Below are 72,089 nucleotides of genomic sequence, written 5' to 3' on the forward strand. Positions count from 1 at the left end.
AAGAGTGTTTGCTCTCAGTAGCACGGTTCTTTTGTCTGCCACCTGACACATTTTTATTTTGTTTTCATCTTTTGTCTTTTTGCTTTTTTTTTTATCCTATGGTTTTTTCGATTCTTTAACTCTTAGATTAACATTAAAATTCTGCTTGACTCGTTGTTTTAGATGCTTGGCTATCCTAAACCCTAAACTCTAAACCCTAAACTTAAATTGACATGGCTTCTACCTGGTGAGGTTGAGCCTCGGAAATTAGTATATGAATTTTGTTTGGTTGGATTTTTTTTAGCTGAATCGGGGGTTTAAAAATTTCTTATGTATTTGGGTTCAGTTAGACGTTCAAAAACCTTTAAAGCGATGGAAAAAAATAATGACATCTCCAAAATTTATTTATGCAAGATTTGAATATGAAATATTAACTCATTTTACTTTTTGTGTGATTACTTAGGTCCAATTCGTCTGAATCACAACATGAAGGAGATGGAGTTAGGTTAGGACTTGTCCCTTCAGGCATAGACGAGGAGAGCCACCATTGTAAGTAGCATTTGGCTCCGAGAAAAAGGAGATGAGGATTTTTTGGGCATGGAGGGTAAAAGTTTGGCCAAAATTCAAGGGAGGGACAAAGGCAAGAATCTTGGCAGAATGTCAACCTTAAATTGGGTATTAATTTGGAAGGATTTCCTAATAAAAACGATTTCAAGGAAGCGGGCTCTTCTAGTGGGCTGGGTTGGACGTCTATGGAACATGATTTGGAAGATAACCCGATAGAGAATATGGAGGAGAAAAAAGAGACCTTATTTTAAAAAATTATATTCAAATGTTTTTTGTTTCCATGGATTCGTTGAAGACCACTAATTAGTGTGTTATTGCTCATCTTCAACAGATATCAATGGTTCCCAGTAGGCAAGCCAACCAAACACAATGAAGATTCTATGTTGGAATGTATGTGGTTTGTGGAATCCATGGGCTGTTCGAAAACTTCAACATTTGCTAAAAAGCTACTATCCCCAAATCGTAATCTTTTATAGAGACAAAACTTATTGTTGGGCGTATGGAGAAAGTTAGAAAAGGTGTGGATTTCAAAATAGTATTGAGGTTCTTGTAGATGGTACGCATGGGGGTTTGAGTCTTGGATGGAATGTAGTACAATTGGTACAACTTCGAAGTCTTCTTAAGAACCACATTAATGTTGAAATTCAAAGGAGAGGAGATTCCAAAATAGAGGCTAACGGGTTTTTATAAGGCCCCTGATGTTAGGGATAAAGCCAAAACTTGGAATTTAGTACAAACTTTGGGAAGAAGTCGAGATTTGCCTTGGATAGTTTGTGGAGACTTTAATGGAATCTTATATTCTTACGAGAAGAAGAGAGGTTTATCGATGGAGGAAAGGAGAATAAAGGAGTTTCAAAAGGTTTTGGAGGATTGTCAATTAGGAGGTATAGGATATCCGAATCTTGGCTCACGTGGGATAGGGGTAACATGGCGAAAAAAAAATTAGAAAACAAATTTACAAAAGAAGTTGCAACATTTGACTGGGTGAATCTTTTCCCAAATTTTTCGTTACATCACTTATCACACTCGTCCTCTGATCACTGCCTATTACTTATTCAAATAGATTTGGAAGATTATAGAAGGAAAAAGGGGCGGTTTCAATTTGAAGCATTGTAGGTTTTGGAAGATTCTTGTGAAAGGGAAATAAGACGTTTATGGGAAAAGAGTTCAGGAGGTTCTATGAAACGGCTTTCTGAGCATAGTTTTGGAATGCAAATTTGGGCTAAAAATATAAAAATACAAAGAGTTCAACAAGCGAAGCACTTAACTAGGAGACTTGAATACTTGGAAGACTAAGATAAGACTGATAAGACCCTTATTGAATTGATTAATGTCAAATTACACCTTAATATAGAGATTAAGAAGGAGGAGAGGTATTGGGAACAATGGGCAAGGGAAAATTAGCTAAAAATAGGTAACAAGAAAATGTCATTTTTCCACAATTATGCATCTCAAAGGCGTCGCACGAATCGCTTATAAGGGTTTCAAGAAGAAGATGGTGTTATGGTTTCCGATCACCACGAGATGGAATGTAACACCCCTAACCCATATCCGTCACCGAACTAGGGTTAAAGCCGTTACCGGACAAATCAGAATATTTTACGAACAATTCATATACATCATTATCAATCATAGTCAAACATTACCATAGAGTCCCTTATTTAAGTCTTCGAGATCTTAAGCATGTATTAGAAAGGGGTCGGGACTAAACCGAGCTAATACAACATTTTTCAAAAGTTAAACATTTTTCAAAGTTGTACAGGTCACACTCCCGTGTGAACAGGACGTGTGCCTCACACGGAATTAGACACGTCTGTGTGTCTAGGCCGTGGCAAAACAGAACATACATACAGACTTGTCCCATACGGCCACATGACACACCCGTGTGCCAGGTCGTGTGAAAATTAAGGAGGCTACTGACTTGGGTCATACGGCCGACCACATGCCCATGTGCCAGCCTGTGTGCCACACACGGCCAATAGACATGCCCGTATGTCTAGGCCGTGTCAAAACTATAGGTATACTGACTTTAAACCGTAGGGTACCTTAGCCTAGGGGACACACGGCCGTGTAACATAACCGTGTATCACACAGGATGAGATACACACCCGTCTCTCTGCTCGTGTGGACAAAAATAGGCTATTTGCAAAGCCAATTTGCCATATATTTTGGGTCATCCCTACAAACATAAAACCAAGCACATTTCATACCAATTTCTTGCCAATTCATACACCATTCATGCTATATCATAAACAACAAAATTCATGCTTATAACCATACCAAAATCATGCCAAATCATAATTCAAAGTCATACCAAAACTTAAGTTTCATAACCTCAATTTACTTCATTCAATCATGCCATAAACTTACCAATTTCCCAATTAAGCACATACGAAAACTTACCAAAATTGACCATTTCATTTGGTCATTCAAGAGTGCATCAAAACATACCATTTTTTAATACAAAGCATATACTAAAATTCATTCATAATCACATACATAACCAAGCCATATCATATTGCTAGATACACATTACAAAACATAGTCACACAATTCTAGCCTATACATGCCACACTTCAATATATACATTTTTAAAAGGTACCAAAATATAGTTCGATAGTGTGTTGATGATCCTCGATGGTCCCCGAGCTCCCAATAGCTTCGATATCTAAAAACAATTGAAAACACACACAATGTAATCTTTCAAAATCTTAGCAAGCCACATACAAATAAACTTATCACATAATATCAATCTAAATCAATTCATTTATAACTCAATGCAAAATACATTCACATAGCCATATATATCTTATAATTCATTTTATCATAATACACATATGTATATATCATATCTTAATCTCATAGAAATTCATACTTATCATATGTTCACAAAGGTACATGTACTTACCTTCCTTTTCAACTTGGTATACAATCCAAATGTACCTGAATCAGATACTCATTCACATAGTCATTCATTTTCTCAAAATGCCTGTTGAACCATTTGAAATCAACAAGGATACTCAGATAGCTCGGAAAGCTCGTACAATGCCAACATCCCATACGTGGACTTACATGTAATCAAATATCGATGCCACTGTCCCAGACAGGGTCTTACATGAAATGAAATATGATGCCAATGTCCCAGACATGGTCTTACACGTAAATCATAAGTCGATGCCAACATCCCAAACGTGGTCTTACACGAAAACACATATCGGATCCTATGTCATGACATATGTATCCTAACTATTCCTATGGTTCGTCCGGGGCTTTTCGGATGTCGGAGCTTTGTCGATACTTTCTCGGATGTCTCATATTTCTCAAGTCATATAATCATTTATCATTGTTCAAGAGCATATAAACATTAATAATTCAATTCAAAATACATTTATTTTTATATTGACTTACCTCGTACGAATTTGAACGAATGAAAATGATCAACTATTCAACGACTTTCGTTTTCCCCCGATCTAATTCCATTTTCTGTGGTTCTTGATATATATAAATTTAAATTTAACTTATTCAAACTCACATTCATTCAAATTAATCCAAAAACACGTATTTAGGGCATTTTACAAATTAGCCCTCACATTTTCACATTTTAACACTTTAGTCCTTATTTCACAAAATCACAAAATACACATAATTTCTTTGCACACATGCTTAGCCGAATATACATGGTGTTCATATAAGCCCCTACATTTTATTTATTTTACATTTTAGTCCCTCAATTTATAAGTTTCACAATTTAGCCCTAATTACTCAAATTCATCAAAAATTCAAAGACAAAATATACTAACCCAACACATATTTTTCATTTTCTATCAACTAACTTTACAAAACTCGTAATTTCATCAATGGATCAACTTAAAATCATCAATAAAATTAGAAATTAAGACATGGGTTTAATAGATTACTAAGCAACGATCACAAAAATATAGAAATTATAAAAAACCGAGCAAAATACATACTTTAATCCACAATCACAAGTGTCGAACCCTAGCTTAGACTTTTCTTTATTTTTCTGATGAATTCGGCTAGGCTAAGCATAAATGGCCTTATTTTCACACCTTTATTTCATTTAATTAACATTAATAATTATTTGCCATTATACCCTTACATTAAAACATTAATAAACCATTATATTAAGGTCATTAATGCCCACTCATATGTTCAATGGTCAAATAAAAACATAAGGACCTCTCAATTATAAAGATATAGCAAATAGGCACTTTAGCAAATAGAACACATCTTTTACATTTTCAGCGATTAGGTCTTTTTTCAAAATTAAAACACAAACGATTGAATTTTCATATGAAATTTTCACACATGTCAATTCACATATTATAAGCACGGAAAATAATATTAAAATATTTTTCTGACTTAGATTTGTATGCTCAAAACTACTATTCCGACTAGGGTCTAAACTAAGCTGTTATATGAAAAGTGTTGCTAAAGGCTATTTTATGGATCTTTCATGACAAGAGGCATTTGCAACCTTGATCATGTATTATCAAGAGTGGAAAGGTATATTTCAAATGCCATGGATAATGAGCTGACCATCAATTATAGGGAAGAGGAAACTTTCGAAGCTCTGAAGCGAATAGGTCAAACAAAGGCTTCGGGGGCAGATGGCTTACCATCTCTCTTTTTCCAAAAACTTTGGCATAGTGTTGGTAAGGAAGCCTGTTCATTCTTCCTTGATATTCTTAATAGAGGAAATTTATTAGAGGCTTTTAATATAACCAATATTGTGTTAATTCCAAAAGTTGCCCACTCTACTAATCTCATGAATTTCAGTCCTATAAGCTTTTACATGGTGATCTACAAAATAATTGCAAAAATCATTGCTAATCACCTTCAAAAGGTACTTAAATGTTGTCTTGATAAAGTGCAGAGTGCTTTCGTGCCGAGCAGGTTAATCACTGATAATGTTCTTTTAGCTTACGAGGTGCTACATGCTTACAAACAAAAAAGGAAAAGGAGAAAGCATTTTGTGCCTCTGAATTTGGATATGAGTAAGGCTTACGATCGTGTGGAATGGTCTTTCTTAAAAAGTATGATGTTGAAAATGGGGTTTGCAAGTTCTTGGGTTGATCTCATAATGCACTGTGTTAGTTCGATGTCATATTCTATTATTATTAATAGAGAAACAAGAATGAGTTTTAAACTAACTAGAGGACTACGACAAGGTAACCCATTGAGTCCATATTTGTTTTTGTTGTGTAGTGAAGGCCTTTCGGCTCTTATAATATTAACAAGGCAAGATGTATTACTCAAGGGTGCAAAAGTCTATTAGGAAGGACTCCAGATTTCACATTTGATGTTTGCAGACAATTTTATTCTTTTTGGAAAGGCTATTGAAATGGAGGCTACTATCCTTAAAAACATTCTTCATAAATATAAAGCTTGTTCAGGTTAAATGTTTTAATTTTGAAAAATCTATTGCCTTTTTTAGTTCTAATGTTACTGATCAGAATAAATTTCTTGTCTCCTAGATTCTTAGTGTTAGATGCTTAACAGATTTGAAAAAGTACTTGGGGTTACCGAATATGGTGGCCTGGAGTAAAAAAATTAACTTTTTAGGGATTAAAAGATAGTACGAAAAACAAAATTAGCAGTTGGAGCATCAAACATCTTTCACAATAGGGTAAAGAGGTATTTATCAAATTAGTCTTATAAGCAATTCCCACGTACTCAATGTTATGCTTTTTAATGCCAAACACTTTTTGTTTGGAGTTAGAAAACATTATTGGAATTTTTTGTGGCAAAAAAGTCAAGGAAATCGCAGGATGCACTAGTGCAAACAGCGTAATCTATATGTTCTTAAAGAAGATGGAGGTATGGGTTTTAAGAGTTTATCTAAATTCAATGTGACATTGTTGGCAAAGCTGAGATGGCGTTTGATTTATTACCCAAATTATTTACTCCCTCATACGTTAAAGGCCAAGTATTATAGGAAGATTGATTTCTTAAATTCAAGGTTAAGAAATCTACCTTCTTATACCTAAAAATGTTTGTGAGGTGCAAAGAGCCTTCTTAAGGCAGGGCTATGCTAGCGGATTGGTAATGGTACAAAAGACTCGATTTGGGATGACACTTGGGTGCCTAGAAATATGGATTTCAAAGTACAACATGTTGTCAACAAATAAGTATAAACACAATAATTGAGCTAATTGATCCCAATGCAAGAAGGTGGAAAGTAGAGCTAATAAAAGGTACCTTCAATGAGAAATATGCAGAGAGAATCATTTGTATTCCCCTCTCACTTACCCTACACATAGAATGGCGAGGGAAGGCTACGGGTGAGTATTCTATCCACAACGCTTACAAACTACTTTTACAAGGGCTATAAGAGTCTACGCCTACTAAGAATCAAACCAATTACACTTCTCTTTACAAAAAATTGCGATCACTAGACCTGCCCTCCAAAATTAAAATTACAAATTGGAGAGGTTCTCTCAATTTTCTACCTACTTTTAGTAATCTACTCTACTGAAAACTAACTGGTTCTGCAAACTGCCATAGATGTGTTAATGGAGCAAAATCTCTAGAGTATGTGTTTTGAGATTATCCTAACACAACAGAGATTTAGAAGCAATTAAATTTTACTTGGCCAATAACAGTATCAGATGCAAATTATAGAGACTGAATGGCTTTCATATTTGAAAGTAGTTCTATGTAACAGTGTAGAATATTTGCATGTGCTACATGAGCGATATAGACATTTAGAAACAGGGTTGTTCATGAGGAAGGGCAAAGGTTGTTAGGAAAAAAACTGGTTTGTAAATGGTTTTCTTACACAGTGGAAAATTAAAATTTTAAAAACTAACTCAATTTGTGAAATTTATAGCAATAAACCCTAATTGAATTCATACATGTGTTTTCGGCTTCACAGACGTTCGTTGTTCCCAGTTTTCAACCAAACGATCTTATCTGCTGTTATCGTACCACGAACTACTTCAAGTGTAAGCTCAAACCAATTGAACCGAAACATAGAACTAGAAAAAAAATTCCTTTTATTTGGGGTGAAAATGAAAATTCTCTCTTCTTTTATATCATGATAACCATTACATCTTCCATCATGAAACGTCAATTACTATCAAATAGTAATTAAGTCATTCATTACAAAGATGAAAGACACATGGTCATGTTTACCTTTCATCAGCCATGTAATGCCAATGAGAGGATATCATTTACCCATGTCTCGGGCTATGAATTCCATTGTTGTGAATGACGCTACATACTATAGAAGTCGTACACCTTATGCACCAGCTTTCTATTCCTTATCTATTCGAACTCAGGCTTTTACTTACATTAAAATGTATAAGTCATGCATACATAGTTCGTTATCCATTTAAGATTTAGGTATGATACACTATGAATGTCACAAGTGAATAAATCGATAAATGAATTTAGGATCTATTCTACTTAGGTCCAGTTCGATGTACTGTCAGTCCAGTCAGTCATATCTATGTCTCTATCTTCTGGAAGTCATCCTCTCTGATGCCCAAGATAAGGCATCTCCCTAATTGGACTTGATAGATGATATATTAGTCTTTCAATCAGTTTGCTCATTTTCGATTAGACTAAGGGCATGTTTAAGTTCATCTACTAATACAAGTTAGTTTTTTCCGACCACATAATACCACTTAGTATTAGTTAAACATTAGATAATCAATGAGCAACATTTGTTTCCATTTTGCTTTGCATGTAAAAACCATTTGAGGACAATATAAAAAGTATTAATTTAGTTTTTGAATAATTTCATTAACCAATCTATTTGAAAAAACTACAAGTGTACTTAGACGAAAATACTACACTTGGGGCACCAAATCCAACAAAGGTCACCTTCAGGTACAACGGAGTTTGTTAAAGACTATCCACGAGAGTTTGACGGTTTAAGCCAAAAGTTACCTATTCAATTGAGGGTGCCAGAAAGATAGAAAGAATTGGAGAGCTCGATCGTTAAAATTAGGGGTGTTCAATCGGTTAACCAACCCGAACTACCGTTAACTGAATTAACCGATCCTTTTAGATCTTTAACCGTTAACCGAACTAAATTTTTTTCAAAATAAATTAGCCTAACTGAATTAACCGAAATTTATATGTTTTTTGTTTTTTGATTAAAACAAGTATAAAACATAAAAAAAAATTAATAGAAGTAACCAACTTAACCGAAGTAATGAATTTAATATATGTAAAATTTATATAAAAATATATAAATATTTGGTTAATTAACCGATTTCAAACCGAATTAACCGTTAACCGAACTTCTAAAAAATTATTAATTGACCCCTGATCGAATTAATTCCGTTAATAAACCGATTAACCGAATTTAGTTGATTAACCGAATTAATTCGGTTTTACCCAAAATTTGCAAACCCCTAGTTAAAATAAACTTTGACACTATGTTTAAAAAACAGAGAAAAATCCAAAACAGAGAAAAAAACCATATTCTAGTATCGTGATTAGGGATTCAAGTGGAGCACTGTTGGGATCAAGTACAATTTTGTATGACAGGATACCAACAGCGTTTGCGGAAAAGGCAACGGTATGCTTTCAAACGATCCAAATAAGGCTGAACTTGAGGCTATGGTTGGTGAAGATTGGAGGAGATGCCCTTTTAGTGGTGAGAAAACTTTAAATAGATCAGAAATCGGTTCCTATATAATAGATTCCAAATATCTTTGTGTAAGTTAATTATCGTTAATTAAGATAATCAATTTAAGAGAATTATTTTCATTAGAAGTTTTAAAGTTGAATTATGTTTGCTTAATTAGGTAGTTTTTACTTAGATTTAAGTAGATCTTTGGCTTATAAATACTTGGCTTAGCCACTAACAAGTGTTGGTGCAATAGTAAGGCACATTTTAATTTTAAAGGGAGACGCGGGTTCAAACTTTGGAAACAACATTGTTGGGAGGGATAGTTGCAGTCACAAACTTTGAACATGTACCGTAAAATGGACACGATCTATACTAAAAAAAGAAAAAGCTTGGCTTAGCCAGCACCTGTAAAGCATAATTTTTTAAGTTTAACAAAATTTGACTAGGAGCTTTTTTTTAAAGGTGAGTGTTTGACCTTTTTTTTTTCTCCATTATCCAATATTCTAAGGAAAAAAAATTGATTAGAGGTGACGTAATTTTGTCAAATTATCATTGTTACTAGTCAGAAGTTTATTAGAGACGGCGTAAGATAAATCATCTTATAAAGTTGGAAGGTAGAAATTGATAAGAGGTGACGTAAGATAAATCATCTTCTTGTTTTACATCAAAAAAGTATTTTCTTACAAATTTAGTAAACTTTGATATTTGGGGTTTTTTCATATCCTAGGTTTCACATCTATAATTTTCTTTAATAATAGTTTTAAATTTTTTTCTTATGTTGAGATTATAAGCTCCTTTTTACTAATAAATTTTTTTCAAATATTTATGTTCAAAATATATACATTCAATGTATATTAAATATTGTTAAAGGCTTTTCTTTTTTTTTTTTGGTAAGGAAAGAAAGCATTACAAACAAGTGAAACAAAATACATTAAGAGATGATAGAGAAGAAGATTGGAGGAAACCATGAAGTATTGAGTGCAGTGATAGGTAATAGTTAAAGTGACGAAGCAAGGCTTAGTGAAGAAATATATTGAAAGGGTTCTAGAGAGTGATTGAGATAATAACATTTGCCAAAACCCTAGAAGTTCCCAAATGAGTTGAGAACTCTTACTTTTAAGTGTAGCGATCAAATTGCAAAATTAGGTTTTGAATAAAAATGATAAAAGAGATTTCAGTTACAAAGATATTGGGTGCAACATGTAATAGCTAAGCGGCGAAGCAAGGCTTAGTGAAGAAATAGATTAAAAGGGTTCTAGAGATTTTTCTGAACTGCAGCTATTTTGAATATAACTATTCAAATGACAATTTTTCTCAATCTAGTTATTTTTGGTAGAGCATTTTTATACCCCCTATCCAATACGAACACGTGGTATCACAAGAGGATTCCTAAGAGATATCCTCGAACAGCCCCCCGCCTCACATCATTTAGTTAGTTTCCCATCTAAAGACTGCCCAAATGGTCTCTCATCTTGTATCTCCCAACTAGTCACTATTGGGTGACCAATCATTTGAGCACCTCATCCTCTAAGCCACTTGCTTTTAGCGGGAACGCACTCACCTCCAAGAGGGGATGTAACGACCTAATTTTTTTTTATTTTTGTTCTTGTAAATTTTGACACAAATCTATATTTGCTTCAGTGGTTAAGTGTTCTAGGTGTGTGAGAGGTCTTAAGTTCAAGCCATGCCTTTGGAAAATTTTAAATTTTTTTCTAAGTTAAGCCTCACTCTTGTTCAGTAGGCTTTTATTTAATTGTTTGTAAAACCATATTAGAATGAGCCAGCTGGTCTAGTGGTTAAGTGGAGTGTTGGTGTGTTGGAGGTCTTGTGTTCGATTCTCTTCAATGGCAAGGAGTAGTATTTTTGCTTAAAGTTCAACCAGAGTTGTGCTGAGTTGGGATTCTGAGTGGTGGATGTGTAGTGGGAGTTGAGGAAGAAAATTAAAGGATTGAGATAGGTTAGGTAGTGGGATTTGAGTACAACAGTTTCCCTAGAATTCTCTCTACAAAAAAAAATTGATCATCTTCTCCTCCACTTCTTTTTTTTGTTTTTTTCTTTTTTTTCGTTCTCTTCTTCTCTATTCTCTACCGAATTTTTGGTTCTTTTCCTTCCCTCTCTATTCGATTTTTCCTTTAGTCTCCATTCTGATCAGTGATTGAAGGCACACGTTCTCTCTTCCACTCTTCATTTTGTCGTCGCCCCTTTCATTCTTTGCTACCGATTTCCCTGTTTGATTCCCTTTCTACTTCTAAATTTTCTGTGGCTCATTAATTCGGCTTTTGCACGATATCAGTAAGTTTCGGTTCTTGCTAGTCTTAACATTTCTGGTTACTTTCTAAGAGGGGTTCCTTTTTAGTGTTTAGGAGTTAATCAATGGACTAAAAATCATTCCCAATCGACAAGTTAAGTGCGTGGATTCCTCGTTTCGATCGCAGGTAAGGGTTTCAATAGTTATGGATGAACGTCTAGTTACAATACCATTTAAGTGTCGATTATGTTACTGAAATTGGGGTTTTGATTTGTCTATTTTAGGTACTGGAGTACTCGTAAGTGATTAGGCATCAAAAAAGATACAGGTGTGTGATCGATTGTGTAGAAAACAAGGTTTCGACAAAAGCTGAAAACCTCGCTGTCGACGCCATCTGAGCGTGTGGTTGCCCGTATGGTAGGCCATGTACCCTAACACGGTCATGTGATCGACGAGGCCAGGCCGTCACGGCCGAGGACAATTTAATCCGTATGGGCCACATGAGCGTGTGGGCCCACACGGGCAGGCTACATGGGTGTGTGATCCCATTTTTACTAAAATGACTGTTAAGGTTACACGGGTCGCCCAAGTCGACTGTAAACCTTCCGTAGGGTCTATAAGCACTACTTAGACCCTTAACTATGTGATATTGATAATGTGAATTATATACTGAGCATGTATACTAAACTGAATGTGTATCTGACAAACCTGTGATAGCATGACATTTCATTGTATGTTGCATTGCATTAGGTTGGGTTGATCTTATTTGGAGGAAGTGTATTGAAAGGCTTTTAAGCTTAATATGCTGGCAGCTCAACTGCAAATTACTGTTTTGTGCTGCATTCGGTACTATATGGAGTGTAAGGATGGGTGGGTTGATTTAATCCCCACATGGAGTGTAGGGTTGGTCAGAGATGGTGTGTAGAGGCTGGTTGGGTAGAACTTTGTTACTGAAAACTGCATGACTAATATTGATATTGAGATGGGCTAAGGCCCAAACCGTTATTGATATTGAAAGGGGCTTAGTCCTAAGACTGTTTGACTGTGCACTGTGATTACTGGTTGTTTTTTATTTTCTGCTGGATTACACACTGAGTTTACGAAAACTCACCCCTCTCTAATTAATGTGCAGAGGAAATTCCTAGACCTAGGTGGATCGGTGCGGCGGAGGACTCGATGATAACCACAGTTCTGGACTGTCAGGGTTTTAATTTATAATTATTGGTTTTATTTTTAGTCTATTTTTACTGGTTAAATTTTTGGGTTGTAATTGGACTTTTGGACTTTGGTTTGGTTTTGGGTTTTAATTATCATTACCTTATGGATTACAACTGCTAGTAGTAGGAAACCTCAGTTTTTAAAAGAAACAAATGATTTTCGAAAACGCCCGATTGTTTAAACTGTTTTAAAAGCTTCCGCAACGAATGACATTTTGAAACTATCGACTAAATGAGTAACACGATTTTAGAACTAATAAGATATTAAGATAAGTAATTCAATGGAAATGGTTTTATCGCGACGAAACGGTTTTCAAACACCCTATCATGTGACATCGCTAGATTCGGCCATAACGTCTAGGCCGAGTTTGGGGTGTTACAGGGGACCACCAAGGGACCATCAAGGCGTAATAACCTCATAATATTTCAATAAGAAGAATGCCGGAGCAGTACCACACTTGATGACAACCCACATAAAACGGTCTTGCCACCTGGCCGACCACATGATCACCATGTCCCAAATTTGTTGATGACATGGCATTACTGGGTATGAGACCTCCCTCCCTATAAATACACTGTAGAATGATGAAGGAGAGATCTTTTGGTCTTCTTTGCATCCTCAAGCTTTTACCTACACAAAATCTCCCTTGCTTCCTCATTCCTTCTTCACTTATCTTCTTTTTCTATTCTTCGCCTACTTAAATGAATCAGCCCTTCTAACATCACCATCTTTTACTCATTATCTCCTCCTTTGTTATTTGTTGTACACTTATATCGACAAGCATATTCTCAATAATAATTGTTCTTCCATAAAATATATTAAATAAAGTAGTAATAATACTTGTTGGGAATTAACTTTGATAGAAGTTTGGGTTTTCATTTAGACGGTGTAAAAGCGATGATATAGGAGGTTTTTATTAGATGATTAGAAAATCAACAATATTCATTCCCATGCCAAAATCCAGTTGTTTTCTTTTCTTTTCCCTTTTTAATTTATCAAAATTTAGGGTGGTGAATTAATGGACCCATCATGAAAACTCAGCTCCAAGTCAACGTTGTAATAGCCATATCTTGAAGGGTTAGGGAGTCTCAAAATACGAGACCACTTGCACTTTCTCATTACACAAACGACATACTTCTGTAGGAACCACCTTGCTGTTATCTAGGGCAGTGAAAAAGAATTGAGAATGGAAGGAGAGAATGGGTTTGCAAACTCATCTTATCTCAATCAACTTGAAATTTATATAAGTTTTATTATTAGATCAGTGACGTGATTACTATGTTTATATTTTTTTTTATCTTAATAATATTTAAAGAATATAATTATCAATTTTAACACATTAATAATTCATGTTTTATAATTTTTTAACATTTCCCACAGCTCTAGCCTAACATGAATCTAAATATGCAAAAAGGCATCGGATTCCCAGACAACATTTAACATAAACAAGAAGTGAACCTAGTTTTCAAATTATGTAATGATTAAGTAAACCAATATGTCCACTATAAATGCATTGCCCTCCTTCATTAAAGACCCACAAATTTTTGGCAATGATGAAGAATATCCAAGTTTTAGCTTATATGATCATTGCGTTTCTTCTTCTTTCAGCTTCTCAATCTCATTTCTCAATAGCTTTAAGGATTCCAGCCATTGAAACAGGCAAGCTTTTCTCAGTGTTTTTTTTGGGGACCAAATCTCTCTTTTTTTTGGGGACCAATTTTATAACATTTGTAATCTTTTGTTTTTTATAGTTGATTATGATTTGAAGATTAGTACTGCAAGACAAACACAAAATCCTTCCAACAGGTTCTCGTTAGCTTGGGTGAGTTTTCTTATTGCTAAATATACTTACGATCTAGGTTATATAAGGCTATTATCTGAGTTTTTCAGATTTTTCTAATTCTTTCTTGATTTTCAATTCTTTAGTATCATAAATGGGATAAATTCCAAAACTACATATGAAATTTGGTTAAATATGTGATGTTATACCCTTATTTTTCAAATGATTCATATCGTCAAATGTATCCATTTCAAATTTCATTCCAATCAAACAATATGCAACTGCCAATATATCTCACGATAACAAAAATGTATTGTTCTGAGGTATATTAAGATTCAATCTCTGGTTCATATTTCATTAACCAATCCTTTCTAATTCACATCTTTGCTGAAAGAAATTTTTTTGTAATTCCTTACACAAGGATTCAGAAAATATCTAATCCCTGCCTACACAAGAAAATTGTTGATAAAACTCTAAAATGGCATTTTCTTTTGACCCAATTTTTTTTCCCTTATTGGTTAGGAAAGACAAGAAAATTTTAAACTTTGATTTTATGTAATTTTATAAATAAAATATTGATTTAATTCAATCTTCAAAAATTACTAACACAGTTATCTACATAGGACCATTTTAAGTTTACATATTACAATACAAATAATTATATATATTTAACATAAAAATAAGTTAATGTATTTATTCCTTTAAATAGGTACAATTGAATTAAATTAAAGTTTCTTGTATACATTTGAGCAACAATTAAACGATTATATCCATAAATGTACCAAATAAAATTCATATATCAAATTTCACATCATATCATAGTTTATGTATAGTTTTGAGGTTTATCTCTATTTTTTTATTTTGAATTTTTGAATTTTATTTTGAAAAACTGGTTTTTTAAGGCTTTTGGATATAAATTTATAAAGCTTCAAAAAAATTCATAAATATTTTAAAATTAATTTTTAAAGTAAATAAAATAATCAATATTTTTAAAAGTCAGTTTTATATAGGGTTTTTTATTTTTTAACTATTTTAAATATAAAATATTTATTTTTACATTATAAAAATTTTAAAATTAATTAAAAAATAGAAATCAATTCGCCCCATAATAGTGGTTTTTTAACTTATCAACCATAAATTGTGGAAACACTATAATTTGAATTAGTTTTCAGTTTCTCAATTTATTTTGCTCAACCCTAATAGGATGTAATCAAATTGTGTTCGAAGAAGTTAAGTTTCAATTTTAAATTTTAAATTTTAAAATGTGAACTCGATTTAAAATGAAATTTTAAATGATTCAAGTTTATTTAATTAGTCTAAACTAAACTTGTTTACACGCTAAAGTTGAGCTTTAATTCTCATGCTACCCTCGAGCTTCAATTTTAACACAAACTTTTAAAGTCAACTTTTATGACATTCGAATCCAATTCTTAATTCTATAATAACGAATGAAATTTGAGTGTTTTTCTAAATCAAACCCAAATAGCTTATGAACATAAATGTGTAAATTGTCAACTCCGTTTGATTCTTATTAATTCAAGGTTAAGATTTAGAGTGTCGGGTTTAAAAAAATTAGACTAAATAAATTCATATATTTTTAAGTTGTATCTAAAATTATTTTTAGAAAAACTAAATAAGACGTTCTAATAATAATATTATTATATATATTATATTTTCATTTTTACAATGTAAGTATAATCACAATACATTACATAAGTATATATTTGCCCATTGTTCGATTATGAAGAAATGGTTGACAAGAACAATGATTCTGCAACTTGGAAACACAGGTGAAAGACAACATGCGAAAGGTTCCATCTGCCCCAAACCCCATTGGGAACCGCCATCCGCCATCCAAACCATGAATATCAAGGATTCAACCCTTTGATATTTGCTTATTTTGATCAACAGTTTTGCATATTGTGATAGACATTTCCATTGCTTAATTTTTCCTGTATTTTGTATTCTATAAGGGCTTCAGTGTATAATATAGGTGGTTCTATTTCAATGAATACCATTGTTTCTCTTTGCTAAACTCTACTTCCTTGTTACATATGCTGAATGGATTCAATTTTTTCTTTAGATGTTAAATTGAAAATCTAGTATAATTTAAACTAAGGGTAAAGCCCAAAATTTACTTTAGGGCAGTTAGAAATGAATAATAAATTTTTGAGAGTACCAAAATATAATTTTATCATTATACGAATTTATGATTTCACAAACTTTGAAGGGTCTCTATAGCAAATTTACCATAATTATGGGGTCCAAGATCGTTGCGTACCCCTTGTCTTCTCCTCTAATCCAAACAAAGGAAAGGATGTTACTTTCCTGTACTTTTCTTTCCCTAATTTTAATGCAATCTAAAACATAGTATAAACAAATAGAGTTGAATTCGCCAATTGAGTCTTAGTTCGATTGATTGGTAATGTTATCAATACAAAATGACATGAGTTCGAACACATTAAAACGCATTTATCCTCTTATTTAAATATTGGGAGGGATTATAGGTAATTCTAAATATTATATTAAAAAAAATAGAGTTGAACCCATATTATTATAGAACTTTTATCCTCTAGTGGTGAGACTCTTAAAATATTTTCTTTTAAAATTTAGTCAATAATAAATATAGGTAGAGTGGGACTAAATTGTCCTTAGATTTGTAATTTTTATTTTTTGTTTAAAGATAATGTAAAAGTATAAAAGAAAAATGTGACACTATAATAATATTAAGAGTAAACTAAACGATTAGTCACTAAACAATAGGTAAGTTTTCGTTTAGTTCACTTGATTAAAAAAGTTACAATTTGGTCAATGAACTATTCGAAAGTTTTTGAATAGTGACTTAAATAAAAGAATTTGAATAGTTCAATAACTTAAATGAAAACTTTCGAATAGTTCAGTGACCAAAACGAAAACTTACCCATAATTTAGTGACTAATAGTATAGTTTACTCTGATATTAATTATAATTTAAAATATAAAGTATTATTATAGTTTTATAATTGAGTTGGTATCTCAAATAAAGGCATAACTAAGTTGATATCTCGATTAAAGGTGACACCAACTCAATAAAATGTTTAAATAAGTGTTAGATTAAATACGAAACTAATCTTTAATTCTCTATTCATATTATACTTTTTTAACATTCAATTGTACTCTATACATACAAGGAATGCCCTTTAGCCTTTCTTAATGACACGTGTCAAACCCAGTCCATTATAAGGTAATAGTCCATTCTAGTTTTAGTCTTTCTTTTCTGTGTTCACATTTGAAATTTAGTCTTTATATTTTAATTTGACATTATGTGGTTCTCTACTTTTAGAATAAAATCAATTAGTCCAAATAATTAGCATTCTTAACTATTTCAATTAAAATGATGAAGTGAAATTTTCTTTAAAAAAAAATTCTAACACGCACATAGAATAAAAATTTATTTGGTGTGATTATTTAGACTAACTAGTGGTATTATAAAAATACATTAACTAAATTATATCAAATTAAAATATCAATGCTAAATCTTAAATTAAAACATAGTAGAGGGACCATAAACATAATTCAACCTAAACTATATATATAGAAGAAACTCCTAACCTACATGATTACTTGTTTACAACTCCATCCTTTTCTCTCTCTTTTAGGTGTTACGAGATAATGTTCAAATTCAACTTTCATTTTATTTATTAAGGTGTAAGTTATATTTTAATTTGGTATAATTTGATTATCCACTTTTACAATAATATTAATTAATCTAAATAGTTAATATCTTTAACTATTTCGGTTAAAATGATTACATGAATTTTTCGTAAAAACACATTTCTAATAATAATAATAAAATCTACTTTGGCAAGATGGATTTTTTTTAAATTCAATCCAACATTATAATCAAAATAATTAAGGGTGTCAACTAAAAGGACTAACTAAATGTATAACAAAAATACAATAACCAAATTTTATCAAAGTAAAATAATATAAATCTATTTTTAAGAGAGAAATTCATTAATTCATTCAATTAATGAGACCATACAATTGGGAGAAAATAACAAACATCTGTTGTACACACTAAAGGACAATGTCCGTCAACACAACAAAAGGTTTAGTTTTAGCATTAATAGAATATTATGGCACGTTGGCAATTGGCTCTGTCATAACTGAAGCACAACATATCAAAAGTAACTACAAGAACTTAATACAATAAGGAGATTAGCCCTGAATGGTCCAAAACGGCGAGTATAAATCAGCAAAAGAACCAAGCATCCAACAAACTAGAGGGGATAACAACAAAACCAACCCTAAAATTACTCACAAAAGTAAGACTACATCCATAAGTAAGACTAAAAAGTGTACTACAAGAGTACACAAAAACTTCTAAAAGTAAATTATTAAACAATGAAAAAACAAACAAAAAAACATATAAAACTTCAAATAACACGGTCTAAACCAACTCATGAAATAATTTATTATTCTAAAACTTTCAAAATAGAAACAGGTTAAGAAGTCAACAAAGAGTTACTCACTTTCTAAAAGAAATTATCGGTGGTCGGTGGTATTTCAACGATGATAGACACCATCATCTGTCTATTACAACTTATGAAGATAATAATGATACCCATATAATAGATCTACAAACTGAAAAAAAAAAAAAAAAATAGGAGAAACTTAAAAGTGTTTTTTTTACAAAGATCTTTAAAATGATATCCTCATATTGATATTATATAAATTCTAAATTTAAAATAATTAATGGCCATAACCCTATTTAATTTAAAGCAATCTATTTTTAACTTACAATTATTTTCACATTAATTTTTTTATAGAAATTGATGTTTAAATTTAATAATTGTCAATGTACTAAGACGTAATCGTTTCTCTTTTTATCCAAATTTGTTCTTACCACCAAAAATTCAAAACAAAAACAATTTCCAAGTTTACTACCCTAGAAAAAACTGATATTGTTTTTAATTAAAATGATTCAAATGAAGCAATTCAAGATAGAGAACTAATTTATTCATATTTGAATATTTATATTATATAAACATTTTTTATTTCTTCGAGAACTCGAAATATATATTTTTTTTAGCTCCCGGGTCCATCGTTTACCAGATGAAACACAATTTTCCACCACATTTCATGTCAATAACATTTGTAACAGCCAAAGACTTTGTGTTGTAACGATTCAAGGAAGAAAAACAACATATAACCTAAAACACAATGATGAAGATAAAACTAAACATTAATATAAAGAAGTTGATATAATTCTTAAGACGGGGAACATTCATTACCTAAAACGGTAATGTTCCCAAAAATAAACCAGATTTTTCCAGACATCAAAACATAGGTTGCAGAAAACATAAAATATAGCACCAGCAGAAGCTGTTAAAACATCGGCAAAATACTATCTTCATATTTGATTTAGTCGACTTCCTCGATCTTAGGTCCGGCACTGCTGCCACCGGTAGGTGGGGCATCCTCATCCATGCCACCACCCATGTCAGCCCCTGCACCTTGGTACATCTTGGCAATGATAGGATTGCAGATGCTCTCGAGCTCCTTCATCTTATCCTCGAATTCATCGGCCTCGGCTAGCTGGTTGCCATCCAACCATTGGATTGCTCCATCAATGGCATCTTCAATCTTCTTCTTGTCGGCCGGGTCAAGCTTTGAACCAATCTTCTCATCCTTGACAGTGTTCCTCATGTTGTAGGCATAATTCTCCAATGCGTTCTTGGCTTCAACCTTCTTCTTGTGCTCCTCATCCTCGGACTTGTACTTCTCCGCTTCTTGAACCATCTTCTCGATTTCTTCCTTAGACAACCGACCCTTGTCGTTTGTGATCGTAATCTTGTTCTTCTGGCCAGTAGTCTTGTCCTCAGCAGAGACATTCAAGATACCATTAGCATCAATGTCGAAGCAAACTGTAATTTGGGGAACGCCTCTGGGTGCTGGTGGAATGCCAGAAAGCTCGAATTTACCCAACAAATTGTTGTCCCGGGTTCGAGCTCTCTCACCCTCATAAACTTGGATCAAGACACCGGGTTGGTTATCAGAGTAAGTTGAAAACACCTGCTCCTTCTTGGTGGGAATGGTAGTGTTTCTCGGAATCAAAACAGTCATAACACCGCCAGCAGTTTCGAGTCCAAGGGACAAAGGAGTGACATCCAAAAGCAATAGATCCTGAACCTTCTCATTTCCTTCACCACTCAAGATAGCAGCCTGAACCGCAGCACCATAAGCAACGGCCTCATCAGGATTAATGCTCTTGCAGAGCTCCTTCCCGTTGAAGAAGTCTTGCAACAACTGCTGCACTTTAGGAATACGAGTGGAACCACCAACAAGAACAACATCATGGACACTGCTCTTATCCATCTTAGCATCCCTCAAACACTTCTCAACTGGCTCCATACACTTCCTAAAAAGATCCATGTTGAGCTCCTCAAACCTTGCACGAGTTATCGTGGTGTAAAAGTCAATACCCTCGTACAATGAATCGATCTCGATGGTAGTTTGAGCTGTCGATGAAAGAGTCCTCTTTGCTCTCTCACAAGCAGTCCTCAACCTCCTCAATGCTCTGGGGTTCCCACTAATATCCTTCTTATTTTTCCTCTTAAATTCTTGAACGAAATGGTTAACCATCCTATTATCGAAATCCTCACCACCCAAATGTGTATCACCAGCAGTGGCCTTAACTTCAAAGATACCTTCTTCAATAGTAAGCAATGAAACATCAAAAGTACCACCACCCAAATCGAAAATCAACACATTCTTCTCACCAACACTGCTGGCTTTCTTGTCAAGACCGTAAGCAATGGCGGCGGCTGTTGGCTCGTTGATGATTCGCATAACGTTAAGACCAGCAATGACTCCAGCATCTTTGGTAGCTTGCCTTTGGGAGTCATTGAAATAAGCTGGGACAGTAACGACAGCGTTCTTAATCGTCGCTCCGAGGTAAGCCTCGGCGATTTCACGCATCTTGATTAACACCATAGATGAGATTTCCTCGGCAGCAAATTGTTTTTCCTCGCCCTTGTAAGTAACAACAATCATGGGCTTATCACCAGGACCGGCGATTACCTTAAAAGGCCAAAGCTTCATATCGCTTTGAACCGACGAATCGCTATATCTTCTGCCGATTAATCGCTTAGCATCTGTTAATTTCAATAATTAACAAAAAAAAAAGTAAATAAACTTTACAGTCAACAAAATTACAGCAGGGAAGTCAAACTCTACTAAATTCGGGCAAATCATATAATGACGTCATAAATAGCATATAAAAATACAAAAAAATGAATCTCCTCGTAGAAGCAATTTCTAAAGGCATACAAAGCCTCAGATCTAAATCTAAAATGCAATTTTTTTTACGATAAAGGGGGAAATAGAGATGTACCGAAGACGGTGTTGATCGGATTCATGGCGACTTGGTTCTTAGCAGCATCGCCGATTAAACGCTCGGAATCGGTGAAAGCAACGTAGGACGGCGTCGTACGGTTGCCTTGGTCGTTGGCGATGATTTCAACTCGGTCATGTTGCCATACTCCGACGCAAGAGTATGTCGTACCGAGATCTATACCGATCGCCGGTCCTTCTCCTTTTCCGGCCATCACTCTAAATTCCAACAAAAATCAAAGACACTAGACAGAAAAAAAAAAAAAGAAAATGAAGAACGAAGAGTTGTTCTTTAGAATGAACTGTGTGGCTTAGTATTAAGGGTTAGTGCTTTTATATATTTTAAATTAGGGTCATTAGGGTTCTAGAATGTTCGGAGGGAAAATGGGGGGTTTACGGCCGTTGGATTTGATAGAATGAATGGTTGAGATTTGATTTTCGGATTTGGAAAAAGAAGTCGTGGGCTCCACCACGAGTTTTTAGTTGCGTGTTTCGGGCGGGTGAGAATTTTGATTTTTCTTTTTGAATGAAGTCGGCTACGCGCTTATGACGGGTCTGGTCTTTTTCGGGTTTGGATTCAAACTCAACTCGAATTACACATATGGACCTTCATTTTATTTTATTTTTGGTTGAAAACTTTGTTATTAAGTAAATATATTTTTAAGATGCCCAAAATAAATAAATAAATAAATATTTCTATAGTGATATACAAACTGTTTTTTAAACAATTTTATTATAGATTTTGATCATATTTATTCTTTTGATATAATGTCTAGAATTATTTATAGTCTCAACCTAACCTATAAATAAAAGGATAATATGTTTGAACGCACTTGAACTCACATTCTCTTGCATTGACAATAATGTCCATGTCAATCGAGTTAAAATTCAATCAGTTGATATACAAAACATTTTTAATTTCACAAGTAATTTGACATGCCATGTTTTTTATTTTATTTTTATTTTAATTTTAATTTTAATTTTTCTTCATTAGCAATTGTAATATATATTATGTTGTATGAGTCAATTTGACACCAATTCAACTATGAAATTATTAAAATAAATTTACTTTAAAGAATAATTAATATTATTATAAGAATATTTTCATACTTTTATATAATTCTCAAATAAAATAATTGTGAAACATTATTTGAAAATTAAACACAAGATCAATAAATTCATATAAAAGACATTGTCACTCCACTAATAATCTTTCATCGATATATTTTTATAAATATATATTTTTAATATAAAATATTTTCGCTCATCATATCGTGAGTGAGTGTAATAAAATCTAATATTTTTATGTTTTAAGGATTATTATTGTTTACATCTAGGTAAAGTTATACCATCAGTTATTTTATTTTGATAACTTTTTTGTCAAATTTTGTTAGCATATTTTCGTATCATTTACTTCTAAAATTAATATGATTATATGAGTTTATTGATAACAAATTTCAATGAAAATATATCAATTTTAATTGTTAACATTTTTAAGTTAAAATATTAAAATTAAAAACTTATTTAAGTATAAAGATTAAATCTTAAAATTAGAGCATAATTTTATTTCATATTTGTGGCTTTTTATTAAAATGGTCTCGATTTTTTAATAAATTACGAAAATAACCCAATTTCTTGATTATGTATGTAGATAACTTGAAATAAATAGTAAAAGTTGGTGGAGCCAAAGAGAACGGCACCACCAACATGCCACGTTAGCCATCACAATAAAAAAATTAATTTTTTGTTGGAGTCAAATAGAATGACGCCACCTATATATATATACCAAGAAATATTGAGATTTTTTAATAATTGAGGGGCCAAGAAATAAACAATGGTTGAGGAGCCATTCTAAATGGCGCCACCACTTTTTATGTGTCAATGGACTTTTTTTTAGTTTTTATTTTAAATTTAAAAAATTGTGGAGCCATTCTAATGGTATCCTTAATGTAATATATCACTTTTTTTTAATTTTATTAATTTTTATTTTAATTTAAAAAAAATTGTTATTTTATTGAATGGCTCCACCATCATTATTTATTTTTTTGGCCCTCCAATTATTGAAAAATCTTAATATGTCCCTAATATTTATACAAGTGACATTATTTTACTTGCCTCTATTAAAAAAATAATTTTTTTATTTGATGACTGACGTGACATGTTGGTGACGCCATTCTTTTGGCTCTATCAACTTTTACTATTCATTTCAGATTATTTACCTACATAATCAATAAAATATGTCATTTTCGTAATTTATTAAAAACTTGAGGTCATTTTAATAAAAAATATTTGTCAACATTAAAAATTATTGATACTATTTAATATAAATAAACAAAAATGTGTTAGTTTTTGACTGGGCTTACGCTACTGCTGGTAAAAATGCCCATGGGTTGAACAGTAGACTGAAATTTAAAAATGGGCCCATCTGTAATGATTAAGCTACCTCACTTGAAAAAACCCATTTTTTTTTAAATATTTTTATTGTTAAAATAATAATTTGAGTCAAGGTTTAGTGACCCATATTTATGTAGCTAAACAAAAATCTCGACTATCGGATAGATCTAATTGCCAATGTACATGTTAATAATTTTATTTCTTATGTATAAATTTTGAAAATAACATATCAAATATTGCATTATAAATGATTATTCTTTGTTGAAACATAAGTAATATATTAATTAACTTTAAACATATTTTAATAAATTTAAATAAAGACACAACAACTAAATTTTAGCTTATTACAAGTCTAATATGATATTAGGAATAAATCTTAATATGTGACTAAAATTCTACAAATATATATATATAATTTTAATTTTAATTCATTAATACATTTTAACTTCTTCTTTTTTTAATTGAAACTTTATAAATACAAATATATGTATGAGCAATCATTTAGTATAGTATCAAACTATTATAGCATAACTTAACAATCCGAGCACGAACTAACGAACTGAACTAAAACTCACACATGGCAACAGCTCATGATGGACTTGGAGACCACACATTTTAATTATATATAATAAGTCTCAAACTTGGACACTCAATATCTAAAACGGTCTTTGTCAACTGAATCGAAGCCTTATTAGCATGAACGACTTATCTATAATTTATAATATATAAATATATAAGTACGAGTTTGAAAAAACTTTAAGTCAATAAAGACTAAGAATGTTGACTCAAGAACAAAATTTATTTTATTTTTATTAAATAAATAGAAATATTAATTTAAGGCTCCATTGGAGAATTCAAACCCAAGCATTAATTGAGAGCGATAGGGATGACAGAACTCGTGAATGCATAGGATTATATTGAAAACGAATCCTATTGATTTATTGGGAGGATGGCGGAACAAACCAAAGACCATTGCATTTTTTTTTATTCTAATTCTGATAGGTCATGGGTTTAATTTTGAGTTTAATTTTATTTGATTGTTCAATTTTTGTCGATCTAAATCTGATATGAATATGATAAAAAAACAAAATAAAGATTCGTTATAACATTATAACAAAAACAAGATAAGCATTTAAATTACAATTATTAATTAAAAGTTGTCTTGATTTTAAAATAGAATTATTAGAACTCTAAGCATAAAATATAGGAAAAAGGATGTGATAATTATAATTATAATTATAATTTATTGTTATTAGTATTTATTATCACTTAATTAATATTAGAATTAATTATGTTAATTAGTTATTATTTTGAATAATGTTACTTTGTATTAATTACATAAAGTAAAATTATATTGTATGTTGAATATGTTAAAAATGATTTATTTATTATTTGAAAATTTGTATTTATATTATTTGAATTTATAAACTAATACATTTTAATTATATTGAATGATTAAAATAAAAAATTATTTTACGCTAATTCTTGCAATTAAAAGTACAATATTTTAAAATTAATTAAATATTAAACACTTAAAATCACATGCGACATTAGAAGTTATCTTTATAAATGCACGAGTTTAGAAAACTTTTGAACCAACGAGAATACCTTTTAATTTCTATTATATTACTTAATTCAAATTTAAAAATATTATAATATTTATTTAAGAATTATTAATTAAAAAGTTTAAATAAAATAGAAGTTTTGATAATTATACATTTAAAAATAATTATAATTTAATAGAATTTGTATAATTTAAAATACAATTATTAGTTAAAAATTGTTTTAAATTTAAAATAGAATTATTACTTGAATAAAAGTCTAAATACAAAAAAAAATTGTAATAATTATAATTTACATCCCTTATATCCACGACTCAATAATGAAGTGGGCTAAACCATGCATGAATTCGTGTTGTTTTCCTTGGGCTTTTAAGCCCAGATCCAAACTCCGTGATTAGGTTTAGGAAAATAATTTAGAAAATTCGAGTTAAAAATTAGAATCGTATTTAATTCTAATTTTTAATTTTAATTATTTTAATTTTTTATGATGTAAAAATAATTTAAATTTTTATATAAAAATATTTTCATAAAAAATATTATATAAGAGTTATTGGTTTTGTTTAACTTGAATTTTTTTGAAATATTTATGACTTTGAAATTTTATTAGATAATATTCAAGAATCATAAAAAAGTTTATTTTATTAAAAAATAAAATATTAAAATTTAAAATTTAAAATTAGTATGAAAAAACAAAGAATTCAACTGAACCAATTGTCACATACAATTTAAATAGTCATAAAATAAAACTCGTTTTTATCAAAATAAGTTTTAAAATCTAAAATTTAAAATTAACATGAAAAAATCAAGAATTGATCTAAACTGATTATCATTGACACTTTGAAAAAAGGAAAACCAAACCAAACTTACCTCTAATATTAATCTGTATTGTATTATATAAAATTATCTCATTTAGAATATGAGTTTAATTAGACTTGATCATGGGTCGGATCACCTGTTCAGGCTCAAAAACTCACCCAAAATGTGAGCTTGGACAAAAAATAAGTTTCATTTTCTAAACGGGTTAAGCCTTGGCTAGGATTTGTTGTTGCTTTTTTGTTGTCTTGCTGTTATTTCATTGATGTTTTACTATCATTTTGCTACTATTTTGTTGCTATTATTTGAATATTATATAACTCTTGTTTTATGGTTAATTTTGCTATAATTTTAGAGGTGTTTTACTTGCTAAGTTGTAACTATTTTAATGTTATTTAAGTATAAAATATTTTTTAATGTATTTTGAATTTATTGAGAAATATTTATTTTATTGTTTTTAGTATATTTGATGTGTTATATTTTTAATTTATTTTTATTTAAAAATAATCTAAAAATTTAATATTGCCCGGTCGAGCTTGGTTTTAACATTATTAATCTAGGTCAGACTTGGACAAAATTTTAACCCATTTTTTTAGTTGGATCGAATCCAAGCTTAGAAAACGAACCTAAAATTTTGCATCGACTCAAATAGAACCCAACCTGGCCCATGATGAAGACTAGGTCTCATGAGTTAAGCATAGGGGTGTTCAAATGGTTAACTAATTGGTTAACTAAACCGAATTAGTATTAACTAAATTAACCAAACTATTTAATCTTTTAACCGTTAACTGAAACGAAATTATTTCAAAAAAAATTAGCCAAATCAAAATATTTCGGTTGACTCAGTCGATTAACTGAATTAATCGAAATTTATATGTTATTTTTTTTTTGTTAAAACAAGTATAAAACATATAAATTTATAATGTTCATTTGACCGAATTAACCAAACTTAATCAAATTAATCGAACTAGTAATAGCCTAATACATATAATTTATAATATTATTTATTAAGTTTGGTTCATTACTCGATTTCAAACCGAATTAACTGTTACCCGAAATTTCAAAAAACCTTTAACCAACCTTCGACCAAACTAGATCGGTTTACCGACCATTAATCGAATTAGATTAGTTCGATCGATTAATTCGATTTTAACCAAAGTTTGAACACAGACTCAAACTGTAAAAGGATTAAGCTAAAGATTGACTTAAAATTTGTGGATTAAAGTTGGGTTGGAGCTTGATTGGTTTTATTTTTAAAACTCAAATTCAATTCCACTCTTTGGCACATTCCTACAATACAAACAAAACTATAGAAAAACCCTAAACAATACATATTTTGGAACACTATCATAGCATTATCAAGACAACAATAAAACCTGTCTTTGTTGTTTCATATTTTTTTTTCACATAATTTAAGAAAGCAATGATTCTACAACATCTTCCATTTCATCCTCGCAAAATGGATGTTCCATCTTGATTTCATATTCTCCATCTTTACTTCTTTTTAAACTCATATTAGTACCTTTAGTTTCTTCAAGCTTCCATGGAGTTAATTTCTCTTTAAATTCCCAGAAATAATGCTCTTCATCGTTTTGATCAAAATATAACATAGACCCAAACCTTCCATTGTTGCTAAACCAGTTGAAACTCTCATCTTTTGAAGGTGAAATCTTGTTGAAGCTCCCAAAGCCTTTGATCCCCATTGTTAGTTGTCGAGCTCTTGATCTTTCTTCTTTGAGAAATGATTCATTTTCAAGTAATTTCAAGATTTTCTCCGATAATTTTCTCACTCTCAATCCCCAGTTGAACCTGCAATTTTTTTTTTAAGATACTGTAATTTTCCATAAATATATATTGATTGAATGATGAGAAGTTAATGGATTAATAAATGAAGTTAGCAACCTTTTTTCATCAATGTACTGAAAATTTGCCATTTGCTTGATGTAATGTTCATCGTTTTGAAACTCCTCAGCAACCCTTAAAGGACCATGAGTTAACAAATATTCCAATAATACTAAAGCATTGTAGGATGCCCGCCAATGCTTTGCATCAAACTTGGACAACCTGAAACATAAAAAAAATATTGTTGAAGTTTGAAAATAAGAAAAAATTGATGATTTGAAGGGATGCCATTAGTTAAATATGAAAGTAAACCGAGTTAAGAATATGGTAATTTACAAGAAAATATGAGGGTTTTCTTTCCTTATAATAAAGTTTCTTACATTAGAATTCGATAAGAAGAAAAAATTGTGTATATCCAATGGTAAAGCTAGAAAATTTATTTAGGGTTTTGGAGAGATAAAGGTTAAAGAACTTCTCATAGAATCCTTAAATTACATTAATTATATGGTTAAAATATGCCAAAAGTCTCCGTACTTCTAGAATTTTAAAAATTTTGTTCTTATACTTTTATTTTATGGAATTTAGCCCTTTTACTTTTCAGATTCCAAAATTCATGTCCAACTGTTAACTCTTCTATATTCTTTTTGTTAAATTTGTTACTATGAAATTTTTTAAAATATAAACATACTCACTTGGTAGCCATGAAGTTAAATAAATTTGTAATTAACTTGAATTTAACAAAAAGGACTTAGTAGTGTTAACAGTTGGATCTAAATTTTAAAATCTGAAAAGTAGAGGGATTAAATTCCTAATTTTCAAAAAGTACAAGGACTTTTGGCACATTTTAACCTATTTATATTTTTGGAGGGGCTAGAAATGAAAATTTTTCATTTATGCAAGAGCTAAAAAAATTAATTTAAATGATTTATATTTTGGGAGAGGCTAAAGGGAAATTTTCCTATTTAATCAGGGGATCAAAGCCACTACGCGCCCCCAACTTCACCACTATATATATCGAGAGTTGAATCTAAGGTCTATTAAATATTAAAAATGAAACAAATTTGATTAAGTTTGAGTTCAAAGTATGAGTTTGTCAAAAAAAAAAAAAAAGAAAAAATCTTATTTTTTCTTTAGAATGTCAAAACTTGAAAATAAGAAAAAGGGTTAGAAAAAATTAAAAGATTATTAAACCCGAATTCAAAAGATGAGATGGTAAATTTATCAATAATCATTAATCATATGGCCTATTGGACTTCAATAATAAATAATCTCAAATGTTAGAATGAAAAAGGAAAAAGGAAAAAGTTGATAACCTCTTATGTAAAATCTTAACAATTCTCCAATAATCATCAACTTCAAAGGCAGCCCTTGATATTTCAGCCAGTTTACATGCATTTGGTGATAACATGTTCCCATCTGTGGCTTCTTCAGTTAAGCTTCAAAAACAAGGATAAAACAAGGAATTATATTGAAGAACATGGTTTAAAACTAAACTATTGTAAGAAAAAAGAAGCTTACAATTCAACTGGTGTAACATCTGTTAAAGCCAATCTTACAGTTTTGATCTGTTCTTTTAAGAAAAAAGAAGCTTGTCTCTTGAATTCATGGAAAACAACACTCCCCATTGTTTTTCTTTTTGGAAATATCAAGGATTAAACAAGCCTTTAAATAATTAGGGATAGTATATATATACACACTTAACAACTCCATTACCATAAAAAAACAGTTGAGTCACCAACTACTCTCTTGGAAGATGATTTGCATACGTAATGATGGAATATATATATATATGGAAAATTCTCATTTAGTTGTCGGTATTTATTTTAAATCGGATAAGTATTTATGGTCAAAAATATTTTTATAATATAATCGAAAAAAAGTTAAAAGAGAATGAAATGAAATTAACTTGTTTAAGTCTTGAACTAATAAGTTTGGATACATTCAACTTCCAAATTAGCTAGAAATGCAATGGGATGTGGTGACAATATGAACATTGTTAGGCAAATTTGGGTATAGATTTGTTAAACTAGTGGTTTTGCTTGACCAAGAAATTGCAGTTTGAACTGTATTCTTTACTGATTTTTATACTTGGATGTTAAATACCTAATATGTCAACTTAATTTAGTTTCACATGAATTTATGCATATAACTCCCTTATATTTATTTAATTTCAACATTATATTTCATATATTATTCACATAAATCATACACAAAATTTAAAAGTCTTCTATTTCTTTTATTCTACATTCTAATTTCAGACTCCAAAGTCAAAATATTCATTATTGTTATAAGACATTTTCGCAACAGTATCAACAAAGCCCGTCTAGCTCAGTCGGTAGAGCGCAAGGCTCTTAACCTTGTGGTCGTGGGTTCGAGCCCCACGGTGGGCGTCTTCTTTGTTTTTATCCGGGCTTTCCTTTGCGGGCCTACCTTTTTAGCCTTAAGTTTAACTCACTTTTACGCTTTCTTTGTTTTTATTCTGGGCTTTCCTTTAAATAAAGAGTGAAAATTTTGGTATTCTCTTTCCCCCTAGAATGGGACTACCTTTTTTGCCTTAACTCACTTTTACGATGTGCTGGAGAAGGGTGTTTATTATTATTATTATTATTATTATTATTATTATTATAAAGAATTATGAAATACAAATATATGTTCGAATAATCACAAGTATTACACTGTTACATTACAAATGATCACAAAGTAAAATCAAACTTTTACGATACAAGAATTAAAAATTAGTATAATTTAAACCAAAGTCATTAAACTAGGTTAAAACCCATGCACACAGTGGATCAATCACACATGATAAGAGTCAATGACTCACATATATAATTGCACATGATAAGTCTCAAACTAAGGTACTCAAGACCCTAGAACTCTGCTTTTACCAATTGAGCCAATTATTTGTTTATTTATAAAAGAAAATTACTTGTGTCTAGAAATTTTTCATCCGGAATGTTTAGAATTAAGTTTTGAAAACTTAAAATCTCAAGTTTATTGTTTTAGTGATTTAAAATAAAATTTGAAGTTTTTCTTTCTCATATGAACATATATTTACTTTACTAAGTCTCTTTAAATTTTCAAAATTTTTGATCATCATATTTAATGAAAATTAATAAGTTGCTTCAATTGGTAGGGCTGTTAAGCTATTGATTTAGAAATTAACAGTTGATCAATTTTTATGCAATGAATTAGCAAAATTAATATTTCAACAATTTATATGCAATAAACTAACAAAGATCAGCAGCTAAATTTTATGTATTTATCAACAATTAGACTAACTTCGTAGTTATCCTAAAATACAATGATTAAATTCTAACAATTTTAAGTAAAGAGATTAATTTTGAATTTTCATAAAATAAAGGGATGCAATTCATAATTAAATAAAAATATTGAAACTTAGGTAACCTAAAATTAAATTTAATTTAATTTTCAACTTAATAGTTTTACACAACATTAACAATTAAAATAGAAACAATTATGCAACAAATCAAATAAACCTAATTAACAATCATGGCAATATGCAAAATTATAGTAATTAAGGGTAATTAAGGGTTATGTTTTATGTTGGAAATTCAAAATTAATAGTGTTGTTTTGGTCATATTTTAATTAGTGATCATATAAATACAAAGTGATTATGTTAGTCGGATAATATGTCATGTTGTAAAAATTGAACCATTAGTCAAATTGGTTAAACAATTGTTTGATTGTTAGTTTAATTGTAAAATTAATAAAAAATTAAAAAAATTGAACATTTACCAAAAAAGTAGAAAAAAATAACAAACATAAATAAATAACAATAGAAATACAAACAATCATTTTATAAATTATAACAATAAAATTAAATATTTAAATTAGCTTTAACCAAATTCAACTAATTTTTAATCGATTAGAACGGTTTTAGTGGTTCAACCAATTTTTTTGATTTTATAGTATCAGATGAATTATTTAGACCATTGGTTCTTCATTCAATTGACAAACTAGTTAAGTTCTACCAACTATGAACTAGCAATCCTATACTCACATATATACTAACATATTAGAAAAATTAAATTCGATATATTAAAAAAAAACTTGAAAAACTTGTTAATATTAAGTTAAAAGGAAATTAAGATAGAAAAGTAATATATGTTATATACTTACATAAAATCTATGATTAAGCTAATCATATCCCATGTGATGGCTTGGTGGTAAAGGGTGTTCATCGCCTTAGGTGTGGCTTGAGTTTAAGTCATGCTAGTCACGTTTGTTATTTAGGATTTGCCTTGTTATTGTAATTTACCCAAAAAAGAATTATATATATATAAAGAATGTATAAATGTTATTTAAAATAAAATTTTAAACATTTGTAGTTATGATTTTAAAATTTAAAGTGTAACAACTTGATTTTTAATGGTGTCAGAAAAGGCAATTTTGGGACCCCATTTTCGTAAACTAAGCCTATAAATATTAAATATGAATATTTACGAGGTTGGTATAACAGTATATTAGAGTTCAATCCAATAATTTTGTCAATTAATTGCTTAATTAAGGGGCAGGGATTAAATTGTAAAAATATTATCGCTATAGATTTTAAATAATTAAAGGTTCGAAATGGTAAATAAACCATTTAAATTCATCCTATAGTGGAGAATGATGTTATATTCCACTCATTTTGTTTATTAATTATGATTAAGGTTTACATTTACTAGGATTTAATGAAGTAAGTAAAGTTAATTAAAGTTAATAAAATTTTAATCTATGTATAAAAACAAAATTTAGTGGAATTCATGGCGAATTCATCCAAGAAAAGAAAAGATAAAAATGTTCTTAGGTTTCTAAGCTTTTGATCCTCAATTGTTAAGGTAATTGAAGTTTTTTTCTTATAATTTTTATGTTTGTGAGGTCATGAGAGCTTGATTTAGCTAGCCCATGTGCCAATTTCTAAAAATATTAAGGTTTTTGAAGGTTTCCATTGTTGATTTCTTGAAGATATTGGTATTAAATTGATAGATTTTAAGTTTAGATATGAAAAATGACTAGATTGTAATGCTTAAATTGTTAGTTTTGTACATAAGGATTAAAGTGAATAAATTGTGAAAATGATGTGAAATTTCAGTAATAATAGATAGTAGAGGAACTATAACGAATGTAATTGAAATCAGTTTTAAAATCGAAGCTCAAAATTGAAAGATATAGTTATTTTGATTTTAGGGACTAATTGAATAAAATTCAAAACTTTAGGGCATCGAAAAATGAAGTTCCATAGGTTCATTCATATCACGATACAATGCATAAATATTTGGTATTGATGAATTGTCTAAAATAACTGCTTAGATCGAGAATTAGATCAAACTAGAGGTAATTAGGGAAAAGTCAAAATTGTTGATTAGTCCTTGAATATTCAACTTGTTTGCTATTTTTTCCAGGTAAGTTCATATGATAATTTTTTTATATAGGTTTTTGTAAATTTGATTTGTAATTATATATGCGATTAATTGTGAATTGATGAAAAAGGTGAGAATTAGACAAAATTGTAAAATGTTGATTATAATTGAAAAAGGGGCCCCTATGAACTTAGTAAAATGTTGATTATAATTGAAAAAGGGGCCCCTATGAACTTAGTAAAGGTTAGGATACAATTGACATTTCAATAGGGTTTTATGCGCACTTGTACTAGATTGGTTACATATATTACCGAGATCTAGCATTTGTTACGGACTCAAAGATACATATGACACAAGTTTAGCCTGGACTGGTAACCTGACATGTATATATATTTAGCTTGTACAAGTAATTGGATTTGTCGTTATAAAGGTTTAGCCTAGAATGGTAACCTAACATAAATATGTATTCAGCTTGAATGAGCAATTGGTGTGATGTAGTTACTTGTATATCCGAGTCCATTTACTTGAGTTCATCAAGCTAAGTGGTTAATGTAAAATGAAAAATTGAAATGACATGATATGAGCTTGATGTTCAAATGGATAAATGTTGAATTGAGCATGAGCATGGTATTAGGATATTGACTTTAAAATGAACTGGATTGATATATGGTTGAGATGTCATTTGGTTTGATTATATATTAAACTCACCTTGTTACTGTTGTGTGTTGCCATGACTAGCCAACTATGTCAAATTATGGTAGCATATTGCATTTGATTGTAATATAAGGTAAGCCTTATTTAATGCCTTACTAAACATTTTATATGCTTACCCAGTTTGTTTTCCCTTTTTCTTATAGATCAATATATTGCGAAATGTGTCAAGCTGGATCGACTCGAAGCTCACACTATCCTATCACTGAATTGGTAGATGTTTGATCATTTTGAACCTAGGGTTGTGGCATGTATATAGGTGTCTTGGTAAATAATTTAATGTTTACAAGTCTTAATGAGTTGAACATGGAAATGAATTTGGCTTGTGATGATGTCAAAGGTGTTTCATGACAATGGTTGATGTCTTAAGGAGATGATATATGTACCTATTTAAATTTGGTATATAAAAAAATGTGGTATGAGGTAAAAAGAATGGTTAAGTGGATGTATGAATTGGTATGTATAATGATTTTGCTTAAGGTATATGTTAATAAATGGTTATTTTGGTTCATGGTTAATGCCATAAAAGTGTTGATGAATGAATTATGTGTGTATTGAAAGTGGAATGGTATGTTATGATAGATTTGGCAAGGCATTTGAATGAATTTGGTTAGTATGCTCAAATGGTATTGAAATGCTCAAGTTAATTGGTGAAAATGTATTAGACATCTTGTTTTGAAGTTGATTATGGATGTTGAGCTTGTTTGGCATGTGCTTAGTGTGTTTTGATTCAAATGAACTTAGTGATGCATAAATTGATAGGTTTGGTTGAAAAGTATGAAATAGGTACCAAATGGTCATTTTTACGAACAATAGAGGCCATGTTGTGACCTTAGATTTTGGATGTCGCACCGTTGCCATTACAAGAAGTGACGTCATGAAGAGTTAGGGCTTATCGTTTCAAAGACGGCCATGTTGTGACAAGCACTATATGAAGTCGCGACATCGCAATTTGGTCATATTTTATACTCAGGATGATAAAAGAGCTTTTGTAAGCTCGATTAAGGTTCATAATTGTTTGTTTAACCTAAAATGAATGTGATTGACAATGAATTGCATGCGTAAATGACTATTATATTGTGAATTTAAGGGTAGTTGGTTCGACAACGAATGTAACATCCTATAGTTTGGACTTGGTGATCGAGTCAGGAGAGGAGTGTTACATAAAGTTATTTCATATGCATGCATATTTATATATAAATTATTGATAATATGCATACAAACTAACTAAATCCTAATCTCCAAATAGAGGTGTTCACGTCCCAAGTCGAGTTAGACTCATGTGGTGATATCAACCCACTTTATGCTTATCTAAGCCTGACCCTGTTCAAAATATGGACCTCAAGTATTGGTCAAACGCACTCATATTTAAAAATGACCAACCTAAACTCAGTTTAGGTCCATCTATATTATTTTTAATTCTTTTTAAATATATTATTTATTAATTTAATTTTTCTTTTACTACTTTTTTGGTGAATTTCTTTTATTGAATTTTAATCATCAATAACTTAGCATAATTTTTTTTTACATTTATCATATCTTTTATACATTACATTTATATTATTATATATTTAATTTAATTTTATATAAATTACATATTATATAAAAATAAAATAAAAATAGATTACAAAGTAGAAAATAAGTTAGGCTTAATCCTTAAATTTTGGAGTCCAAGCTCGACATATATTTTAAATGGACCTATTTTTTTTTCAAAACCCATTTTCGAGTCCTGTACTTTTATCTAAACCCTCTTATATTTCAAATACTTTTTCGGGCTAATGTCAGTAGGCTTTTGAACAAGTCTATTTCCAAAAAAGATTGTAAAACAAACATGTGAAAAGGTAATATATTATATATAAATTTATATTTTAAAAATAATAATTCCTATATAGATCTTACATTTTAAGAAAAAGATAAATCTAAAAATATATATGAACTTTGATCTAATATGCATTTTTATACATAAACTTTATTTTATTTTTGTAATTTTATACATGAAATTTTGATTCAAACTCCGAGATTTTCCAGGGGGTTAAACTTTGGTCAAACAGCGTGCTACGTAATTGAAATTAAATAATGGAAAAATAATAAAAACCATATTAATTTTCATATTAGATAAATATAATATTTGTGTACACCATACGTAAATTTAAAATGGTGTGATACGTAAATTTTGATTCAATGCAATTCTCACAAATTATTAACACAATTATTGATATAGTACATTTTATGTTCATTGCATACACAAATAATTATATTTATCCAATATAAAAATAAATTTATGTGTTTATTTCTTTAAATGTGTATAGTTGAATCAAAATTATGAACCATAATCAAAATTTCATGTGTAGAATTACACCAAATCAAAGTTCATGTATCAAATTATACATTTAATCAAATTTTGTGTATACTTTTGAGATTTTCTCTTTTAATAAATAATAATATTTTTAAAAAAGTGGATAGGTTTTTTTCTTAATAATTAAAAGTTACATGAATAATAATAGTAGGTATAATTGAGAAAATGATTTTTTACATTCTTAGTTTAAGAGTACAAGATGAGTTTAATTTAATATATAAAATAATTAAATGATATTATTATGTCTATATTTTTAATAAAACAACAATTTTTAACTTTTTCGTATTTTTATCAATTGACTTTGATGACACTAAATTTAGTCAATCATTTTATTATAGTATGGATAATTATCTTGTGATCATATACATTTTTATGAATGAAATATTCACATATGAACTAAAATTTTAAATATGTCACTTATCTTTTCGTATTTTCTCTTATAAATTTTTATGACGTGATCATAAATTAAACACTTAATTATAGTGATTAACAAAAAGAGTTTAATATATTACAATATTAATTTAAAAGCAGTTATATTATGAAAAGTATGTTTATATTTATTATATGATAGAGAAAATATTTTTCAATTAATTACGTTGTGGAAAACTATGTTTATACTAATTCTATTATGAAAACCATGTTTACATTGATCACGTGATGGGAGAGCAAAAAACAAATGAGGAAAAACCACAAATTCCATCAACAAGTGCATCTCTATAATTTTACTCATGATTACATATTATTCAGGAGAACCAACATGGGCAGGGTAGGATTCATTAAGATATTTAAATTAATTTTTAAATTTAAGCTCGATTTAGTTTGGTTTGGTTTAAAAAATAGGTTTAATTTTTTACTCGATATAATTTAAGAAAGATAAATTGGATTGACTGACTTGTTCATATTTGAATTTTTAGATTACTTTTATTTCAAAATATTTTTATAAAAATATAGTATCACTAAAAATGCTAAAATAAAAGTTTTCTAACAAATTAATTAAAAATATTACTATAAATATAATAAATGTTTTATTGTATTAAATATAATTTTAAAATTTTATATTTTGAGTTGGGTTATTTAGTTAGGTAAATTTTTTTTTAGGTTTTGGATAATGACTTTAATTATTATTGGGTTAGTAATTTAATATAAATATAAATTTTAATTAATATAATAAATTTTAATAACATAATATATTAAATTTGGACGGGGTTAGGGCCATAAAAATCTTGCCCAAATCTTGAGCTATATAAAAGATGAACCTTAAATTCTATCCAAACCTATTCTTCGAGTATTGTATTTTATTCAAACCATCTTAATTTTCAGATAAATAATCTAATCATGAGTAGTTGTATCTATATGAATCTTTTTAATCTTTGTGAACAATAACAACACGAGTTTGATAACCTTGGCATGACGGTAGCACTCGCCATTTTAATACTTTTATTTAAAGCTCGAACATTGTTCAACTAAGCCCGTCTAGCTCAGTCGGTAGAGCGCAAGGCTCTTAACCTTGTGGTCGTGGGTTCGAGCCCCACGGTGGGCGAAGTTAGAGTAATTTTGCTATTATTTTTTCCTTGCTTTGATTAAAATAGAGAGCGAAAGATATGCTTTTCTATTTCCCCTGGGCCTGCCTTTTTAGGCTTAAGTAGAGAAGCCCAATTAGTTTTATTTATATAATATTTATTTATACTATACTTTATTAAATTTGTTTAATGAGTTAATCGAGTATCAACTCACAATAACATAAATATATTTACTTTTACAAAGGACATTTTATTACTTGGACAGTGCTTTTGTCATTTTGTATCTTTTATAAAGAGAAATAGAAAACCATGTATATAATAGGATTTGAACATATATATGTCTCTATAGTTTTCAATTTTGTATTTTACCATTTAACTAAAGCCTCATTTGTTATTTATATTAATTTTTATAAATACATCTGTTACATAATTTTGTTTTTCACCTATATTATGAGTGCCCCATAATCTAGTAAATACTTAAATTAGTTTTATACAATCAATTATTTGTTTAAAATCTCCATATATTATAATTTTTGTACTTAAATATATATGATTAAGAGTGGCTCATATGAGCGAATGAGGTCTCAGCATAATTGACAAAGGTTGAGGCTCTGAATATTGAAGGTTGTAGCTTGTGTCTTACATTCAACAATTACACCATGTGATATTCTTCTCACCCTGCACAAAGATAATACTATATTTTCACATGTTTCAACATGAGTTCATAATAAACTAATTACAATTAATAATTTTAACCACCCGCATAATTTATTTGTGGTAAAAGAAGATTTTTTGTTCTTATTTTGAAGAAGCTTTATTTTTACAAGAGTTTTACTCATCGCTAAAATTTTAAATATAAATTTATACTACTTATATTTTATTTTATGTCTAACTATTTTAAAGCATATATAATAAATAAAATTTCTTCCTCAGATGATTACACTAATAACCAACATGTCATGAATAATTCTATATTTTATATTCAAATTTGAATAATTTTTATCCTCAAGAAATTGGAGCAAAAGCTATGTTTCCCTCTTGATTAGCTTAGTAAATCAATGTAAATGAAAAAGTTATTTGAATGAAATGAAAGTACTTGCATTATCAAGATAAAATGATGAAAGGAAGAGCTTTTATTATTATTTCAATAAAATTTTATAATCACCCAATTCACAAACATAACAAAGTAATTGAATAGGAGTAAAAATATTATTTTACAATACGATTACTAAAAGAATTAACAAAAAAAAATATTTCATGCAATTTTATTTAATTATTTTACTATTTCATTTTTTGAGTTATTCACTCTCTAAAATCAAACATATTAGATTATGGTACACCTACGATGTGAGTGAAACAATTCATTTAACATATATATTTATAAAAAGATTATATAATACCCAAATGAGGCTTTCGTTGAAATAGTAAAGTTAAAACATTAAAAATTGTAGTGCCTTAAGTTTAAATCTTATTATATGTGTATTTTTCTAGTTTTTATATATAAATGTAAAAAAATACACTCAAAATAATATTGTTATTTTGTTAAAAATAAATTTTGGTAATTTTGTATTTGGTTTGATACTCTCTTGATGGATGACACTAATTCAATCAAACTTTTAGAAAATAGTATCGATACTTATTGTCATTGTTAATTATGGCCAAGTATAAATAAGTAACAATAAATATGTTTAACTAGTTAACATTAATATAATTAATTTACAAGAAATATTATTTAATTTATTTAATTATTTAATAGGTCAAAATATATGAGAAATTATCTCCGCCAATAGAATTTTAAAATTATTTAACCTAAATTAGTAAAATAGCATATGATTATACTTTTAAAAATAAAATATGTCTCAAAATTAAAATATTATTTTGGATAAAAGAGATAAAAATCGTTTTCAATATAAAGTATCAACGACATTTGAATCCAAATTAAACCAAACCAAATTCTCAAACAAAAATCTTTCCCAATTCAACTTCAAGATCAAATTTTTTGACAACCCTTGAAGTGACCTACGTCGTCCAAGATCAAGTCTAGACCCTTAGAAGTTTCATTGAAGAGAAGAATTTATCTAGAGATTGTAACTCAATTTCATAAATAAAATTTCTTTGATTTGCTCCAAATTTTCAAGTATTATTGTGACAGCCCTATTCTGACCCTAGTCGGAAAGTGGTTTCGGGACCACTAAACCGAGTCACCGAAATATTTGAATATAATATTTTATGTCTAAAATATGTGTTTATGCCTGTGTGAATTTTTAAATGCTTTAATTTTTGCAAATTGGTGTGAAATTAATTGAAAATGGACTTGTGTGAAAATTTTGAGAATGTGTTAGGTAAATTTTGAAATGGCCTTGTATTATGTGACTTTAAAACACAAGGACTTGCATGTCAAATTGACATTTTTTTTATATAGTGGCCGGCCATGTGGAATAATCATTGAAATGTATGTATTTTATACATATATTTGTATTATAATATAATTATAATTATATATGTTATTGGTGTTAAAATAAAATAAATAAAATAGTGAAAGGTGAAAAGAACAAGGCTTAGTTCATCTTTTGTTCTTCATTTGCCGAATATAGGAGGGAAAGCTAGGCTTTCGGTCACTCTTTGATTTTTGCTTGATTAAGGTAAAATTTTCATGTTATTTCCTTTAAATTTTTTTAAGTGTGGTTGATAGCTAAGTATTTGACTTAGCCCATTTTGAAATTTTGAATTCTATGGTGATTTGGGCATTCGGCCATGATATGGATGGTAAGAAATGGTGGTTGTTTTATGCTCTTATGAGTAAAGGTGGATAAGTGAGGTTTAAACTTGTTAGATATGCATAGTAGTGGTTTAAGTGCTTTGGGGAAATTTTGGCTAACATGTTTGTGCTTACCGAAATTGAATTTGAGGTTTTGAGCATAATTTGTGTAACTTGTGAATGAAATACTTGAAATTATGAATTAGGAACATGAATTTAGTCGGCTACTTAAGACAAATTGTCAAATAATGCTCAACATTAGTGTTATTTACTTAATTGGCAAATTGAGCTTAGAATAAGTGAATTCGTGGGTATGGGGCAAAGTATTTATATTCGGCCATTAGCTAGATTTTGTTAAGATTTGGATAACTGAGAATTTAGTTAATATGCTTAAAAAGAAGCTTTCATGGTTGCCGAATTGTAAAGTGAGAAGTTGCTAAGTAAAATTGATGTTAAAATCAATGAAATAGAGAATGGTAGGTTTAATTGAAGAAGTCATGCTTTGTGTGCCTTATTTGCTTATTGAACATTCAGCTTTGTCCCTAGAGAATGAATGAATTGATGATAATTGTTTATGGGAATTAGCTTTGCCATGTTTATGTTAACAAGATGAGAAATGAATTAAGATGGTCCTAGTGTGCCGATTGGGAGCTAGGAAATTGAGTTAAAGATAGAAGATAGTGAGTAAATATTTCATAGACATTTTTGACACTTAAGTTCACATGAATTTAAGCTTATTAAGTGATCACATATTCGGCTCTTGATGATTATTATGTCATGAATAATGAGTTTGATTAAAAGATTATGTAAACTTGATCAAATCAATAATTTAGTTGTGACTTGTAACATAGTTGTATTTGGCCGAATGTGTATGTAAAGGAAAATTGTGTGTGTGTGTGTGTGTCATATTAGAATGAAAGTGTAATTATTGAATGATAGGTATGAATAAGGTTTAATATAATTAAACTTGTTTAACATAGCTCAAGAGCATAGAGGGGCAACATCGGATAAGGGAAAAGCTAAAGTCACGGAATAGCCAACCCGAAATTTGTTCAGAAAGATACAAGGTAAGTCTTTGAGTAATGGAACTTAGCTTATGATTTGATAAAATCATGATATATAAGCATAATAAATAAATTGTGACCTAATGGTTCTACTTGAATTACGTAATGAGATAAATAATTTGTGCATATGACTTGTAGCCGAATGGTTATAGAAATCATGTTGGATAGCGAAATGAAATCGTGTTCTTTGTATGTGGCTATTGAGCCTAAAGTGGAATGGTTGATAAGCATGTTGTGCTTGTGTTCTAGTAATGTAAATGAAATGCTAATGTGTTATGATATATATATTTGCATGATAATTGAGGATTATAACCGGGCTACGACCCGCAGGCCTTGTGTGAGATTTATATCTGGGCTAAGTCCCGAAGGCATTCGTGCTGGTGTTATATCCGGGCTAAGTCCCAAAGGCATTCGTGCTGGTGTTATATCCGGGCTAAGTCCCGAAGGTATTCATGCTGGTGTTATATCCGGGCTAAGTCCCGAAGGTATTCGTGTTGGTGTTATATTCGGGCTAAGTCCCGAAGGCATTTGTGTTGGAAATGTGTGATCTTGCTGTAATAATTCCAATTAATGTGCTCACAACCCTAAGATGGTCAGGTATGTACCGTATATACGTTGTAAAATTTGATTCGGTTTAAATTATGATTATTCATTTGGATAGTGCTCTTCCGGCCATTGCTTAGGGTTGTATGAAGTCTATAGCTTATTCAGGATACATGAATTTTGATTCAAGTGGAAATATGTTAAGATTGGCTCTAAGCATGTGAGTATATTGGTTGAAGTGTGAAGTAACATGAATATGTGAATATGCGTATATGTATTTATTTAGCCTTGTAATTGAATTAGATGTATTCGGCCAAATGATGAAGTTGGTTGGATAAAAAGAAGTTGTCTACGTGATATGAATTTGTGTTCAAGGAAAAATTTTAAATGACATGCATGAACAATAGTGGTATATTTAGTCATGGTTACATTCGATCAAAGAAAAGATGATAAGCCTTATGAATGCTATGCTTTAATTTTAAATGATTTCATTGCTTAAAACTTACTAAGCATAGAAATGCTTACTCTGTTGTCCTTAATTCTCTGTTTTATAGATCTCGTTCATTAGCTACGGTCTCGGGAATCTCAAAGTCGAAGTCGTCCACACTATCTAAGCCTATTCGGTACTCTAGTAGCTAAACTTTGATAATGGCATGTATAGGCTTGACTTTTTTATGTTAAATAAGTATCTTTTTGATGATGTATATATGTATAGCCATGCGAAAATGGCTTGTTAAGTTACTATATGTGTTCCACATAGTTAATGTGAATGTGTGGTTGATATTCGATTAATGTTTTCCATGTTTTGATGTGAATTGAACTTAAGAATGAATCAATGTACCCATTAACTTGAGATGACTCTTTTGTATATTGTATAATTGGAAAAACAAGTTGGAATTCGGTTTTATAAGTGTGCCAACAGGAGTTATTCGAATAAAGTTAAATGGAATTTCGTGCTTGTATGGTAATACTCCTTAACCCTCCAGCGACAGGTACGGGTTAGGGGTGTTACAATTATTTTGACCCAAAGTTTGGGTTTACAATTTTGGTGGGACAATATTTGTCCTTCATATCTTTTCATCAAAGATAAAGTCTTGAAAACTCATGAATCAAAGCTCTCTCCAATCGGGTTGTATTAACACAAAAGAGATAATATTTATTTTTAAGATCAGGTCTCGATGACCTTTGAAGCCAACCACATTGACCCAAGATCAAATTTTAAAAACATCTGGATCTTACTCTATTCAAACCTATTTTTCTAGATCAAGTCTCGGTTACCCTTAATGTGCTCTTCATTCAATCAAACTCAAGTCTTAAAGACTATTGAATCCAAATCAAATCAAACCAAATTTTCAAGCAAACATGCTCATACCTAGTTTCAATATCAAGTCCTGAATTCCTTGAAACAACTCACCTCCAAACAAGATTAAGTCCTTAAATTAGATTTCCATTAAAGAGTAAAATCTAAGTAGCTAACTAAAAATCATAACTCGATTTCATAAATAATTTCTTTTGTTCTAATTTTCAAAGTCTCATTTTTATGTGAAACTTGTGTATTGTGTATGCATATATATATTGTCACAATTGCAATTACAAAGAATACATTCAAATAACTATAAAATAAATTAATCATTATAAATTATGGTCAGGCTGATAATCAAAATATACCCAAATCTAAACCAAAATAAACCAATACAGAGTCCACATATAGTGGAACATAAACTATGTGATATCCCGAATTAGGGCCTAATCGGAATAGTGGTTTCGGGACCACAAATCTGAGATAGAAATAATTATTTTATGATTATTTTGAGGTCTATGATATGATTGCATGATTGTGTGAAAATTTCGTGAAGAAATTCTATGCATAAAGTGCTTAATTTGAAGTTAGGGACTATATTGAATAAGTTACAAAACTTGCATTCTAGAAGTTTCTAGTATGAAATTGCTTTGAAATATTAATTAGGAGGTCTTAAATAGCAATTTTACCAATTTCTAAGTTTATGGACAAAAATTGGACATGGATGGAATTTTTGAAAGTTTAGTAAGGAAGGGCATTTTGGTCATTTGAATATTAAATGAAATAAAATGGGAAAAATAACATAAAAATGATCATCTTCTCCATAAGTTGCTGCCAAATTTTTCTCTCCACCATAGCTAGGGTTTCAACACTTTTAAGCCTTGATTGTAAGTGATTTCTATGCCCGTTTTTAATGTTCTTTATATTTTTGAAATCCTCGTAGCTCGATCTAACTATTTCTACCAATATTTTGAGCTAGGGTTTATATTTAAAATTTTACCCATGGATGATATGTATGAATTTTGATGTTTTATGGTAGAATATAAAGTTTGAGATTGTGTTAAACAACTTTTGCTAAGTGATTTTTCGTAAAAACGAGTAAAATGACATAATCGGTAAAAATACCTAATATTCATAAGTACATGTTAGAGTGTGAATTTGATGTTGCTATAGAAGGGAAAAATGATCAGCATGTCATAAAATAGAAGAAAATAGGATGAGGTTTAATTTACGAGCCTTGGGGCAAAAGTGTAAATATGTGACAGTTTAGGAGCAAAATGGTAATTTTACCAAAGCTTGTATTAAGGTCTGTTTTGATGAATTTGTGTATTAAATAAATTAATTTGGTATTATAGATCAAGAGAAAAGAGATTCGAGTCGAGATCAGGGGAAAAATAAAGTTTACGAGGAATAGGCTCGACTATTCTCATTTTGTATCGACGTAAGTTCATATGTAAATATTGTAATATAACCGTTATTTTAAATCATTTAATGCTATTTATACGATATTATGATTGTTATCATGCAATTCTATGCTTTGTGGTCATTGTTGGACAACATGCAAAAATTTTATGAATTATGTGAAAAATGTGAAAGACTACCGAAGTATCGTCATTGGTATTCCAAGGAGAATGGTAAAGGAGTATGAACAAGGAAAGTCCCGTTGAACCTTAGGAATAGATTAGGATATTTGGGCATCCGAGCTCGTTGAGTTGAGTCCGAGTTCACTTATAGATGCGAACGCCCGAGCTCGTTGAGTTGAGTCCGGGTTCGCTTATGGGCGGGTTACATGGTAGCTTGGCTACATATGTGGCACTTATGTGCAAACTTTCCATGTATTCGAGTTATATTCCGATGTGTTCAACGGGTAAAATTCTAGTGAAATGGAAGAATACTCAAGATGCAAGTGATGTATTGGTAAGTGTTGTGGAATGGGCACTTTGGACATGTATGTACTTAACCCTCGGGTTGAGACTTGATACGACAATAATAAAGTAGTAAGACGATGAATGATGAATAGAAATGTGATATATGTTTTGGTGATATTATGCTAATGTTGGTTGGTATAATTGCTTTGTTAAGTTATTTGTTATTTGCATGTGAACTTACTAAGCATTTATGCTTACTCCTTCCCTTCCATTCCTTGTAGTTTTGATAAGCCGGTTTGGAGATCAGGACGGTTGGAGGCACGCTCACACTATCAACGGACCATCTCGGTATGGTGGCTTGCATATTTTGGGAATATGGCATGTATAGCATTATAATCCTTTTGTGAATATAATCTTATGATATAGCTCATGGATGACATGGAAATGTTTGAGAATGATTAGCTATTGGAGTGGCTAATCGAGATTATATTTGATAATACGTATGCTTTATGTGCTAACTAACCTATGGAAATCCATAAAATGGTGAAATTGACTATAAAACAGAATCACACAGCAACAGTGATGTGAGTTTGAAAAATCACTAAAAATAGTAAAGATAGAATTAGATGATGAATAAAATATTTAATTGAAGGTTAATGAATCTATTTTCATGTGGAAGAAACAAAATAGGTAAAAGACTTGTATTTTATGAAATATTTACGTTTTGGTGAAACAGGGTCAGAGCAATTTCTGAATCCCCCATTCTAAATTTAAAAATTCACCATAAATTGTACAAAAACAATTAGGAGTTTTACCTTACATGTATGAAATCCTTATTGAGTCTAGTTTTGTGAGAAATAAACGTCATAGTCATTGAAACTCTGTATAGGGATATATCTGATCCGTAATACACAGGGGTCAGAGTAGTCGAACCCTGAAACAGGGGAGACTTTAACTAATAAACTGTACTAATTGGCCCAACCAAAAATTCTAAAAAAAAATTAGTAACTAGATATATGAGTCTATTTTTAGGGAAAATTTACAGAATTGGATTTTGAGTTTTGTAACTCGAGATATGAATTTTTTAGTGACTATGACGCAGTTAGCCAGCTTGTCTAGAAATTCTAAAATAAATTGTTTGAGGTGTTTAATTAATGAATTAAGTCCGTTAACACATTGTGCTCGACTCCAGCGATGGTCTCGGGTACGGGGGCGTTACAAACTATAATAAATATAGGTTGAGAACCCACATAGGATTTACATAAAATGAGACTCGAACTTGAAATTTCAAAGTTCCTAGAGTCTCAACCTTGACATTAAGCTAAACCCTTATTGAGGGAGACCAATTCCATTAGGAGAAGTTCGTAAAGTGTTGTCTACAGAGATTTGGTGGACCCCTCACCAGGTTAATATTGTTGTTAATAAGGGTTTTGTCATCAAACTCTAATGAGAGTTGAGTGTCTAAAATGCGATTGATTCATAAAGTGGGAGTGCCTCATCAACTACTTGATAAGGTGAAGCACAAAGACAAGCATGGTCATATTAAGCTTAGCCTAGTGCAATCGCTTAAGGCTGGAAGGAGCCCAAAAAATTATTTTTTAATTTTTAATGTGGGAAAATTTTTTTTAACTAAAATAAATAAATTAAATGCTCAAAACTTTCATTTTTTAATTATAAATGCTTCATCTCTAGGGCCCTAAAATTTTTAACTTTTATTTTATTACATTTTATAATTTAAAAAAGACCTAATTTATTATTTCGCTTAAGACTCAAAAATATCAAGAAGGGCTAGTTCATATAGTTAACTACACTATCACTTGGACAATGATAATTATACATTGTTTTATCATCTCTTTTACTTTTTGTTTATTGTTTAATATTTTTTCCACTAGAACCTTCTTAACAATAGAAAATAATTAACTTAACATAAAATAATCTAATAATTCATCTATAGGTCAATATATAACTTTTGAAATAAAACCGATGCATTTAAAACTGGAGAAAGGTCACCATATAATCGAATTAAATGTTAATTTAAATTGAAGTCACATATAATTTTAAAAAAGTGAAGCTTCAATATATAATTAAAATTTCATTATTTTGTAATTAAAATAGAGAAATAAATAAATAAAATAAAATACATATAAAATAATAACAATGTTATAATTATCTTTTTATTTAAAATTTATTTAGTAATATTTAAGCTAGTATTTTAGAGATAAATTAAAAAAAATGAATTATTTACCATGATATTTTCCGTAAAAACAAATGTTTATTTGAAAAAGCTGTTTATTTGGTAAGGAATCTGTAGAAAAGTTTTAAATGGCAAAAGTATTAAAAGCAGTGAACGGTTACAAAATATAAATGGCAAATTGGGGCATCTGCAAGGAAAGAAATCCATCTGGATTACATGCATGTATGGCAGTAATTACCTATTCTCAAGTTACTTTAACACCCCTAACCATATTTATTAATTACAATATACCCTTCCGATAATGAACAAAGGACATTTTACTGTTCAAACTCCGAGGTTTTAAGGGGTTAAACTTTGGTCAAACAGCTTCCTGCGTAATTGAAATTAAATAATGGAAAAATAATAAAAAGAGTATTAATTTTTATATTAAATAAATATAATATTTGTATACATCATACGTAAATTTAAAATAATATTATATCGATAATAATAATATTAGAGATCTATAAAATTTAATATTTTCGATTAAAATAAAATATATATATATATATATATATCATATTACTAAATTAAATCAGTGATTTATCTAAATTATTACAGATAAATTTCCAGGTCACCATTTACTTTTTAACTAAAATTAGAAAATAATATATGGCAAGTGTGAACAGAAAAGAAAAAAATCTTTCAGAGTTTACATAATTAATTTCCTAGGGAAGCCCAACTAAAATCCATAATATTGTGAGAACCACGAAAAGTTTTTGATTAATTTCAATTTAACCCTTTAAATAATGAATATTATGATTTAAATTCAATATTTTTAAATCATTTGATAAGAATATTAAACATTAAAATAAACAATATATTAATTTATTTTCAAACATTTCTTAAAAATTCATTGGTAAAACCCATAAATCACACAAACAATCATAAATTTCATAAATTTAGTGCTTGTAAATCTTTGAAACTTTCATGTTCACTAATTAAACATGTTTATGGAAGATTGAATATTAATGTTATAAAAATTGGGTTGCAGTTATAGCTATGATATTCTAAATCCATTTAAAATTTAACACATAAACATGAAATATCAAATTGCTTAAAAATTTAACTTTTTGTAGCATCGCATTTCAATCAATATCAATTATGTATTTTCCTAATTTCTCGGTGATCAAGTAAAATAGAAGATCTAAAATCAACAATACGCGCTCATAAAAGTGAGTAAGTTAAGTGAGATAGCACGCGCAACATGCATTTTCATGCAACGTACATAAAAATAATCCACGCACGTTAAAAAACAACTTCATTTTAAAAACAATTGTATAACAAAAAAATAACCCTAAATAAATTTTTAAAAATTATGCTCAACTAATATAGAAAGGTATATATGTATGTCCAAGGGCAAAATTGAAAATGATTCAATACCCTAAGGGACAAATGTAAAAGAAAAGAGGAAAATGAGAGGCAAATATGCAAATATGTAAAATTATCAACCCACACTGGGGCTATATATAGATAATGAGAAATGGAGAAGGGTCATACAAAACAAATTACATTTGCGGTATTGTAATACCTTGATTGAGCAAAAAAAAACAAAAAACAAAAAGTATGGCAAGTTCTAACACAGTGATGAAGGCAGAGAATGGGCAATCGAGCTCAAGCTCAAGCTCTAAGAAAAGGGGGAGACAAGCAACAACAATATTAGCACTACCACAATCACGACCACATCAGCTTAAGGAGAGGTCGCCGTTGACATTAGCCACCTTACAAGTAGTGAGAGAACGAGCCGAGAAAAGGGGTAAAAGGACGTCACTAGCTGTCTCCGTCCGGCACTTTGATAACACTGATATTAACTATGACTGGTTGCTCCCTGGATGGGTTGCGGAAGAGCGCTATGTTCCTTCTGGCCGTAAGGGCCTTGGTAGGATTTATAAGGTATACCAAACCACCCTTGTATCCTTCATCCTACATACATGTATACAAATATTAAGTTGATAATGATGGTGGTGGTGATGTTGATGCAGTATTACTATGATCCTACTGGGCATATGTACTATTCCAAACGTGAAGTCCTATTTGCATGGAGTAAAATGAACATCATTTGCCTTGATCCTTAAAGGTGAAAACGCCATGAAATTCAACACACATATACACACAAACCCAAATTTATTTGGCTTTATATATATAAAAATTATCTCTCTCTCTTTTATTAATATTTTTTTGGGTTAATTAAATTGCAAGGTTTTTCTTTCAAACTTGTCAAGGTTACGAAGATGTTGGATTGCAACAAGAACTGGAAAGCTTTGTGTGTTGATTTAAAAATTATGTAATAGTTTACTTTTGTTTATGTTTCAGATGATTTGTAGCTTGAATATGATGAAAAATAAAAATTAAATAAATTATAAAAATTGTTTAAGCTATAAACTCAACTTCTCTTTTGATTATTAAATCAAATTAAAAAATTAGTCTTTTGATTACAATCTCTTTAGATCGACAGATTTTTCTAAATTTCAAAGCAAAATATAAGGTGAAATCAATAATTTTAGTGAAATGTGAGACAATTTTAAAAGGCCAAAATAAAAAGTACATGTTAAAATAACCTAGATTGAATAATTAATTTTAAAAAGTAAAAAAATATTTATTTAATAAAAGGACTAAAGGAATTAAATTAAATTAAATCATTTAAGTTTAAGAGAGACTCAAAGTATAACCGGATGATTTAACCAAGGGGCGAAGGTCACATAGCCTGCATGCTTGACTTCACCCTTGAAAAAGGGTGTTAACTTGTAAGCAAACAATTTTAGTGTGTAGATAATGATGCTCTTAACCATCAGATCAAAAGTGAGCAAAATAAGATATTGTGAGCCCTTGATGATGCCATGCAAGAAAAATTATTTTACCTCAATACTTCACAAACGTCAGGGGGTTCTTGACAAGACATATGAATGAGATCCTCATTGTCCTATTTTCAACACTTTTGTCATTTCTTTTGAGAATTGTTTTAATATTTGATTTATTTTTAATTTCTCCTTTCCATAACAGTTGTAATTTGTAGGTGCGAAATGTAATTCAACCACTCAATTATATTTTCTAATTCTTGGGGTAATTACGCCAAGAATTATAATAAATTACCAATTATCATATTATTTTTAAATACACATAACATAATTTAAGTTTAAAAATTTAATTTTTATACAAGTTACTTTTTATAGTAATAGTAAAATATTTTAATTAGGAAATTATTTTATTTTTAAAATATAATTATATATTTATTATTAGATGAAAAATATTTTCTATTGGAACATGAAGTCCAAATATTTTATACAATTTTGGCCCCAATAGCAAATTAGGCTTATAAAGACAATATTATAAAATTTATATTATCCATATATACATATTTGATTACCTCACAACTTTTTTCTATAAAGGATATATTGTAAATTCTATATTATTATTTATCTAATTTACATGAAAGAATAACAATCGAGATATTATAAAAATATTTTAAAGTTGAATATTTTCTTATAACATATTATGGGATACAATACAATTTGAGAGAATAAAGCTAGACACAATGATACATGCACAAATGGGTTGAAATTTACTAAACTAATTTCACCAAAGTTTTCAATTTTCATGCCTAGATGATCAATTGACTTGTGACGCATTTTTTTATGGGATCTAGGTATTTCTAGGTTAAGATGTATCATACTGATGAAAGATCTATCTCTTAGCTTTGACAAGCACTTTGAATCGGCTTATTTTGACTTTAAGAGCTTAAGATACGACAATTTTAGTGAAAACTGCACAAGCATAAATTTTTGGATGAATTTATTATGAGAATTATGAATTTTGAGCTTTGATTCGAGTTTACATCATATTGGGTATATAAGACAATAATTTATTTATAAATTTTTATATTTTAGGGATTTATTTATGAGAAATTATTTTGTACACTGCCAATAGAGTTTTTAGACTCCACAAGCAGTGTCAGGGGATTGATAAGTGTGTTATAGGGTATAATAAAATATTAAAAAAATAAATATCTAAAAAAGAGATATGTGCTAATTTTTAAGGTTGTTCGTGGAATAAAAAAAATACAGTGCTAATGTACCAAGTACTCACCCTTTATTTATTATGATTTTTTTTAGTATTTTAGACTAATTTAATTTAAGGAGTAAGGCTATGACTAGGCCAATCGCTTGGAGACAAAGGAAGAGTTGTTTCCTTGTTTTCCAAGTAGCTTAGGTCACTCTCTCTCTATATATATATATGACATTATATGTTCTATAGCCACCATATAATGTATTTGCTTGTTTTTATTAATAAAATACTCCAAGGGAGATTTTTCTTACAAGGCTAGTTTCTTTCATGATAGAACTTTTGCATCAATTCTTTAAGATTGTGGAGGAGGTTCATCATAATTTTAGCTTGCCTAATTCAAGTCAACTGGGAGGGCTGAGTAAAAGCCATTATAGTTTTGTTGGTACTTGTTCATCAAAGGAGGCTAGGCTACTTATCCATTTATCTTGCCACTATTCACCTATCATCTTCTACCTTGTGTTTCATAACCATTATTCAATTTTTTCTTATTTTCTTTAATTCTAGAAACTTTTTTTTTAATCTTGATATATTCCATTTAATTTTTAGGTTCTTGAAAGTCTTAAAATTCTTTGTTGTCATGGTTTTCTTCTTTTCCAGGAAAGTTTATTTTTCATTTGATTTGCTTTGAGTTGATTATTCAGGCTTCTAAATTCAATATCGAGTTCTGCATCACTATAAAAGATAGCTCATGAACTCTTTAATTTGAGACACTAAAAACTTTGAAATGTAGTTGAGAGGATATTTATTATTCTAAAAAAGTTTTCTTATATCAACAACACCACTTTAGTATAGTCTAAAAAACAATGTTGCATCATGCTAGTTTATTGCATACTTTATAAAATTCATTTATAGATGGAATTGGGATGACCCATACTTTGAAGAGTATATGAGAAAAGAAGATCTTAGCAATCTTAATGATATAGATTCAAAAGTTCCAATTCAGATGATGAAGAAATTGGTCAAGGACCAACAAATGATGAAAATGGGTACATGTTAAATGCTAACGCAACAAATATGGAATGTTAGAGCAACTAGAAAATTGCATATGATGTTTATTTTTCATGTTAGTTTTATTAATAATCAAGAACCCTTCATTCTTAAATAGAAAAATTTTTATTTTTAATTATAAAATATCATGTTTGGCTTAATAGTCCAACGTGTAAATAACTTTAATCATATGATTGTAAATATATATATATATATAATTTGCTTTTTATGCTATAAAATTGAATTGATAATTTTAACAATACATGACGAAGCTCCTAACCATGTTTAAAGATGATTATCATTCGAGACAATTCAAATTTTCTTTTAAATGATTAGTATGTAGAATTATAATTTTCTTGATTTCTGTTAGAGTTGTGTGACCCGAATCCTATCACTTGTTAAAGAAATAAAATAAAATGGCAAAATAAGGGGATCTGTAGGGGCAAAAGGCCGTGGGGGCTCAGAGCGAGGGTGAAGCTCCCACGGTATGGACCATGTCACACAAGTAGAATCTGTATAGAACTACACTTCTTCTGTTTGACATTGAATAGAATAGGGTTTGTCAACCTTTAAATAGATGTAGTCAAAACTCCTTTTGTATCATTCAGTTTCCAATATTAGTGAATTTCTCCTCCTCTGCCTGTGGTTTTTCCCGAAAGGGTTTTCCACGTAAAATTTGTGTGTTTTATTTTTCTTTTCTTATTACTTTGTGATTGTTTTATTGCCATTATCGACTTTATTATAATAAATTTTAAGTTTTTAATTTGATTATTATGTAATACTAATGAACTATTTATGTATAATTAAAGAAATAATTAAAAATAATATACTTTTTTAAGTTGAAAAATATATTTATTATGGAAAAAATAAGTTTAATGTTAGCTAGACATAAAATTTGTGACTGTTGGGTAAATAGTTGAGTTCCAATTTTGGTTTGGTTAGGATGGGACCAGTTGGTCCCATAGTGGGAGACATAATGATTTTCGATGATTGGCTAAAAGGGTTTTGGAGACCATGCATAAGATATATATATATATAGGTGAAAGTGGACATTCTAGCAAAGAAGAAAAATTCTCTTTAATTCAGACTATAAGTTTCTTTTACTTACTTTTTCTTCTTCGGTTACTCTAGAGAAGAAGAGAACTTAAGAGAGCTTTGCATGGAGTAGAAGTTGTGAGAATTAGGGCCTGAAAGTAGAGAGATTGTGAAACTAGTAAGCTTTTTAATTCTTTGTGCTCAAGAATTTAAGGAAGAAAGAGGGCAATAACTCCTAATAAGTTTATGTTAAGTGAATTCTAGATTAAGGTTGTGTGACTTTAATTTAACTGATTTATACAGAAATACCACTGAGTTCATTCTTAGCGTACGGTTTTGTTTTCCATGCGCAAGTTAGATTTTGAACGTATTCGTCTATCGATATCAACATCCATTTGTGATCCTGGACTCAACAAGTTGGTGATTTCTTTTGTTAGTTAATGACATGTACCTAAGGGAGCCTTATGGTTATAAAATGTTAAATCTGAATGATGTCTTGGAATTTTGAAGTATCATGTATATATATATTATTACATGATTTTTGCTAATGGTATGAACTATGTAGATGAATCATGGTGTTCTTGATGTGTTAATTAGGCAAGTATACTTAATAAATTGAATAGATGGTAAATGGTATGTGATGGAATTTGATGATGTATTATATGTTAGTAGGTATACATATGGGAGATTAAATTTACTATGATTGATGACTTTAAGTTGGTTAAAAACAATTGTGCTTGTGAGTAGTAGAACGCCATATTTTCCTTGAGAAATTGGGTGGAATGCTTGTATGCTAAGAGTGCATTTGGAATCTTTAGGATATTGTTCATGTGGTCAAATACTATAGGGATAAGGTTAGGCCTTAAATTGGTTGAATGCTATTGAGAATGATGATGTTATTGAATGAAATTTGGTGAGAGTCTAAGTATTGTTAATTTGGTCATTTTGAGGATGCATGTAGCTTGATTTGGTGTTGTTTTCAAAATTTCAAGTTTTGTGAGTTATTTTTGTAGAATCAGCTTGTGACATTACGATGTTGTTTGTACGTTGTCGCAACAAGAGATCCACATCGTGACAAGGCTGGGCCCAGGTCACTGTGCGATAAGAATTTACGTCATTGTGACAAAATCATTCAGTAAGTCTGTAATACCATAAACCCGACCTAGGTGTCTAGACCAAGTCCGAAGAGTTACACTAATGTTACTAGGAAAACCAGCTTTTACAAGTACAATTAAAACTATTTGACAAATTATAACAACTATAAAATTCAACTGATAGTTCAACAATCTTAGAAAAGTCGTAGTACTACGAAATACTAAAAATACATAATATAATAGATAAATGGTGATAAGGCAGATTAATCGAGCTCCCATTATGCCGACCCGATCAAGCCTGTGAGTTACCTGAAACTCAATCAACAACATAATGAATAGGGAACTCAGTGTATAACTAACATAGATTCAATTAGAAGCACAAATATAATAATGAATTATCGAATCTTGAGTTCCAATCAGAATAAGAAAATATCCAGTACAGATTTAACGTATCAGTTATATGGCAGAACAATTCCAATTTAGATACAGACCAGATCAGAAACATATATAGTTAATCCTGCCCACCCCCATCCACTACACACCTTCTCTGACTATTCCAACATATCATTAAGGGCATTTAATACCCATCCAGCCCTACACACCATATAGTGTCGGTTCCCCATCCACTACACACCTTCTCTGACCATTCCAACATATCATTAAGGGCATTTAATACCCATCCAGCCCTACACACCATATAGTGTTGGTCCGACACGTACAATGAGATGCAAACTAGTTGCCAGATCAAATCGTGATAAAAGACTAGATTCACATATAAATTGTGGCTTAGCCAATGAGTCAGTCAGAACAGATTATTTCATCCTTTACATAATTCCCATTCAATGCAAATGCAGATTAACAATGTCAAGAGTATATACACGGTCATTCAGGTTCAACTCATAGTTAGGTGATACGGATTAGTATCACCGACAGTCACCGTAATCAATATACATTTATACAACCAATACCTTAGTCTTAGAGCATCAGATAGTTCTGATTTGATCTAATTCAGATTATAGATACACTACGGAAGGCCTACATTCGCGTTACATGACACTTGTGGCCTTAGAGGTAAATTCCAAACTTTATCTACATGCCGCATGGTTCCACAAAGCCTGACACATGCCCATGTGTCTCATACGGCTTGACATACACCCGTGTCATTTGCTCGTATGGTCTTAAATCGCAATAGTGAGTCACACGGTCTAGACACACGCCCGTGTCCCTAACTCTTGTGATCCTTATCTTGTACTTAGTGAGTTACACGACCTAGACACAAGCCCGCATCCTTGGCATATGTGAACCCTGCACTAACTTGACCACACACGGCCTGGACACACGCCCGTGTCTGTTGCCCGTATGGCTCAAATTTTGTAGATAGTGTTTTACATGGCTTAACACATGGCCTGGCACATGACCGTGTGGTGTCGACAACCATGGTTTTCGGAGTCTGAAATTCATAAAAACTCAGGTTTTCGGTACACACCTGTCGTAATTCTGAAGTAGGAGCAACGTAGAAGACTCCCGAAGCCTAAAACGACCATTCAATAACTTAATTAAACAATTTAATTGACAACAATACTTAATTATGTGCAGAATAACTATGTCAAAATTTTTGAGGCAAACCATCAAAGAAACCATACTTACCGACATAATCAACAACAATTACTCGAGTTATTACGCTGAGGATTGCTGCTTTCGATATCCTTGCCTAAAAAGAAACCAAATAGTAGCTTAAAAGTAGGTTGAAACAAATCGAATTGAGCAACTCCGAAAAAAACAAACGAAACAACCAATTGACAGAAGTTCTAGAAACAAAAAATATACATAATTAACCTATGAATTAGCAATAGTGAAGCGTGTACTTACCTGATCACACATCGGCACTATCACATTAATCTAAGGAAGAAAAGAGGAGAAAAGAAAAGAAAAAGAAAAAGAAACAAAAGAGAAATGATAAAAAAAGAAAGGAAAAATAAAACTAAAATAATTACTTTTAAAAGAAATAGATAACCAAAACTAATTCTGCAAAGAAGCAAAATACATCCCTACTTCGCTTTTAGAGAGACTTGAACACAAGACCAAAGAGTAGACAGATGCTTAACCAGTAAACCAACAGGCTCATTCTTGGCACAAGTTTACATAGAATTAAATTTAAGTCAACGACCCAAAAGCAGAGATTAACTAAAATTAAATTAACAAAATTTCTAAAGATACGACTCGAAGTCCTGACCTCGAACACATAAGCAGAGCACATAACTATAGATACAAAAATTTAATTACTATAGAATCCCACAATTAAACTTCAAATTTCTAGGACGTTACAACTCTCTCCCCCTAAAAGAAATTTCGGCCTCGAAATTTACCTCGAAATTTACTTGACTTAAACAGATACAGGTACTGACGTCGAATCAAATCTTTAAGTTCCCAAGTGGCTTCCTCAGTTCCATGATTTTGTCACAAAACCTTAATTAGGGGAATAATTTTCTTCCTCAGTACATTAACGTCACAATCTAGAATCTAAATAGGTTCCTCTTTAAAAGTTAAGTCTGATCGTACCTTAATTTCCTTAATCGAAACATTGTGTGACGGATTAGATCGATACAGTCTCAGCATCGAGAAGTAGAACACGTCATGAATTTGCTCCAACTCTGGCGCTAATTCTAATTGATAGGAAATATGTCTGACACATTTTAGGATACGGTATGGTCCAATGAACCTCGGGCTCAACTTTCCCTTACATCCAAATCAAATGACCTTTTTCCACGGTGACACATTCAAGAACACCTGATCACCTATAGAAAATTCAATATCTTTTCTCTTTAAATCGGCATAAGATTTCTAGTGATCAGAAGTGACTTTAAGACGATCTCAAACTAACTTGATAGTATTATCAGTTTTAGAAACTAGCTTCGTTCCCAAAACCTGACATTCGCTTAACTCAGTCCAACACAAAGGAGTACGACATTTACGATCATACAAAGTCTCGTAAGGTGCCATTTGAATAATAGACTGGAAGTTATTATTGTACGCAAATTCAGCCAACGGTAAGTAATCTTCCCAACTATCTGAAAAATCTATTACACAACCCCGAAGCATATCTTCCAGGATCTGAATAACTCGCTCAGACTGTCCGTTGGTCTAAGGGTGATACGCAATATTGAAATAGAATCCGGTGCCTAAAGCCTCATGAAGCTTCTTCTAAAATCGAGATGTGAAAAGTGGATCTCTGTCTGAAATAATCGAGACTGGAATCCCATGCAGTCTCAGGATTTTAGTAATATATAGTTTGGCGAGCTTCTGTAGTGAGTAATCTGTTCTGATAGAAATAAAATGAGCGAATTTGGTCAATTGACTAACAATGACCTAAACTGAATCTTTCTTCGTAAGGGTTAAAGGCAACCTACTAACAAAATCCATCATTACACATTCCCAGTTCCATAGAGGGATCTTAATCTGTTGAAGCAATCCTGAGGGCAATTGATGTTTGGCCGTAACCTTTTGACACATCAGATAGTGTGATATAAAGACAACCACTTCATGTTTCAGACGAGGCCACCAATAAAGTTATCAGAGGTCTCGATACATTTTACTTCCACTAGGATGCATAGTGTAAGGGCTACTATGCGATTCCTATAGAATTGGTCGCCTCAGCTCCTGATCATTAGGCACAAAAATTCAACCTCTAAAACACAAAACTTTGTTGCTATTCAAGCTAAAATCTAAAGTTCCACTCAAATCAATCTATTGTAGTTGCTAAACTAGAGACTCATCTGTTTAACCTGAATCTGTTTGACCCACGTCGATTTAACCTACAATTCAGCTAATAGTCCTCCATCCTCAACTAAACTCAGACGAGCAAACATCGCTCTCAGGTCAGTCATCATTCTACAAATAAGAGCATCGGCTACCATATTAGCCTTACCAAGATGATACTCTAAAGCACAATCATAATCTTTAAGCAATTCAACCCACTTATGCTGCCTAATATTTAACTCCTTTTGAGTTAACAAGTACTTGAGACTCTTGTGATCAGTGTAGATGATGCACCTCTCACCATACAGGTAATGCCTCCAAATCTTTAGAGCAAACACGACAATAGCCAACTCAAGATTGTGTGTAGGGTAATTACTCTCGTGTGTCTTAAGTTTTCATGACACGTAAGCTATCACTTTGCCATTTTGCATCAAAACACATCCTAGAACAACATACGACGCATCGCTGAAAACCACAAACTCCCAGCCTGATTTAGGTTGAACTAGAATAGGAGCTTTGCATTAGAACAGACTTGAGCTTTTCGAAACTAGACTGCTGTTCCTCAGACCACACAAGCGGAACTTTCTTATGCAGTAGTTTCGTTAGAGGTAACGAAATCAAAGAGAATCCCTCGACAAACCTTCTATAGTAACCTGCCAAGTCCAGGAAATTTCGAAGCTCAGACACATTTCTCAGTTGTTTCCATTCATTTACAACTTCTATTTTCTTGGGATAGACTTGGATCCTTTCAGCAGTCACCACATACGTCTGCCTTGGCATAAATTAGTATGTTATTGATAAAGACTACTACAAATTGATCCAAATATGGTTGGAATACCCAATTCATTAAGTCTATAAATGCTACTGGGGCATTTTTCAACCCAAAAGACATCACCAGAAACTCGTAGTGTCCATAACGAATCCTGAAGGCAGTCTTATACACATCAGTCTCTTTAACCTTGAGCTGATGGTAACTAAAATGGAGATTGATCTTAGAGAAAATAGATACCCTACATAATTGGTCGAATAAGTTTTTGATCCTCAGTAGCAGGTACTTATTCTTTACTGTCAACTTGTTCAACTACCAGTAAACTATACACATTCTCATTGATCCATCTTTCTTTTAACAAACAGTGCTGATGCCCCCACAAAGACACACTCAGTTGGATAAACCCTCTATCTAGAAGTTCCAGGAGTTGAGCTTTTAGCTTCCTAAGTTCCTTCAGTGCCAATTGGTAGGGTGCAATGAACACACTCGATAACAAATCGATGCCGAATTCAACCTTTTTATCCGAAGTTATTTCGAGTAATTCCTAGAGAAAGACATCTGAGAAGTCCCTCATAGTACATATATCTCCTATAGAAAGCTTTGTAGGAACAAATCGGATATGAAGGCAAGGTATGCCTCGCACCCTTTTTGAACTAGCTTATCAGCTACCAGGGCAGAGATTTCACTAGAAATGTAATCTCGACGCTCACTAACCATAAAAACCTCGGTATTCTTATCTGTCCTCAGAGTAACTCTTTTAGATACACAATCTAGTCTAACCTGATACTTTACGAGCCAATCTATTCCTAGAATCAAATCATATTTATCAAAAAGCAACTCTATTAGGTCTACTGAAAACACCATACCCTGAATCTCTAAAGGTACTCATTTATAAACCCTATCAACACAAACCAACTGACTTAAAGGACTAATAATAGAAAACTCTCTTGCAGTATTCTCAGAAGTTATACTTAGATGTGCAGAAACAATACTAGCTATATAGGAGTGAGTAAATCCAATGTCAATGAGAGAGAAGTACATAACAAAATAAATAAAGAATGTACCTGCTATGACATCAACATCATCACTGTCCTCTCAGTGTTTCACCATATAAACCAATGTAGATTGTCGTGCCTCAGTCTGACTCGCACCTGTAGCCAGTACTCTCTGACCTTTACCAGAACCATTACCTCATCTAACATTACGACGACTTTTAGATGGTTGCTGACCTACTCTCGGGGGCTGAGCAGGACCCGGAATGGAAGTCGGTTCCACAACTAGAACCTGGTCTGGTCAACAAGGACAATCCCTGACTCGGTGCTCCATCAACCCACAACGGAGGCATGCTCCTAACTTTCTCCAGCACTCGCTCGGATGGCGCTTCTCGCAATCGCTACAGAGCTAAAGCTCGGTCACTGTAGCTGGTGTATTGGAACTCAGAGGCTGATTAAACCTTGCCCATTTCTTAGGGCACTGTTTAGAACTAGATGGACCCGAATCCCTTTTTGTCTTACATTGATTTATCTAGCGGTTACGCCACTCATGCTTATTGCGCTTCACTATCTTAGCCTTATTAGCCAATGCTGTAAAAATCGGCTTCCTTTGAGGAGCTATCAGAACCCGTAGCTCATGACGGAACCCTTCCTTAAACCTCATACATTTATCATAGTTGGATGCTACTAGAGCTCATGTATACCAGCCTAGTGTCAAAAAGTCAGCCTCATACTTGGCCACATATCGATCACCTTGAACCAGGCTTATAAACTCGTGTTGATGAGCCTCCACATAACTTACCTTCACATACTTACTTTAGAAGGCAATCTTGAAATAGTTCCAATCAACCTGTTCGAGCTGAACACCTTATTCAACCATCAGCCACTACTGACAGGGTTCGTCTTGGAATAGGGATACAATACCCCTCAATTTTTGCGTGAGAGTGCGGTTAATGTTAGTTATGATACACTCAGTGGCCTTGAGCCAATATTTAACAACAGTAGGGTGACTCTAATGGCGCCATAAGCAACTTAACACCATTTGATCGGAGTCGTTCAGTAACCGACCCTCGACCTTCAGATTCAAAATAGGTCTCAACGACCCTTTTTAATGCCCGAATCATGGCTTGGGACAGTGCGTCGTCCCTAGCCGTCGAAGTCTGAGACCCCGTCTTAGCAGTAGGTGTACCAACTGTCTCATTGGTCTCTAGATCTGGCATACTACCCATGAGGATGACTCTGCTCTGGCTCTTCCTCGGTGTCCTCGGCATCCACAACACCTATGAGACCCATGTCCACGACCACCACATGAACTCATTATGTCAGTTTATCTATAATGTCAGAGTGTACATATCAGTTATGGGCTTTAACATAGTGCCCCTACCAGTTCATATAATAGTATTTAACCAGATAACAGTTTAATCACTACAGCTTTTCTACTAGTCACGATAGTGAAACCGAAATACTTACAGTTTGGTGTCGGAGGCTCGGTCATTTATACAAAAAATTAGTTTTCAGAATGACTCAAATATCCTATTTTATTTAGCTATCTTTTAATACACATTATTTGCCTAAAACACAGTCTGAATGTTGACTAATCTGGCTCTAATACCACTAAATGTAACACCCAAACTTGACCTGAGTGTCTAGACCAAGTTCGAAGAGTTACACTAACGTTACTAGGAAAACCATCTTTTGTAAGTACAATTAAAACCGTTTGACAGACTATAACAACTATAAAATTCAACCGATAGTTCAACAATCTTAGAAAAGTTGTAGTATTATGAAATACTGAAACTACTAAGGTAGATTGACCGAGCTTCCAGTACGTCGACACGATTAAGCCTGTGAGTTACCTAAAATTTAATCAACAATACAGTAAGTAGGGAAGTCAGTGTATAGCTAACATAGATTCAATCAGAAGTAAAACTGTAATAATGAATTATCAAATGTTAAGTTCCAATTAGAATCAGAAAATATCTAGTACAGATTTAACATACTAGTTATATGGCAGAACAATTCCAGTTCAGATACAGACCAGATCAGAAATATATATAGTTATTTCTACCTACCCCCATCCGCTACACACTATCTTTGACCATCCCAACACACCATTAAGGGCATTTAATACCATCCAGCCCTACACACCATATAATATCGGTCCGACATGTGCAATGAGATGCAAACTAGCTATCATATCAAATCGCGATAAAACACATGATTCACATATAAATCATGGCTTAACCACTGAGTTAGAATAGATTACATCACCCTTTACATAATTCCCATCCAATGCAAATGTAGATTATCGAAGTCAAGAGCATATACACAGTTATTCAGATTCAATTCATAGTTAATTCCCATCTAATGCAAATGTAGATTACCGATGTCAAGAGCATATGCACAGTTATTCAGATTCAATTCATAGTTAGGTGATACGGATCAATATCATCGACATTCACCATAATCAATATACATTTATACAACTAATACCTCAGTCTCAGAGCATCAAATAGTTCTCATACGTTCTAATTTAGATTATAAATACGCTACTGGAGGCCTACGTTTGTGTTAGACGATGCCTACGACTTTAGAGATGAATTCTAGGCATTACCTACACACCCGTGTCCCTAACTCGTGTAGTCCTTATCTTGTACTCAGTGAGTTACACGACCTAGACACACGCTCATCTCCTTGGCCTGTGTGAACCTTGTACTAACTTGACCACACAGCACCTGGACAGATGTCTGTGTGGCTCGAATTTGGTAGCTAGTGTGTTACACGACCTAACACATATCCTATCAAGTGGTCGTGTGGCTCACACGGCCTGACACATAGTCGTGTGGTATAGATAGTCATGGTTTTTGGTGTCTAAAATTTATAAAAATTGGGTTTCCAATACGCACTTGAAGTAATTCTGAAGTAGGAGCAACGTGGAAGACTCCTGAAGCCTAAAACGACCATTCAATAACTCGATTAAACAATTTAATTGACAACAATACCCAATTACGCGCAGAATAACTATGTCAAAAGTTTTAACATAAACCTTTAACGAAACCATACTTACCGATAGAATTGACAACAATTACTTGAGTTATTACGCTGAGGATCACTACTTTCGATATCTTAGCCTAAAAAGAAACCAAAAAGCCGCTTAAAATTAGGTTGAAACAAATCGAGTCGAGTAACTCCGACAAAAACAAACGGAACAACCTATTGACAGAAGTTCTACAAATAAAAAATCTATGTAATTAACCTATGAATTAACAACAGTGAAGTGCGTGCTTACCCGATCATACACCGGCACTATCACAACAATCCAAGGAACAAAAGAGGAGAAAAAAAAAGAAAAGAAAAAAATGAAGAAAAGAAAAGAAAAAGAAAAATGAACGAAAGAGAAACGATAAAAAAAGAAAGGAAAAATAAAACTAAAATAATTACTTTTAAAATAAATAGATAACCAAAACTAATTCTGCAGAGCAGCAAAATACATCTCCGCTTCCCTTTTGTAGAGACTCAAACACAAGATCAAAGAGTAGACAAATGCTTAATCAGTGAAATAGCAGGCTCATTCTTGACACAAGTTTACAGAGAATTAAATTTAAGTCAATGACCCAAAAGCAGAGATTAATTAAAATTAAATTAATAAAAGATCTAAAGATATGTCTCAAAGTTTTGACCTCGAACACATAAGCAGAGCACAAAGCCATAAATACATAAATTTAATTACTACAGTATCCTACAATTAAACATTCAAATTTCTAGGGCATTACAAAGTCACGTCGTGACGAGGAATTCCCTCACGTCACGATGTTGACCCTAAAGTTTTGAAACATTTCATTTTAATCCTTCTTCGGTTTCAACATTGCTTTAGAGCTGTAAACTCATACAAAGATCGAAAATGATTGTATTTCACATTGAATGTATAATTCCTGATTTATTTTAATAAATTGCATAATTTGATCGTAAATTAATTGTTGTTGCTCCAACAATGAATGTGGCATCCCTTAGCTCGTACCCGACAATCGAATCGGTTAATAGGGTGTTACAGTTTCTTAATAGAATTATTGCACCAATTCTTCAAGACTATGGAGAAGGTTCATCATTACTTCAGTTTGCTTAATTCATGTCAACAGGGAAGGTTGATTAAAAGCCATTATAGTTTTTTTTTTCTGATAATTGTTCATCAAAGGAGGCTAGATGTAATGCCCCAAGACTTGTATTCGTGATTTGTTAGATTTGGTCATAATTAAGTATTTGTATCAGTGGATAAGTGCTTTAATTCTATGTCTAAGGTTTTCAGTTTGAATCCCTGCGTGAGCAAATCAAAATATTTTTATGCTAATCACTAAAAAAACTGAGTACTTAGTAGGATAAGATTTGATTTCTTTTGAAGATAAATTGGTTGTAAATTAAATTAATTAAAATTCTATTTTCAAAATATCCCACATTTCCCTTTATTTCAAAACATCTTTGTTTTATTTTTTAATTAATTTTCTTTCCCTATTTCCCACGTTTCATTAGTTACTTTTCTTTTTCTTTTAATTTTTCTCCCTTCCTATGTTTTTGCTCCTATTCATTTTCTTTTGGTTCATTTGTTTCTTTTGTTACCATCATTTTCAAATGGTTTTGGTTCTTTGGCTTCGTTTAGTTGGGTTCATTTCACAGAGGTAAGGTTTTATTATTTTACTCAAGTCATTTGTTACAATTGTTCATTGGGTTTTTGGCTATGCTAAAATTTCAAGATTTTACGCAAAGATTCGTATTTTGGGTTATCTAATTAATTTGATTCGTTTTAGGGGAATTTTATGAGATGGTTGATGATCCTTCAGTATCCTAAAATTCGTGTGATTGCTGTCCGTTTAGTGGTAAGGGTTTCGAATGTGTTTTTGGAAGTTTTTTTTGTTAGTTCATTTGTAAGAAACTTTCTGTAACACCGCAAACTCGGCCTGGACATTATGGCCGATCTGGCGATATCACATGAGAGTGTTTTCTTAGAAACCATTGCGAATCAGGAAAACCGTTCAAATTGCTATCTTTTTCGTAGTCGATATCGTGTAACAGTCTAACTGTTTGAAAATATTTCTTTATCGCGGAAGCTTTTGAAAACAATTTATTATTTATTTCGAAAACTCTTAGTTTGTTTTGGGAAAACCGTACTTGGGCATTGTAACATATAATCCATGTTCACAACTCAAAAACCCAAATGAAAAACCTAAAATTCCAAGTCCAAATTACATCAAAATATTGCCAAAATAATGAATAAAACAAAAGTAGTAAGTTTATAAACCAAATGTATGTGAGCATGGTCACCGTCGAGTCCTCCACCTGCACCGATCCACCTACTGCTGAGGATTACCTGAATAGATAAAACAAATAAGGGTGAGTTTTCACAAACTCAGTGTGTACATTCCCACAGTTCAACATGCATACAGACAGATATCAGAATATAGTCATAACTCAGGCCTAAAACCTTTTTACAGAATCGGTGTGGGCCTTGGCCCACTCAGAAACAACATTAGATATAAACTTAGGGCCTTAGCTTAACAGATCAGTATAGCAGAACATGCCCACCAACCCTACACACTAACTCCGTCCAACCCAATACACCATGTGGGGATAAAATTGACCCACCTATCCTTGTACACCAAATATAAGGATAAAATCAACCCATCCAACCCTACACACCATAAGGTGCAGTAATGCGGCACATGTCATAAATACGCAGCTTAACTACTAGATAACAGGCTTATGAAGCCTTCAGATACTTCCTTTTCATCAAACCCACCCCAATGCAATGCATCATGCAATATGGCATGTTATAATGCAGCTAGATAGATCATACATTTATATTTAAAACAGTATAGCTAGTTGTAACATGGTAACACATACATCACAATATCATGCCATAGATCAGGGGTCTAAGTATTACTTACCAACCCTTCGACAGGTTACAGTCGACTTGGGTGACCTGTGCAACCTTACAGAACATTTCTGAAAAATAGGTTCACACGCCCATGTGGCTTACCTGTGTGGACCCACATGCCTGTGTGGCCCACATGGCCCAAATTAGCCTTGGCCATGTGGATCACACGGCTTGGCCCATAATTTCACATGTCCGTGTGGTTCACTCGTATGGGCCCACACACTCGTGTAGCCCACACGGCCTAATTGGCTGAGCCCGTGTTTCGCATACGGCCTCGCCAGCCATCACACAGCCGTGTCCATCGTGTCCATACGGCCTCGTTCATAGACCACAAGTCCATGTACTGCCACACGGCCTACCAAACGGGCGACCACACACCCATGTGGCGTCGACAAAATGCTTTTCGGCTTTTACTGAATCTCATTTTCTGTGTTATTGGAGTATACACCTGGTATCAATACGATGCGAAACCACTCCCGAGCTTTTTGAAACCTAAAATCAGAATACCTCATTCTTTTAGAAACTAAAATGAGTTTGAATCTATTAATTCACAAAACGTAAAGTCAGCTTACCGCTACCCAAAATGAATGCAATTCTGAATCAAATCGACAACGAGTGATCTCTAGCTTTACGACATTCTCCTAAACGCCAACATATATAGAAGAAATATGTTACCAATCGTTCGTTATAATTTCATGATAGAAAAAGAAGAGAGGCACTTACCGACCCGCACACGTGCGCACAATGTTGCGAAACAATAGGAAAGACAAGACCTAAAAAGGAAAATGGTGAGAGGGAGAGCAAAGAACTTTCAGCAGAAGAATAAAAGAAAAGGCAAAGAATGGAAGAGGAGATGGTCAGTTCTTTTTCTGTCAAGAGAATTTTTGAAAACTGATTACTCAAATCCCACTACCTACTTTATCTCAACCACCCACTATTCAAATTCCCATAACAACATAAACTCTCAGGCACCAACTCGAGAAAAAATAATCTCTTCCGCCCATGCATAGATTCGAACACAGAACTTCCAGCAGACTAACACTCTGCTTAACCACTAGACCAATGTGACACCCCTAATGTGACCCTAGTCGGAGAGTGGTTTCGGGACCACGAAACCGAGTCACAAGAATAATTAGGTGTTATATTCCGTGCTTATTGTATGTGGAATTTGTATGCGTAAATATTTCGTGTCTCGATTTTTATTAATTAGGTGCAAATTTATAAGAAATGACCCATGTGCTAGGACTTGAAAATGTGATAGGTGTATTTTTAAGTGGCCTAATAATGCATGAAGTGAAATAAATGGAGTTGCATGTCAATTATCCCATTCCCTAAGGTGGATGGCCGGCCATGACAAATTATGGGCAAGGGGAAACATGTTCCAAACATGTTTTACTAATGGATGATGTTAGAAATAATAAACAACTAAGCATGGGTGAGAAAAGAATGAAAAAAAATGTGTGAGAGAGTAGTATCCCCCCATTGCCGTGCAACCAAGAAGAGAAAACAAAAAATTTTTGTTCATGCTTGCTCTCTCCTTTTGGCCGAAAATACTAAGAGGAAGAAGGATTTTGCTTCATTTCCTTTGTTTAGAAGAGATCTAAAAGGAGATTTGGCTAAATTTGCATCAAGATTAAGGTATGTATGAGGTTGTGTTGGGAGTTTCATGCATGTTTTGGTTGCTAACTTGATGTGCATGTTAGCCATGGCTCAAATCTTTGTTATGCCATGGAAATGGTGTTTGGCCAAAGTTGTTATGGTGATAAAGCCATTGCATGCTAAGTGTGAAGCTTGATGATGATGCATGCAATGATGGATTGTCTACTCTTGAGTAAGATTTTGAGTTTTCTTTTGTTTTATCATGATTGAAGTTGAAAAGGAGCATGATTGTCATATTCGCCATGATGCATTCATGAGCATGGTTCATGCTTCTTGCATGTTAGTTAAAATTTGTGTTTTGGATGGCTATGGACACCTTGAAATTCGGCCATGCTCATATATGTATATATATGTTTGCACATGATGTTTTGGTTATGAAGGAAGTGATGAATAAGTTTATTTAAAGAAGAAGATGTTGAAGAATAATTGTGAAATTGCAAGCACAATTCGGCCTAGCACACATATAAGTGCTTGATGCTATATTATAAGTTTTGAGCCACAATGTGCAAAGCATTAACTAGTAAAATGCATGCTGTTTTTGTGAGGTATTAAGTGCATAATTGGCCTCAACATGTATATGAATATTCGGCCTTGGGTAGCCTATTGAAGGCCTTAGCTTTTCCTTGATGCTCAAATAAATTGTATTGAATTGCTTGATGTAGTATAAAATGTGCATGACCATTGTGTATTCAAGCTAAAGAGTGGCCATATGACCATTTAAACTCCTTGTCATATTCGCCATAAGCTAGCACAATGAGGTTTTAATAAATTGAATTTGTTTGAATTAGCTCAAGAGCTAAGAGGGCCACAATTGGACAAGGGAAGGAAAAGTGATCGAATAGCCGTAAAAGCCGTTCGACAACATCCGAGGTAAGTCCTCAAGAAGTGACCCTACTCGAATTATGTGAAATGAAGTATGGATGTGCATTGATTATTGATTATGTGTGTATGAGTATTTGAATTCTACCCGGGCTAAGTCCCAAGGCGAATATGCTTGTGAATATATTTGCGTTTGAGCCTTAGTGTGAAAATGAAATATGTATGTCCAATGATTATTGATGTATGTGTACATGAGAAATTGAATGATATCCGGCTAAGCCCCAAGACAATTATGCTGGAAATTATATCCGGGTTAAGACCCGATGGCAATTGTGCTAGTGGCTATATCCGGGCTAAGACCCGAAGGCATTCGTGCGAGTTATTCTATCCGGGCTAAGACCCGAAGGCATTTGTGCACGTGGTTATATCCGGTTATATTCAAGAATCTTGGGCTGGAGGTGAGTGTTGGTTGCTGTAATGAATTCAATTAGTACACTCGAAAAGCCCAAAGGATAAGGTACGTTATATGTGCATTGGAAAGTCGACATGTTTGAGCAACATTCGCTCAATCGACTAATGAATTTCAGTTATCGAATTGATTGATACTTTGTGAAAGTATATAATGATGAAGTGTGAAGTAAGAATGTGTATTAATGAAATGATGCATTTGGCTATGTGAATGTATTGCTGTAATTAGAGTTGATTATATTCCTTGAGACTTACTAAGCATAAAAATGCTTACCCCGTTACTTTGGCTTTCTGTTTTATAGATTTCGCCGATAGCAATCGGATTCGGGATCAATAAAGTCGAAGTCATCCACACTATCCACGCCTCTATTTTGGTATAAATTTTGGTTGAACTTTGAAATGGCATGTATAGGACTACCCTTGTTGGTTAAATATGTTGTGATGTATATATGTACGGCCATGCGAAAATGGCTCGTAAAAGTGAAGTATCGACTTAGACTAATTGTGGTTTGTATGTATATATTTGGTGTCATGATGTGGCTATGGCTTGGAAATGGGAATGTTGGTCATATGATCAGCCATTGGCATGGTTAAAATGATCATATATGAACCTATGTATGGCAAGACTAGTTGGTTCATGGAGACTACCAAATAGGTAAGACCTACCTTAAAAACAGATGCTGCCAGCTGCAGTGACGTGAATGTGAAAAATCACCAAAATTCGTAGGAATGGAATTAAATAGTGAATAAGCTATGTAAATTAACCTTGATGAGTCTATTTTCATATGGAAGAAACGAAATTGTCATAGGAGTTACATGTTAAGAGATATTAAAGCTATTGTGAGACAGGGCCAGAACGGTTTCTGGGTTCCCTGTTGCAAATTTAAAAATTTTCTATAAATTATCCAGAAAGAATTAGGAGTCATGCCTTATATGTACAGATTCCATTTTGAGTCTAGTTTCATTAGAAACAAACGGCACCAGAATTAAAGTCCTGTACAGTGAGATATTCAAGTTGTAACGCGCAAAGGTCAGAGTAGTCGATCCCTGTAACATGGGCGACTTTAACTAATAAACTGTACCATTTGGCCCGACCAAAAATTCTAGAAATAAATCCATGGATGGATATATGAGTCTAAATTCAGGGAAAATTTACGAAACCAGTTTCCGAGTTTTGGAACTCGAGATATGATTTTTAAGGCGACAGTGACGCAGTTTTCCAGCCTGACTGGAAATGTCAAATGGGTGGGCAAAACAAGTGAACTTGGCTTGTTAACCCCTCGTGTCCGACACCGGCGATGGTCTCGAGTTCGGGGTGTTACAACCAACAGGCCTATTCTGATATGGTTTTACAACAATTAAACATAAGCCTATTGAACCAGATTAAGACTTTATTCAGAAAAACATCAAAATTTGCCAAATGGAAGGCTTAAACTTGAGACCTCTCATAAATACCCAGCACACTTAACGACTGAAGCAGATACACAAGTACGCCATATTCTAACAGAATCATAAATATATAAATTTTAGGGTGTTACAACTCTACCCCTAAAAGAAAATTTTAGCATCGAAATTTACCTGATCAGAATAGGTAAGGATACTACTTTCGCATCGAATCCTCGGGCTCCTAAGTGGCCTCCTTAGTGCAATGATTCCGCCACAGGACCTTCACTAAGGGGATAGATTTCCTACGCAGAACCTTAACGTCGCGATCTAGGATCTGAACCGACTCCTACTCGAATGTCAGATCTGGTCTAACCTCAATCTCTTCAACAGGCACAATGTGCGTGGGATTAGAACGATACCATCTCAACATCGAGATGTGGAACACATCATGTATATGATCTAACTTTAGAGGTAGCTCCAACTGATATGCGACTGGCCCCACTCGTTTCAGAATCTGATACGGCCCAATAAGCCGAGGGCTTAGCTTGCCCGTGCGACCGAACTTCAAAACCTTCTTCCAAGGTGAGACCTTAAGGAAAACCATGTCCTCCATAGAGTACTCGATGTCTTTCCTCTTCAAATCATCATAAGACTTCTGTCTGTCAGAAGCCGCTTTTAGTCGATCTTGAATCAAGCAAACTTTAACCTTAGTCTCTGATACCAATTCTGGATCTAGAACATGTCGCTTACCCAACTCAGTCCAGCATAAGGGATTGCGACACTTATGACGATACAGTGCCTCGTAAGGTGCCATCTGTATACTAGACTGATAGCTATTGTTGTAAGTGAACTCTACTAATGGCAAGTTAAATATTAGGAACGCTCAATTTTTATTACTTTAGCCATTTATTTTTCTTGCGATTTAATTTAATTTAATTATTATTATTATTATTTATTAACTTACTTTTTCTTGGCAGGTTTTTATAGTTTATGACTAGAAGAAACTCGTCAGGGCCATTACTTTTTGAC

At 31.8% G+C, this 72,089-nt stretch overlaps 4 protein-coding genes and 2 non-coding genes across 7 annotated transcripts; 4 read left to right on the forward strand and 2 right to left on the reverse strand.

The window, feature by feature from the left end:
- The first annotated feature begins 14,152 nt into the window (after positions 1-14,152).
- Positions 14,153-16,435, forward strand: LOC108485348 (uncharacterized). Its single transcript, XM_017789162.2, has 3 exons — positions 14,153-14,279; positions 14,372-14,442; positions 16,191-16,435. Exons 1-3 carry the CDS (start codon positions 14,171-14,173, stop codon positions 16,263-16,265), a joined length of 255 nt encoding a protein of 84 aa, XP_017644651.2. The 5' UTR covers positions 14,153-14,170; the 3' UTR covers positions 16,266-16,435.
- A 3,173-nt stretch (positions 16,436-19,608) lies between these two features.
- Positions 19,609-22,110, reverse strand: LOC108486107 (heat shock 70 kDa protein 4). The gene is made up of 2 exons (XM_017789937.2): positions 21,778-22,110; positions 19,609-21,538 (listed from the first exon to the last, which is right to left on the reverse strand). Exons 1-2 carry the CDS (start codon positions 21,989-21,991, stop codon positions 19,806-19,808), a joined length of 1,947 nt encoding a protein of 648 aa, XP_017645426.1. The 5' UTR covers positions 21,992-22,110; the 3' UTR covers positions 19,609-19,805.
- Positions 22,111-27,786: 5,676 nt separating this feature from the next.
- On the reverse strand, positions 27,787-30,039 carry LOC108485347 (ENTH domain-containing protein C794.11c-like). The gene is made up of 4 exons (XM_017789160.2): positions 29,906-30,039; positions 29,701-29,823; positions 28,448-28,609; positions 27,787-28,354 (listed from the first exon to the last, which is right to left on the reverse strand). Exons 1-4 carry the CDS (start codon positions 30,010-30,012, stop codon positions 27,958-27,960), a joined length of 789 nt encoding a protein of 262 aa, XP_017644649.1. The 5' UTR covers positions 30,013-30,039; the 3' UTR covers positions 27,787-27,957.
- Positions 30,040-30,704: 665 nt separating this feature from the next.
- Positions 30,705-30,777, forward strand: TRNAK-CUU (transfer RNA lysine (anticodon CUU)). Its single transcript has one exon. It is a non-coding gene; the product is annotated as a tRNA-Lys (tRNA).
- A 7,511-nt stretch (positions 30,778-38,288) lies between these two features.
- Positions 38,289-38,361, forward strand: TRNAK-CUU (transfer RNA lysine (anticodon CUU)). The gene has a single exon. It is a non-coding gene; the product is annotated as a tRNA-Lys (tRNA).
- An 11,239-nt stretch (positions 38,362-49,600) lies between these two features.
- LOC108485891 (uncharacterized) lies at positions 49,601-50,489 on the forward strand. 2 transcript variants are annotated; one of them, XM_017789735.2, is made up of 3 exons: positions 49,601-50,000; positions 50,090-50,184; positions 50,307-50,489. In XM_017789735.2, the coding sequence occupies exons 1-2, from the start codon at positions 49,674-49,676 to the stop codon at positions 50,180-50,182; spliced, it is 420 nt and encodes a 139-aa protein (XP_017645224.1). In that variant the 5' UTR covers positions 49,601-49,673; the 3' UTR covers positions 50,183-50,184; positions 50,307-50,489. The 2 variants fall into 2 exon arrangements, with proteins under 2 accessions (XP_017645224.1, XP_017645225.1); XM_017789736.2 differs by having other exon boundaries at positions 50,330-50,489.
- Positions 50,490-72,089: the final 21,600 nt, after the last annotated feature.

The sequence above is a fragment of the Gossypium arboreum genome, chromosome 6 (genome assembly GCF_025698485.1).
Source record: "Gossypium arboreum isolate Shixiya-1 chromosome 6, ASM2569848v2, whole genome shotgun sequence".
Classification (NCBI taxonomy): Eukaryota; Viridiplantae; Streptophyta; class Magnoliopsida; order Malvales; family Malvaceae; genus Gossypium; species Gossypium arboreum.

Bases quoted from the DNA above. Each gene is read 5' to 3' on its own strand.
- LOC108485348 (XM_017789162.2), top strand. From the start codon at position 14,171: ATGATGAAGAATATCCAAGTTTTAGCTTATATGATCATTGCGTTTCTT. The intron at 14,280-14,371 runs GCAAGCTTTTCT...TGTTTTTTATAG, and splicing joins GATTCCAGCCATTGAAACAG to TTGATTATGATTTGAAGATT. The intron at 14,443-16,190 runs GTGAGTTTTCTT...TTGGAAACACAG, and splicing joins ACAGGTTCTCGTTAGCTTGG to GTGAAAGACAACATGCGAAA.
- LOC108486107 (XM_017789937.2), bottom strand. From the start codon at position 21,991: ATGGCCGGAAAAGGAGAAGGACCGGCGATCGGTATAGATCTCGGTACG. The intron at 21,539-21,777 runs GTACATCTCTAT...TGAAATTAACAG, and splicing joins TCCGATCAACACCGTCTTCG to ATGCTAAGCGATTAATCGGC.
- LOC108485347 (XM_017789160.2), bottom strand. From the start codon at position 30,012: ATGGGGAGTGTTGTTTTCCATGAATTCAAGAGACAAGCTTCTTTTTTC. The intron at 28,610-29,700 runs GTTATCAACTTT...TTTATGTTTCAG, and splicing joins GTTAAGATTTTACATAAGAG to GTTGTCCAAGTTTGATGCAA. The intron at 28,355-28,447 runs GTTGCTAACTTC...AAAAAATTGCAG, and splicing joins CAGTACATTGATGAAAAAAG to GTTCAACTGGGGATTGAGAG.
- LOC108485891 (XM_017789735.2), top strand. From the start codon at position 49,674: ATGGCAAGTTCTAACACAGTGATGAAGGCAGAGAATGGGCAATCGAGC. The intron at 50,001-50,089 runs GTATACCAAACC...ATGTTGATGCAG, and splicing joins GCCTTGGTAGGATTTATAAG to TATTACTATGATCCTACTGG.